The sequence below is a fragment of the Sorex fumeus genome, unplaced genomic scaffold (assembly GCF_029834395.1).
Source record: "Sorex fumeus unplaced genomic scaffold, SorFum_2.1 ptg000010l, whole genome shotgun sequence".
Classification (NCBI taxonomy): Eukaryota; Metazoa; Chordata; class Mammalia; order Eulipotyphla; family Soricidae; genus Sorex; species Sorex fumeus.
Window position 1 is genome coordinate 1,861,624 of NW_026606067.1, and position 68,023 is coordinate 1,929,646.

General features: G+C 58.5%; 3 protein-coding genes and 1 long non-coding RNA gene across 4 annotated transcripts in view; all 4 read left to right on the plus strand.

Moving 5' to 3' along the window:
* Positions 1-1,233: 1,233 nt before the first annotated feature.
* On the plus strand, positions 1,234-4,141 carry PHLDA3 (pleckstrin homology like domain family A member 3). The gene is made up of 2 exons (XM_056110731.1): positions 1,234-1,761; positions 3,558-4,141. The coding sequence occupies exon 1, from the start codon at positions 1,347-1,349 to the stop codon at positions 1,719-1,721; it is 375 nt and encodes a 124-aa protein (XP_055966706.1). The 5' UTR covers positions 1,234-1,346; the 3' UTR covers positions 1,722-1,761; positions 3,558-4,141.
* A 29,248-nt stretch (positions 4,142-33,389) lies between these two features.
* On the plus strand, positions 33,390-39,759 carry TNNI1 (troponin I1, slow skeletal type). The gene is made up of 7 exons (XM_056110526.1): positions 33,390-33,400; positions 34,533-34,629; positions 35,106-35,237; positions 36,106-36,195; positions 37,185-37,361; positions 38,260-38,369; positions 39,652-39,759. Exons 1-6 carry the CDS (start codon positions 33,390-33,392, stop codon positions 38,365-38,367), a joined length of 615 nt encoding a protein of 204 aa, XP_055966501.1. The 3' UTR covers positions 38,368-38,369; positions 39,652-39,759.
* A 10,005-nt stretch (positions 39,760-49,764) lies between these two features.
* Positions 49,765-63,739, plus strand: LAD1 (ladinin 1). Its single transcript, XM_056110527.1, has 12 exons — positions 49,765-49,802; positions 56,917-57,054; positions 58,703-59,936; positions 60,057-60,088; positions 60,131-60,224; positions 60,343-60,447; positions 61,052-61,095; positions 62,742-62,832; positions 62,918-63,064; positions 63,234-63,314; positions 63,462-63,536; positions 63,734-63,739. The coding sequence occupies exons 1-12, from the start codon at positions 49,765-49,767 to the stop codon at positions 63,737-63,739; spliced, it is 2,085 nt and encodes a 694-aa protein (XP_055966502.1).
* Positions 63,740-66,363: 2,624 nt separating this feature from the next.
* Positions 66,364-68,023, plus strand: part of LOC130020099 (uncharacterized) — a 4,015-nt gene continuing 2,355 nt past the window's right edge. The window contains exon 1 of the long non-coding RNA XR_008791951.1: positions 66,364-66,441. This is a non-coding gene — a long non-coding RNA (uncharacterized LOC130020099). The remainder of the gene's footprint in view (positions 66,442-68,023) is intronic.

Below are 68,023 nucleotides of genomic sequence, written 5' to 3' on the forward strand. Positions count from 1 at the left end.
GCCCTGTCCAGGCCGGCTCACAAGCATTATTTGACTTATTTCATCCCAGTCACTCCAGGAGAGGAAAACCGCATGTCCCCCTGGACAAGCGGGCGATGGGAGGAGGAAAATAAACTTACACAGGGTGGCCAGGGCATGGCCATGGGAGAAGGAGCTGAGGCTGGCTCAGTGCTGCAAAGCTGAAGCCTCTCCCAGAAGGCCCTGGAAGCAGAGAAGGGGGTGGGGCTGCCTTCTCACGGGCTCAGGGTCTGGGGAGGACCAGGAGGAGGAGGGGTGAGGGGCTCACTCCCCAGGTACGCAGGTGCCCTGGGCCCGAGCCAGGGGTTTCTGCAAGTGGTGCCAAGAGCATCTCCAGGCCTCCGTAGGATCCCGCCTTCTCCCCTCCTCTCCCCCCCTCCCGTTTTTCCCAACGGATGGGGGTGGGGGGGGGGTAGAGCAGCTGGCGGTGGTTCCCCTCTTGGGCCCCAACGGTGACATCTGCCCAGGGCGGAACAACCCCAGAGAGGTTGGCCCCCTTCCCCCCCCCCCCCACGCCCCGACTCCAATATCATTCTCAATATTTCTCACATTGCACAATGCCCAGGCGAAGCGGGCCAAGCTAGGAACCAGGGGCAGAGACTTGGGGACGGGGAGGAGAGGGGTCGGGGGGGCAGGGCAGGGCCGCGGTGGTCTGGGACGCATCCAACAAACAGCGCTCTGAGCCCACCGTGCGAGTCCTAACCGGTGGCCCAGCGCGACGACCGCGGGCCAGCTCCCCCCACTTCTAGGAGGTGTCCCCCTCCCCCGCCCCCCTCGCGTCCAACCAAGCCCTAGAGGAGCCGCCGCCGCCGCCGCCGCGGTTCCCAGCAGCGGCCGGTGGCAGGCCAGGAGGCCGGGGCTGTTGGGAAAGGTGCGCCCTGGCAGTGCCAGTCTCCCCGCCCGCGGCGCGGCGCCTGCAGCGGGTGACGAGTCGCGGCCCCGCCTCCCGGGCCCTGCCCGGGCGGGTGCGCGTTGCGGAGGGGAGGGGAGGGCAGGGCCCGGGAGGGGAGGGCCGGCCGGGGCAGGAATGCGGGGCGGGCGGGCGGGCGGCGCAGCAGGCGAGCGGCGGAACATGTAAGGGCACATCCCGCGAGCTGCCGCCCAGCGCGCACACCGAGCCCAGGGCGCGAGCGAGCGGGCGAGCGAGGGAGCGGGCGGGCGGGCGGGCAGCGGGGCTCTCGCGCCGGGCAGCGGAGCGGCGGCGGAGCGGGCGGGCCGCGGGGTCCCCGAGGACAGCGGGGTCGCGGGCCGCGGGAGGGCCAGCGCGCGCGCGGGCAGCGGCCCCCGGGCAGCCTCTGCCGCTGCGTTCCCGGGACCTCGGGGCGCCCATGACGGCGGCCACGGTGCTCAAGGAGGGCGTGCTGGAGAAGCGCAGCGGCGGGCTGCTGCAGCTCTGGAAGCGCAAGCGCTGCGTGCTCACCGAGCACGGGCTGCAGCTCTTCGAGGCCAAGGGCACGGGCGGCCGGCCCAAGGAGCTCAGCTTCGCGCGCATCCGGGCCGTGGAATGCGTGGAGAGCACCGGGCGCCACATCTACTTCACGCTGGTGACGGAGGATGGCGGCGAGATCGACTTCCGCTGCCCCCTCGAGGACCCCGGCTGGAACGCCCAGATCACCCTGGGCCTGGTCAAGTTCAAGAACAAGCAGGCCCTCCGCTTCGTGGGCTTGCGGCAGAACCTGTGCCAAGACTCGCTCCTGACCTAGGCTGCCAGGGGTCCGTGAGCCCCGCGGCCTGCGGCGTTGGGTAAGGCTGGGGCCCTGAGTCCCCCTCCCCCCCTCCTCTTTCTCCTCCAGAGACACCCACAGCCTTGATGTGCTCCTTCCAAAGCGGGCCACCTGGGGCTGGAGAGATAGTGCAGTGGGTTGGACATTTGCCTGGCATGTGGCTGATCTGGGTTCAATCCCTGGCATTACGTATTGTCCCCCACTAGAGTAATTCCCGTGTGCAGAGCCAGGAGTAACCCCTGAGCACCCTCCACCCCCAAAGAAAGAACAAAATTGTTCAGCCTGGGACCAACAGCAACTCAGATGTTGGTATCTCAGCTTGGGGGTAGGGGGATGCTGGTTGGGGGATAGATAGATCCAGGGCCAAGAAAGGAACTTTCCCTTGGGGTGCCAGGCTGCGGAGACCCTGGCTTGGGGAGGATGGGGATGGACTGACCTCCCCTAGCCAGTTGGGTCTGCTCCGACTCCAGTGGAGGCTGGCTGGCACATGGCCTCCAATGTCTGGGCCTCTACCCGGACCGGGCCCAGCTCCTGGACTTACTCAAACATGGCTGGGACTTGGCCATCCTGCTAGGAGGGACATTGTCCTAGGGACCTTTGCTCCTGGAACTAAGTCAGTTTGTAGCCGCTCTCAGCTCATGGCCACGGGGGTGTGGGGGCTGTGGGGGGGGTGGAGAGGAAATAGGACCAAGACCCCTCCCCTGTCTCCCCCACTCTGGGGCTCCGCCAGAGGGCTTGGCTAGGCCCCGGGGCGCTTCTGTTCATTCTTCACTGTGGGTTTGGGCCTTCAGCTGAGCTGTTGGCAGAGCAGGGGTGCTGGAGGGTGGTCAGGCCTGGCCAGTAGCCAGGCTGCTGATGCCAAGGGGGGTGGGCTGCCTGCCTGGTCCCGGGTACCAGCCAATGCCAGCTGGGCCTCCTGGAGAAGTGGGCAGTGGAGGCGGGGCCCTGGGACAAAGTGGGCGGACGGGTGCAGGATGGGGTCAGGATTGGGTAGTGGGGGGAACTTCCGCCTCCCTGAGCACCAGGGCAAGGGGGCAGAGGGTGGATTTGTGGGCACCAAGGCCCAGGGGAGGGACAGGAATAGAACCTCGAAGCCCTGGCTCCCAGCCCTATGCCCTCTTCCCTAATACCACGCCTCCCTGGGGCTGTGCCAAGTGGGGTTACCTCTCCACCCCCGCCCCCATCTCCCGTACTGCCTCACCCACCCTGCCTGGCAGTGCCCTGTGCTCCCCCCACCTTCCTCCTGGAGATGGCTCAGTGAGGCCAGAACCAGCCAGGAGAGAATTCAGCCCTCTGTGCTGCCCATGTGCACCAAGCACGGTTCCGCAGCTCTGCCAGCAAGGACGCCTGGCACCCCACAGGGCGTGCCACCTCTAGAGCAGAGCCAGTGTGTGTGTGTGTGTGTGTGTGTGTGTGTGTGTGTGTGTGCGTGCGCGCGTGGATGAGCCCTGCACCTCAAGTGTGTCATGCCGGAGAGCAGCCCGGTGTGTGTGCAAGCACCACGTTTGTGTGAAAAGTTGAGCAAGGCTATGAAGGGGAGAAAAGCGGGGAGAGGGGAGCAGAGAAAGGAGTAGCCCCCACATCGAGCCTCACTAATCCCCAGAGTTACTGCTGTGTGGCAGAGTGAGGGGGGCTGGGCTGAGAATCCCCCCCGCCCAAGTCTCTTGGAGCGTTTGGGAGCAAGCAGCCCCCTTTGACTGGTGTCTTGGCAAACGCTCTTCTGTGTTTGTCCCAAGCTGGGAATATTGGCGAGCACTGGGATTGCTCTGGAATCTCCTTTCCACTGCCTGCTCTCACCGCTGCTCTTTCTTGCAGCTTTCCAGTCCTTTCTGGCACGCGGGGCCCCAACTGTCGGGCACAACGGAGGCCACAGACACGAAGAGGCGGTGTGGGAGCTGGAGGAGTAGACAGAGCCTGGAGAGAAGGGTCGAAGGCTGTGAGGGGCTGAGGATGAAGATTCAGTCCCCACTACTCCCAGACTCTTGGACATGCCCAGCTCGGGGCCTGGCCTCCCGGGCCGTGGAGGGAGTTGGCATCACTGTGCCCTTGCCCGGCAGCCCTGCCGTCTACCCTGCGGACTGTGTTTCATCCCGGGCTCGGTGCCATGTCCGGCAGAGGCCTGGGGACTCAGGAGGCCAGCTGGGAGCTAGAGGAGGAAGTACCCCAGAACATCTCCCCCCCTCTGGACTCACCGTGGTGGAGGGGAGCTGGTGGGCCTCATGCCCACACTTGGGGGTCTCCTGCTGCTTCGGTCTTTCTGGGACCCCCCCAGCCGTGCGGGCCCTCTCTTTGCACACTCTTACCCTGCCTCCTGCCCTCTTCCCTCCCCTGCAGTGCTAGGCCTGGAGGTGGTGGGTGGGGGTTGGCCATTACCATTTCATGCCTAGCCCCAATGAAGTCGCCTGCCAAGGGCAGTGACCACACCGTTCGCTGAGTGAGTTTCTTTGTCTGACAGACGTCGCTCTCCCTGCCCGCGCATTCTGAAATCACCAGCCTGTTTGGGATGGGAAGACGCCACAAGCCCCAGGAACAAAAATTTTTGTGATTCTAGGAAGGAAGGGTGGGGAGTGGTCTGGACAAAGATGAAGCTGGCCACCTGGGGAGTGTAGAGGCCTGGGCTGGGGAAGGATGCTGGCTGGGCTGGGCTGGGCTGGGCTGGGAGTGGCTGCCACTGGGTGGAACCCCCTTGTGGCTGGGGCCTCCTGCAGGTGCCTGATCTCTGCTCTCCTGCAAGGCGGGCAGGCAGGCCTCATCCCTGGGGAGCAGGAGTAGGCTGCCCCGAGTTACTCAGGAGCTAGGAATCTGGGCACCCCCGCCCTGGCCTCATCTGGGTCAGTCATGCACCCCTCTCTGGCCTGCTCGAATGCTCTGGAAGGAGGCAAGGCTGAGCGCCTGTGCCGACAATTTGATGTCGATTCCACGACCCTCTTTGTGTTTCTAGCCTGCTCGGCTCGCATCCGATTCCTCCTGCCGTCCACTGGTCCCCCCGTGTCCTCTGTCCCAGAGCCCAGGCCTCGTGCCTCTCACTCAGGAACACTGTCTTGCTGTGACTAAGAGTTTACGTTAGGGATGCCTGGAAACAGCACAGCGGGTAGGGTACCTGCCTAGCGTGCACCCAACCCAGTTTCTGTTTCGGAACCATGTGGTCCCCCAAACCTTGCTGGAGGCCCCCCACACTGCAGGGGTGACGCAGGGGTCTCAACACCGCAGGGCCCAAGCAGCCTCGCAGTTTCAGACCCTTCGCTGAGCCAGTGGCCCCGTTTGGTTGAGAATCGTTCTCGGGGCCCCTGAGTACCACTTGGGAGGCCCCCAAGGGGGGAAAAAGAATTTACCAATTAGGAAGGAATGTTTACAAATAGCTCTTATTATCTCATTAGGCTGTGTGCCCGGTCCTGGGAGAATGCCATCCTGCACAGAGATAAGCCTTCCTGTTCCCTGCCCCTTGGTGCCGAGGAAACCTGGGGTCCTCCGGAGCGGTGTGTCCCAGAGTGGGTGATACCCCGTGGGAAATCTGGAACATTTCAGGAGGCAGTTGGAGCCTCGAATGAAATGGGGGGAAGGTGTGTGTGTGTGTGTGTGTGTGTGTGTGTGTGTGTGTGTGTGTGTGTGATTACTGTTTGTTCACCTTAAGGAAGGTAGATTTCCAGGAAAGTGCTGAGTAATTTTTTTCTGAAAAGGGGCGGGGAAGTCATTAAGTTTGGGATCCTCTGAGCTCTAATGCTGTGGTCAGTGGGACGGGCAGCGTCACTTACTTTTGGGGTCGGGGAAGAAAAAGATGGTGTTTGTTCTCCTTTCTTTTCTCTTCTACCTTTTGGTTTGAGGGCCATGCTCGGCCATGCTCACGGGTTACTCCTGGCTCTGCACTCAGGAATTACACCTGTCAGGGCTCCAGAGACCATATGGGGTGCTGGGGATCAAACTCAGGTCCACTGCGTGCAAGGTAGTTGCCCTACCCACTGTACCATCGCTCCAGCCTTGCACTTCTTTCTTCAAGGCAAGTTTCTGGGGTCAGGAAATAGCTCGTGTCTCTCTTCTGGCTCACCTCAGAATTTCAAATGGACTCGGCGCTTGCATCAAACCCGAAGGGGACGCCGGTGGGGATCTGGGTATAGATGGTGGACAGACGGATCTAGAAGGGGACACACATCTCCCGCAGCAAATACACCCAGCACCTCTCTCTCTTTTTTAGATTTTTATTAGTGAAACACCATGAGGTAAAGTTGTGGACTTACGAATTTTTGTGCTTGGTTTTCAATTATACAATAATCGAGTACCTATCCCTCCACCAGTGCCCATTCTCCACCACCAATGATCCCAGTATCCCTCCCACCCACCCCCCATCCCCCCCATCCTACCCCACCTCTGTGGCAGGGCACTCCCTTTTGTTCTCTCTCTCCTTTTAAGTGCTGTGGTTTGCAAAAGAGGCATTGAGTGACAATCATGTTCGGTCTATAATCTACTTTCAGCATGCATCTCCCCTCCTGGGAGGATCCTCCCAACACCCTTTATTTGGTGCTCCCTTCTCTATCTGAGCTGCCTTTTCCCCTAGCATATGCAGCTGGCCTCCAAGCCATGGAGTAAACCTCCTGGTAGTGGCACTCCATGGAAAGTATCATGCTAAGTGAAATGAGCCAGCACCTCTCTTGTGGCTGTGCTGTGCTTGGCTCTGGGGCTGTGGGCACAAAAGAGCCTCCATCTGATCCTGTCCCAGGAGCACCACACACAGAGTCAGTGTCCTTGGACCCCGTGGAGACCTGCAGAGCCAGGCTCAAGCAGCTGGGCCAGCACCGGGCACTTTGAGCTCAGCTCTGTGTAGGCCAGAGCAGAGCTGGGAAGATCATTCTGGAATTTTATTTTAATTTTGTTGTTGTTATTGTGGGCCACATTCCTGGCTTACTCCTGGCTCTGTTCTCAGGGATGACTCCTGCCAGGGCTCAGGAGACCATGAGGGGCTCTCAGGATAGAACCCAGGTTGGCGCGTACAGAGCAAACACCCTCTGTACTGGCTCTGCAGGCCTTGTTCTGGAATGTGGCTACCAAGGTTGGGGGTGGGGGAACATAACCAGTGGGGGTGTCTCGAGGGCAGAGGTGACCCAGGGTGGAGGGGAAACTCTTTTGGGGAGCGCTCCGCCTCCTTGGCTCCGAGCATGCCTTAGTTCCTGCCTGAACCTGGCCTCGGCAGCTACCTCAGCCAGGCAAGTCCTAGCCCCTCTGAGTGGTGTGTTTCCTCTTGAGGCCCTAGCACAGCCCCTGTGCCTAAAAGCCCCCCCCCCCCCAGCCCCTATAATGTGCTTACACCACTGACCGTGAGCCCCGTGGAGATGCCTGCAGGCTCCAAGCACTCCCTCACCCCAGCAGTCCAGAGTGCACCCCACCCCCCAGCTCTTCCTACAGATGTGCACCCCTTGGAGTCACCTGTTTCTGCTGGGGAAGGGGGCATCTGCATCTTGCGTTTAAGGGCACCCTCCCGGCTGACCATCCCGAATTCCCGAACTAGAAGCCTCCTCTGCCTCAACCAGGGGCTCTTGGGCCAGTCTTGGCCTGGCTCACAGACAGGGGTCAAGGCCTTTCTGGGGGCACAGGCAGGCCCCGACAGTGCTCACAGACATGCATGAGATGGAAACTCTTTGCTCAGCTGGGCCCGAGGACGCGGTCAGGCCAGGGAGGGGCCCTCTCGCTGCGCGGGCAGCCCAGGCCTCACCCCGCTTGCCACATGAGTCATGGATGGGAAAATGAGCGAGGCAAGTCCCTGCCGAGCCGCGGGGAGTCCGACGAGGCCAGAGGCAGGGAGCCGCGGGGAGAAGGGCTGGGCTCGCCTGGTCAGGGTGAGCTGGGGCTGGGAGCTGGTGCTGGCAAGAGCGAGCGTGACGTTGAGTGTGGCTGAGTTCCAGCAGGGCAGGCGGGGAGGCCCCGGACTCCCGGCACGCTGAGTTCTCACCCTGACATCTGACTATGCCCACGACTAGCCGAGGAGTAGGGGCCAGGGGCAGTGCCCCCGCTGGGCAGAGCACTGGGTCCTGGCCGAACTGCTGGGTCCCGTGACCAGAGGCTGCTCTGAGCGCTGGTCCGACTCCTGCCGAGATGCGTTTCATCCCTAGGCTTACAACTAACTCCACAAGCATCCCCACTGCATAGGAGGGAGAAACCCTTGTGCACGGGGCGTTCTTCCAGTCTGGGCCCTTTCCGTATTTGCCTCCCGTTGTCCCCACCGCTGGGCGGCTGTACCCGCTTCCCGCGTTTTCCCACTTCCCTGCTCCAGCCTCGGCCCCGCCCACCCCTCCTCCACCTTTGTCCCATTGGCTCACTGCCCCCCAAGACCCGCCCCCCTGAGCTGCCGATTGGCCTCACTGAGTAAGGGCTAACTTTTCATTTATTTATTTGTTTGTTTTTTTCGGGGGCTACACCCCATGGTGCTCAGGGCTTCCTCCTGCCTCTGTGCTCAGGGATCACGCCCGGAGGGGCTCAGGGACGATCTGGGGTCTCGGGGATTAAACTACGGTCGTTCTCGTGCGAGCGGCCTGACCAACTGCACTATCACGCTAGCCCCTTCACATAGGTTCTGGACAACAGAGGTAGTCAGGCAGAGGGTATACAGAGTTCTCCCTGAGCCAGGCACTGGCCTGAGAGTGGTACCATGACCGGATCCTGCCAGCCTCTACCCTGTGGGGTGGGTGCTGTTAGTACAGCACCCGCAGCGCTAGGGATGTGGCTCAGCTGCATAGGCTTTGCTGGCGTGAGACCTGGGTTCTAGCCCCAGCAAGGCAAGACAAGGAAGGAAGGATGGAGGGACGAGGAAGCGGAAGACCAGAAATGTCCATGGACTTATTTGGAGTTCCAGAGCGACACGGTGCTACTCCATAGGTGGGTTCCAGGTAGGTGTTCTTTATTCCACGTACATTTGTTTTAATTTTACAATTGTAAAATTGTTATTTTAAAAAATTGAATCATAATTTATGATTATGTATGAGCTCCTTTTCTTCTTCCTTCCTTTTTTCCTCCCTCCCTCCCCCTTCCTCCCTCCCTTCTTTCCTTTCCTTCCTTCCTTCCCTTCTTCCCTTCCCTTCCCTTCCCTTCCCTTCCCTTCCCTTCCTTCCTTCCTTCCTTTCTCTCTCTCTCTCTTTCATTCTTTGGTTTTGGGGTCACACACAGCAGTGCTCAGGGCTTACTCCTGGCCTGTACTCAGGCATCACTCCTGGTGAGCTCAGGGGACCATATTAGGTGCTGGGGATTGAACTCCCAGTCAACCACATGCAAGGCAAGCACCCTTCATGCTGTATTATCTCTTTGGCCCTCGTGATTGAGTTTCCGGCTTACAGTGTTTCAACACCAATCCCTTTACAGTGTTCACTTCCCTCCACCAATGCCCCCAGTTTCCCTCTCACCCTCCAACCTGCCTCCATGGCAGACACTTTATATTTCCTTTTAGCACTCTCCTGAGTGACCTCTTCTTTCCACCAACGTCATCCTGTTGCCTTCCCTGACCTATTTACCACCCCCAACCCCTACTGAAACCAGTTCTGCTCTTTGCTTCCATTGCCTTTGGGCATGTGTTAGTCCCTGAGTCTATCTCTTTATACACCGCACATGAGAGAGATCATTCAGTGTCTGTCCCCAAGTGCATTCATTTTTATTGGCTGAGGGAATGATTGGTTTTGCTGGGAGAAAGGAGTCAGAGGGCAGAGTGAGAACTTGACGTTGCAAAGTGGGGCCAGGGACATGGCTCAGCTGTAAGATGTGAAGACAGAGAAGGAAAAACCGGTCTGAGGGCTGTGTGGAGAGGTGACTGGGGGCGGGGATTGGAGTGGGGGACAGCTCCTGAAACCATGGAGAGGGTAACCACAGGAATATGAGGGATTATCTCCCTAAGTATGTGTGGGTTTGGGGGCCACATCCAACAGTGCTCGGGTCTACTCCTGGCTCTTCTAAGGGGATCATGTGATGCCAGGGATTGAGCCTGGACCCCCAGCATGAAATGCCTGTACTCTGGCCTGGTGGGCATCTACTTAGCCCCTCTCTCTTTGGGAGAGTTTGTAAAAGGAAAGGATGGGGGTTGCTGGAGGGGGGGCGTGGGGGGTACAGGGAGAGGTGGAATACTAGGTTCCAGGGAGAAGGGAGCACATGGCAGCCGGGATATCCATTGGGAGGATTTGGGGAGGTTGGTGGGAGATAGAGAGAAAGTGGGAGGTCCTTGTAATTAGTTCATGTGAATAAGTTGGAGGTTTGGAAATTTCAGAGACAGCTCCAACGGGGCCTTCCTCACAGCCCTGAGTGTGCATCTCTCTGCGGTCTCTCATGGTCCATGCTCCCTGGCTAGGTTATTTAGCACCCTATTAAAACAGGGGTGGTAATAGCTAACTTCCTCGGATCATTGTGAGAATTAATTGAGAGAGAGCCAGTAAAGTAGATAAGGCGCAGAGATAGTGCACAATAAATGTTTGTTATTACAGGAGTGTAATAATCCTCACAGCCACCTCGCTGCTATGCCTAATCCCCGTGTAGAAGGCTGCATATAATTAACAACTTAAATTAGTAACGCTCTCCAGAGCTTCACCCATTACGGTTCCCAGCACTGGCTGCCTCTGGGTGAGACAAACATCCCTCCAAGATAAGGGAAAAGCTGAGACCCACAGGCCTCAGCCCTTGGGGCTCCTCACAGCTTCCCTGGCTCCCTGGTGTTGAACCTTCTGGTTTGAAGTTAAGCATCTTTCCTGGCCCCACTAACTAGGCTCAGGCTCAGCACCCAGCACCTTCTGCACGCAGGAAGGCCTATTGCACAGCAAGGGAGAGAGGACAGGTTAGTTGCACAATGTGTCTGGGTTCACAGAGCATGTCGCCCACCACCAGGAGAAAGCCGGAGTCTGGCCCGGGCCAGCCCTGGGGAGCCCTTGGCTGGCACCCCATCGAGAGGGATGAGGCCCCCCGCGCTCATCCAGAGGGCAGCTTAGACAGATGGTTCACAGAATGAAACCCGGGCCAACAGCCCCACTAATTAGACTTTGCCCGTCTCCTGAGTTTGAGCTCATCTCACCAAGGGGGGCTTGACACTGCCCACGCCCCCTCCCAAGCTCCTGCAAGCCAGCGGGTATTCTTGTCTGGATGGTCCCCCAGCCCAGGCCCAGCCCAGAAGGATATACCTGTATCTATAGCAGAGTCAGACCTAACTCCTTCCTGGCAAGATTCCTGCAAGATCCCGCACCCCCACCCCCTTCCCACAACCTTTGTCCTCACCCCAGATGTCTGTCCAGGGCTCTGATGCTCAAACACCTTAGATCTGATCTCTGCGTAGAATGCTCACAACAACCCATGAGCTGGAGTGGGAACTATTTGCTGGCAGGTTGAAGCTGGCAAACCTAGGGGCGGGAGGCGGCGCTGAGGGAGAGAGTGCCTGGTTGGCATGCTGGGGGCCCCGGGTCCCATTACCCCGAGCCCCATGCAGAGAGGAGCCTCCGAGTGCCCCTCGCATATAGCCCTCAACATAGACACACATGGCCAAGGGAGTCAGTTCTCTGTGTTCTGAGGCAGGGTCCCCACTCTTTATAGCCCCTCTGCAGTGAGAAGCACGCGGGGCCCCACCCCCAGGCACGCGCCTTGGCATGTTCAACCAGGGTTCAGGCTGGGCTGAGTCACCCTGGGGAGAGGGTAATGACAAGACCAGGGGCACCTCCGAAGGCCCCGAGTCCATCTTGCTTTGCCCATGGTTCCAGTGCCAAGGTGTGTCCTGCCTGCGCCCTGCGGTGAGGCCATCCCACCTCCCACACTGCCAGTGGCTGATCTGCCCTGTGGCCCCGGAGCTCCCAGGTGGGCTGTGGGACCAAGGGATGCTGCCCCTCAGGCACTGACCTGGGCTGGGGCTGGAGGGGGAAGAGGATTCCTTGGACTCACTCTAGGGGCTGCTGAAGAGTTGACTTTAAAGGTGCCTGTGAAGGAAGGCCTGTGTGCCTGTGTGTGTGAGTGCCTGTGTGTGTGAGAGTGCCTGTGTGTGAGTGTATGTGCGTGAGTGCACATGGTGAGAGTGCCTGTGTGTGAATGTATGTGTTTGAAAGTGCCTGTGTGTGTGAGTGCATGTGAGTGTGAGTGTACGTGTGTGTGAGTGCCTGTGTGAGAGTGTATGTGTGTGTGAGTGCATGTGGTGAGAGTGCCTGTCTGTGAATGTATGTGTTTGAAAGTGCCTATGTGAGAGTGTGTGTGTGAGTGTCTGTGTGAGAGTCCATCTGTGTGAGAGAGTGCCTATGTGTGAGAGTACCTGTGTGAGAGTGTGTGTGTGAGTGCAATCTGTGAGCGTATGAGCACGTATGAGCATGAGTGAGTGTGCCTGCGAGTGTTTGCTGTGCATGTGAGTGTCTGAGTGTGTGCGAGTGAGTTTAAGTGTGCATTTGTGTGAATGTGAGTATATAAGGGTACAATGTGCCTGAGCGCGTGGGTATAAGTGTGCGTGTGAGTGTAAGTGTGCGTGTGTGAGTATATGCATAGTTGTGTGAGTACATGAGTGTGAGTGTGAGCGTGTGTGGGCATGCTGGGCGGCCAGTGCAGTCTAGCCTTCCCCAGAGGGTCCGAGGGCAGGATGGAGCACGGCGCAGAGCGTCCTGTTTTCCTCTGGACCGGAAGCCTGAGATGGGACTCCCAGACCAATCTCTCCATCACTGACGACATCTGCACATGAGGGGAGGCCCCGGCCAGGAGAGCCAGCACAGCCCTGGCCCTCCCGGGGTCTGGAGTGGGTCCTGTCTGCTCCGGATCCTGCTCCTCTTTCCTGCCTCCACCCACCCGAACTTGCCCGCTGGCGCCTGCGTGGGAGGCGCTGGCAGCCTGACAAGGGAGCTGGTCACAGAGTGAGGAGGACTTTGCATCTTTACCCAGCACAGCCCAGAGAGAGAGAGAGAGAGAGAGAGAGAGAGAGAGAGTGAGTATGTGTATTGGGGGCTGTAAATCCCCTCCATCCACGGGGAACAGCTGGGAGCAGGCACATCCTGTCTGCTTAACCCTTTCCAGGTCTGCTGACTACTCCTGGGTGTGCAGGGCAGGGGCTGGTGTGCCGGGGTCCCGGGCAGCTTCTGCCCCTGACTGTGATGCTGGCAGATGAACCTGGTACTGTTTGTCAAAGGACTTAAAAAGGTCTTTTGGGTCCCAAGCCAGGAAGGGGCTGGGCCTGGCTGCCCCCCACCCCCAGCATGTGGCAGGCGAAGACTAGACCGGAAGGGTGTTGCTGGGCCCCATGACCCTCCCTGGGGTCATCACCATCCTCCAAAAGGCCTTTGTTCCAAGGACGGATGGCAACAGGAGATGCCTTGGCCCCAGGAGTGCATGTGGCTGGCCTGGCAGCTGGAATCTGGCTGTTTACACACACCCTCCTCTCCCGAGTGTTTGCTTGTGTCATGGGAGGGGCTCTGTTTATCTCTGGCAGATAATAAACTCCGCATCAAGGACCCAGATGATGCAGAAAGGCTCCAGCTGGTCAAAGGGCCCTCCCAGCTCCTCTGCAGGAAGAAAGGATGGTATACAGGGTGAAGGCTTCATAGTGTCAGCGCCCTGTGCTACAGAGCCCGCTACTGTGCTACAGGGCCCAGGGGAGGCTCTGCAGACTGCGAGTGCACTCACGCATCTGCAGGCGTGTGGGAAAGAGCGTGGACACAGCAACATTTGCCCTGCTGTGCCGATAAAACTTCCGGAGGCCTCTGTGATCTGTTCTTGGCCCTGCCCCACTGCCGGGAGCAGAGATGATCAGTCTTACCCTGCAGACAGAGACATGGAGGAGTCGGGGTCAGCAGATGGCTCCGTGGTGCAGGCACCTGCCTTGCCAAGCGTGAGGCTGTGAAATCAATCCCTGTGAAGTCGACACATGCCCGACACAGCATGTGCCAGGCGTGCTCCCAGCAGCTGCGGAGCCTGGCGACTCTGCTGTCTGAGATCCTGGGTGCTTAAATAGACTTCCGGCCACCTGGTGTGTGAGAGCAACTTCTGGGTGCCAGCCTTTGGGAGACCCACCAATGAAAAGGTGTGCAAGCTCCCCAGTTAAAAGCAGAATCCCCCAGTGAGCATGAGTGCAAACAAGGCAAGCGGAGGAGTGTGGACTTCGCGAGCTCTGTGACCACGCTCCACAACCAGGCTTTGTATGTCCCACAGAAGGCAGGATGGGGGTGGGGGGAATAGACAATTGGAAGGGGGGATTTGGAGTTAGACCAAGCTGTGCTAAGAGCTTGGTCCTGGCTCAGTTCTCAGGGGTTACTCCTGGTGGGGTTCAGGGGACCATATGAGGTACCAGGGATTGAACCTGTTGACTGCATACTAGGAAAGTTCCCTTTCCACAGTACTATCACTCAAAATCTGGAAATAAAAATATTTTTAAAAGGTGAATTGAGAGGGCATAGTACAGTAGATGGGGCTCTTGCCTTTCATATAGCTGACCTGGGTTTGATCCCTGATACCACATGTGGTCCCCTGAGCCCTGCCAGCTGTGATTCTTGAGCACAGAGCCAGGATCCAGGAGTAAAGCCCTCAGCACCTCTGGGTGCAGCCCTTGTGGGGGGTGGGGAGGAGATGAATTGAGGGGCCAGAGGGGTAGTACAGGAGCTTGGGCACTTGTCTTGCATGTGGTCGATCCAGGTTCTATCCTGCACCACATTTGATCCCCCCACCCCTGAGTCTTTCCAGGAGTGATTTCTGAGCACAGAGACAGGAGCAAGCTCTAAGCGCTGCTGGCTGTGACCCTCAAAAACCTAACAAACCAACAAACAAGGACCTGCTAGAACTGACATTAAGTGATTTGCTAAATCCAGAGAGAGTGGGATTGACACTAGGCTGGGGGGGGGGAGTGCCTGGGGGGAGACTGGCCAGAGTGGCCCTGGGCATGCAGCACAGCTGCCTGAGGAAGCAGACCCTGAGACAGGATGCCCAGGGGAGAGTTCTAGAACTTTTTGCCTGACCTGGCTGTCTTTGGGTGGCGCTGGTGGCAGTGGCAGCATTTGGTAGGAAGCTGAGTCTTCATCTATAAAACTCATTACTAACCATAATGTACTCTGGGAATGGGTCTGCGGCTTTCAGGAGAAAAGCCAGGTGCCCATGGCACCAAGTGTCATCTACCTTGCTGTAGCAAGTGTCTTCTCCCCTGTACTATTGCTTCAGCCCAGAATCCACTTAGACTCCCATGGTGCGGGGACAGGAGTCTGCTCGCTCCGCCACCACAGCAAGGTAGATGACACTTGGTTACTATGCTACTGACCCAGGTTCAATCCCTGGCATCCCTATGTTCCCCTGAGCACTGCCAGGAGTAATTACTGAGCACAGGGCCAGGAGTAACTCCTGGTCATCGTTAGGTGTGCCCCCACGGTCACGGTCCTCCCGTTGTTCATCGATTTGCTCGAGCGGGCCCAGTAACGTCCCCATCATGAGACTTGTTGTAACTGTGTTTGGCACATCGAATACATCACGGGTAGCTTGCCAGGCTCTGCTGTGCGGGCGAGATACTCTCGGTAGCTTGCCGGGCTCTCCGAGAGGAGTGGAGGAATCGAACTCAGGTCGGCCATGTTGGCTGCTTGTAAGGCAAACGCCCTACTGCTGTGCTATGGCTCCAGCCCTTTTTGTTTTTTTTTGGGGGGGGTGTGCCCCCACCCCCCAAAAAACCCCAAAAAGAAAAACAGAGTCTGGATGAATTCTACCAGCGCCGCTAATCGTGTTAACTAAACAACATTCACACAGTACAAGAGAGAGCGAGGGACGGGAGTGATGGGACAGCACGTGGGGCACTTGCCTTGAACGTGACCAACCGGGTTCGATCCCCAGCATTTCATATGGTCCCCCACACCCTGCCAGAACTAGTTCCTGTGTTCAGGCCCAGGAGTAAGCCCTGGCATCTCCAGGGGTGGCCCCAAACCTTCCCACCCTCCTCCGTCCCCAAATAAAGAAAAGGAAAAGGAGAGAGAGTGAGACTTCAGTCATGAAGAACAAGCAAGAAGGGAACCAGCAGAGGGAGACTGTGAAGAGGGTGGAACTGAGGAGTTAGCAAGGGGGATGGAAGGACCAGGGGCTTAGATTCACCAAAACGCGGGCCACGTGTGAAGACTGACCAGGAGCCTGGGCCCGGTGGTGGGAGGACCTAGGTGATGGGCTGAGGTGTGAGTGGTCACTGCTGGGTCCTGACGGCCCCTCCCCCAGACCACAACACAATAGTGCAGAGACGCTCGTCCTGGGGACAGCGCGGGCGGGTGGCAGCGTGCAGAGCAGGACAAGGCGCCCTTGTGCCCGCTTCAGATGCTTCAGATCCTGGCGCGCCCTCCTGGCCTTGGGGGTGCGCGGAAGTTCCGATCGGGGTGGGAGGAGGCCCGGAGCGCCCACTCACGGCCAGTGCTGGAGCTGGGGTCAGCTGGAGGTCTCCGGGGAGCCAGGGGTGGGGCATGGGGAACCGCGGGTGGGTTTGTGGAGCGGGGAGGGCGCTGGGCTGGGCTGCCCGCGGGGTTCTGGTGGAGCGAGAGGTGTGGCCTCCTTTGAACCGGCGAGGCCCGAGCCTCCGTGCGCGCGCGCCGCCCGGTTCCCATTTGATCCTCGCACAGTGCTGGGGGGTAGGCGAGGAAGGGGTGGTTAGTCCCGTTTCACAGATGAGAACTCAGAGGTTCAAAGCGCGGGAGGGCTTTCCCCGCGGCCACCCAGAGAGAAAGAGGAAGTCTCCGCGTTCAGCCCAGCGCCGGGGGTGGGACAGGTGGGGCGCGGGATGCTGACTCAGGGCGCACCGGGTTCAGGCGCGCGGAGGCCGCGGGACAGTGGGCGTCGGCGCTCTCGGGGCCAGCCCTGCAGCAGGGGCTGCTCCTCTCCTCCTTCCACCAGCTCGGAGGCCCCGACCCCTGGCCCGCGGAGTCCGGAGGCGCGCGCAGGGTCCTGGTCCTCCCAGTGCCCCCATCGACTCAGCTTTTTCTTGAAATTCCATGCATCCTGGGCGTTGGGCCGGGGCCTGGAATGCGCTCCATCGGAACAATTTGTCTTTCATGGAGCGCTGGCCTCAATCACGCTATTGTTCCTTTCCCTTTTCCTGGACCACTCGGGCGGGTCCCGGCGCGGCCAGCCTGTGGGCGTGGGAATGTGGGGCGCAGGCGGGGACGGGCGCCCCCTGGTGGCCGGCGCTGTGCGCTCCCGGCCTGTGCGGCTCCCGGGGCTCGCAAGTGGACTTGCTCCAAAGAAGAAAGAGCAAGTGGACTTGCTCCAAAGAAGTAAGGTTCCCCGGGCCGGCTTCTGCGAGATGGCAGCGCCAAGAAGGGAACGGCCTACCCTTCACTCTCTCCCCCATCTTTCCCTGTGACGTGGCCTTTCTTTTAGGGCGTATAGTCTCCTAGAAGTTCGCTCCAGATCTCCCGGGGATGGCCATGTCCTGGCCCAACTCACCGCTTCCCACCTCCTCTCCTGTCTCCAGGGGAAGCAGGGACAGAGCATGACGGGGAGCACGGCACTGCAGGAAGGGAGCACGCAGGCAGGTCCCCACAAAAGCCCGGGTGCTGTGGTTACAAAGGCAGCGGTCGCAGGTCAGGGTCAGCCCCTGAGCGCCCAACACCTATGCAGCCTTTTGGCAAATTGGCACCATCCCAGTGTGGCCCAGATGCAGCGTCCTGAGGGGGGATGCCCTGAGACTCTCACCCCAATTCCTGCCAGGCAACAGCAGCTATGTAGCTGATTAGAAGGCAGGCCAGCCTGCTAAGCTGTCTGGGACCCCAAATCAGTACTCATGCTGGAAAAATTGAGTTGCTGGGGTCGGGAGGTAGAGGACTGAACTCATGCCTTGTGTGCAAGAGGCCCAGGTTTGAACCCTGAGCACTGCTTGGTGTGACCCTCAAATCAAACAGAGTTGCTCCCCATAGAGGTCCAGCAGATGCGCCTGGAGCTACTGTTTCTCAGGTCTGTTCAGCGCTGGGTTTCACTGGTTGGTGTTTGCTGATGTGCACCTTTAGTGGGTGAGTTCATTGTTGAGATAGCCCCCAATCATTACATGGAAGTACTGTGGGTGTTGCCATAGTACTGTAGATGTTCACTGTGGAGAAGATTCAAACATGGGGATGTTGCCTGTGGAGAAGCGTCTAGTTCAGGGTCTGTGATGCTGCCTATGAGAAGGTTCTAGTTTGAGGATAATGATATTGCCTGTGGAGAAGGTTCTAGCTCAGGGACTGTGATGTTCCCTATGGAGAAGGTTCTAGTTCGGGGACACTGATATTTCCTGTGGAGAACGTTTTAGTACAGGGACTGTGATGTTGCCTATGGAGAAGGTTCTACTTCGGAGACAATGATGTTGCCTATGGAGAAGGTTTTATTTCGGAGACAATGATGTTTCCTGTGGAGAAGGTTCTAGTACAGGGACTGTGATATGACCTGTGGAGAAGGTTCTAGTACAGGAACTGTGATGTTCCCTGTGGAGAAGGTTCTAGTTTGGGGACAATGATGTAGACTGTAACCGAGTCCCCAGGAACTCGCCTCTCCTGGGAGCGGCTCCTGACTCTGTCACGTCCATCCGGTGGTGATTCTCCGGAACACAGCAGAGCTGCACTGTACTCACAGCCTGGCACTGGCTGAGGATCGCTGGGGCACCTTCAGCACTGGCAGTTGCTCTTTCTCCTGAGGGAAAGGCGAGCTCCCAAGGACCTGTGTCTCATAAGGGGCCTGGGATGTACCCCCAGGCCCGGGGGTCTGTCCAGACCTTTTTCCTGTAGCTCTTGTTCACTCCCTTTGATGAGAACAGTGAGGGTCCTCTCAGATGTGGATCCCCAGTGCTCATGAGCACCCCTCATGGGCTGTACGGTGATGCCCACAGTGAGGTGGCAGCTCCTGGGTTGGCGGTGGGGTGCCCCAAGGCTGCCAAAGGTGCCCGTCCAACTCGTCCTGCCACCTGGTGTCTTATCTCCGAAAATGTGGGTGGGGGCACGGGGTCCAATGTGGACATGGAGCTGGTGTGAAGGTTGTAGAGGTTCCCACCGTCAAAACTGGCTGAGAACCAACCAGCATCGTTCCTCAGAGTCTCCCTCTCCCTGTGCTTGCTGCTGGCTGTGTGCTCCAACCTCCAGGGTCCCCATGGAGGTCACCGTCCCCTCCCCATCTCGTGATGCCCTTCAGGAAATGTGGCTTAAACTCAAGTTATGGTTCAATGTAAACTATTGACAAATATATTCTTTCTTAAAAGGAATTTTTGGACCACACCCGGTGGTCCTTAGAGCTTACTCCTGGCTCTGCACTCTGGGATCACTCCTGGAGGGTTCAGGGCATGGGATGCGAGGGATCGAACCCGGGTCAGCTGTGTGCAAGGGAAGAGCTTAACCTGCTGTCCTATCCTCCAGCCTGTTGACATTCTCTTTTTATACAACCGACTTTCTCTGAAGGTGAGTTCGTGTTATTTTTCTTTGCTTAGTTGTCCGAGATTCGTCATCAGAGGGCAGTATGGGGGGAGAGCAGATAAGTTTCAGGGGGTCTGACTGTGCCCCCTCCCTGCCTCTCCCTTTCCTTCCCTTCTCTCTCTTAATCATAGCTTTGGGAGGTTTAACTGCATTGTGTGTTTTTTCTAGATTACTTAAAAAAAGTAATCTATGATCAAATTTTCCTGTTACAGAAATTCTAAAATACTTTGTTTTTATAAACCTTAAATATTTAAGCATTAAGAGTTGCCAAATTTTGTTTTCATGATTTGAGTTACATCTATCACCATATGCTATATTAGAAATTAAAATAGGGAAAATTATAGTAAGCATTTTTTTCTTTGATGCACTTACAAAACTGTTAATGATAGGATTCCAATTGGTTTGGTTTAGTTCTCTTTGAATTAGAGGTTTCCTCCATTTTTGGGGGGAGGGCCTCACCTGGCTGTGCTCAGGTGAGTTACTCCTGGATCTGCACCGAGGAGTCACTCATGGCTGTGCGTGGGGAACCATATGTGATGCCGGGATCAAATCTGGGTAAGGCAAGTGTCCTACCCTCTGTACCATTGCACCAGACCCAGGTTTTCCTTCATTGAATGTGTGAAAAAGCAGGTTGGAAGCTGTGTTTGTGTGAGTGTGTATGAGTGTGTGAATGTGTGATTGTCAGTGTTATGTGAATATGAGTGTTTTTGTGTGGGGGCGGGGGGAGGGAGATAGCTCACGTCTGTGATTCCTGGTGATCAAAGTGGGCCCACTCGAGGGCCAGAATGATAGTATTGAGAGTTGGGCATTTGCCTTACACATATACAACTTGACTTCAATCCCTGGCACCCCAGAAGATCCCATGAGCCCCACCAGGAGTGATTGCTGAGCTCAGAGCCAGAAGTAACATGAGCATCACTGGATGTGATCCCCAAAAAACATAGACTCAGCTTTTTCTCCTGATATAGTTTCAGTTTAGGGTACCACATTCATCTTGTTGACTCACCAAGCTAGAAAATCAGCCTAGAATCTTCTTTCCTCTCCTTACTCCCCAACACGATAAAACGAGGGTCCCATAGTGATGCCACAGGACTCCGCGCCAGGCTGTTTTCACTCGGGGCACCCCAGAGGGTGGTGGATGAGAGCTCTCCCCGCCCCAAGGGACCCGGCCCCGACCTCCACTACCCAACCGCTGCCATGCTCCAGGTCGCTTTCCAGATTGTGCCACACGACACATCGTAAGACACTTTCTACTCATTAGTAGGCAACAAATCATAGAGAGAAATATATATATATATATATATATATATGCCTCTCGGAGAGCCCGGCAGGCTACCAAAAGTATCCCGCCCGCACGGGCAGAGGCCAGAGACTGGCAAGCTCCCTGTGGCGTATTCGATATGCCAAAACCAGTAACTATAACAGGTCTCATTCCCCTGACCCTGAAAGAGCCTCCAATCATTGGGAAAGACGAGTAAGGCGAGGCTGCTAAAATCTCAGGGCTGGGACGAATAGAGATATTACTGGCGCCCGCTCGTGTAAATCTACGAACAAAGGGATGACAGTGATACAGTGATACTCCCCAACACGTAGCTACTCAGTCAGCGGGTGCCAGAGACAGTGCTCCCCTTCCCTGCTGCCACTGTCCCCTGCTCCCAGGACCTCAGTGCCTCTATTCGGTTCTCAGGAGCCCCAACCCTACACCGTTATGCTTCTAGTAGGTTTTAATTGTATTTGTTTCTCATAAATGCCGTGGTTCTTGCTGTCATTACCTCTGGCCTCCAACATTTCCACCCGCGCACACAGCTTTTGTTCTGCCCTTTGGGTGAACTCTCTAGATGTCACATCTGCTGTTACCCTCCTGGCTCCCGGCTGATGCTGGGTTTGGTGACTTGTCATCCTCCATCCACTCAGCTTGTGTCCCACCCCTCACCCCTGCTGGCTGTCACTGTCCTTTACAGCAGCCAGGCTGCCCCTCCCTGGCCCCTTCCTGCCTCTGCTGGTGTTCTTTGAATAGGGCCCGAAGCCCTTTCTCCTTTTCTATAAAAAGCCTGGCCTCAGGGTGTGCGTAGGGGGCACTCTGGGATTTGGAATATTCTCGGTGGGCAAAAACCCAGGAGACTTCCTTCTGCCTGCCTTTCAGTTGGAACAGGGAACAATTCGCCATTTACCAAGCAAGGAGGGTAGACCAGAGGTGCCCTATTCGGACCCCCTGAATTGATCAGTCAACCTCGGGAAGGCTATTTGCCCAGAGGCGGAAGTGTCAGTGAGTGTGAGGATCATTTTGCGCTTCATGAGGCTGTGAAAAATGCTGGCTCCCTGGTTTCCACGAGGCACCCAGGACCCCCAGTACCCTTAAAAGGAGGAAACCCAGTTCCTGAGAATTGTCTGCCCTGCCCCCTCCCATCTCCCACCCCGCCCCTTCTGCTCTACACCCGCCCTCTAGCGTAGGCAGTTTCTCCCGCTGCCCGCTGCCCGCTCTCAACTCAGCCCTGTCCAAGCAACCGGCGCCTCTCCCTGCTAGGCGTGGGGGCCCGCGGTGTCTGTCTTGCAAAAAAGCCCGGTGCCGCCCCCTTCCCTGCATGTGTGTCCTTGAACGAGGTTCAGAGGGTCTCTGGGCCCCATGGAATTAACTGAGCGCATGAATGTTATGCATTTCAGAGAGAAGGTCGAAGTCCTCCGGAGCCAGGATCTCCTTAACCATTTGTTTTGTTTCTTGGCCCCACCCGGCAGTGCTCAGGGCTTACTCCTGGCTCTGTGCTCAGGATTCCCTCCTGGTGGAGCTCCAGGGATGCAGATGGGATGCTGGGGATTGAACCTGGTCAGCCACATGCAAGGCAGGTGCCCTCCCTACTGTGCTATCGCTCTGGTCCCTTCTCTGGTTCAATTTTTTTCTTTCTTTTTTTTTTTTTTTTTTTGCTTTTTGGGTCACACCCGGCGATACACAGGGGTTACTCCTGGCTTCTCACGAAGGAATTACTCCTGGTGGTGCTCGAGGGACCATATGAGATGCTGGGAATTGAACCCGGGTCGGCTGCGTGCAAGGCAAACGCCCTACCCGCTGTGCTATTGCTCCAGCCCTTCTGGTTCATTTTTGAAGCATCACCAACCCGGTTCAGTGCCATGGATCATGGTTTTTCTGGCAGCGGCACCGCGGGCACACAGCACACTCCCCGTGTGGACACGATGTCCCCCTGGACACATGGAGCACTCCCCGTGTGGACACAATTCCCTCCCTGACCCAGAGCCTAGTGAACTCCTGTTTCAGCCCATCAGGGACACTTGGAGGAGAGGCAGGTCTTGTGCACAGACCCACCTGGCATCTCCAGGTCATGATGGGGCAGTGGCAGTTGCCACCTGGGTTTGGGCTTGCCCCAATTCCAGGCCCTGCTTCTCTGGGAGGACTGAAGCCTCCCCCACCCCCTGCCGCACCCAGCAGTTGGCACTGGGTATAGGTATGCCCCCAGCACTGTGTCCTGGCGATGTGGGCAGGGCCAAGGACAGGCTTGGGGTGGGAACCATCCTGCCTGCGCCTGCACTAGGGGAGAGACCCCGAAACTCAGAGGGAGCTTGGTGGAGTTCTGGAGCATTGTCTCGGTGCCCAGAGCACTCAGGCCATTACCCCTCCCCTGGAATTCCTCAGAGCATCAAGTATGAAGCATCAGCACCTATCGTGGTGGCAGGGGAAGGGGACGAAGCAGTGTGAGGCCCCCAAAGTGTGGGGCTGGGGGGAATAGGAAGGGGAGGAGGATGTGAGCGGGCGGCTGCGGGTCCTGGTTTGAGCTGGCCCTGCGGGGGCCGCCAGGACAGGGAGAAAGGGTCCGCTCATGGTTCTGAGTTCCACGTCACCAGCGGGCGCCCAGCAGCCCAGTGGTGGCTTCTGAGCATGGCTGAGGCACTTCGCAGGGACTGAGGGACAGGGGTCCACTCCCAATGCCACTGTCAGGCACTGCTGTGTGTGGGGTCAGCAGGGGCCCAGGCTGGGCTCAGGCTGTACTCATGGCCCAGGCTGACAGTTGGACAAGAGTTGGTTCCTGGGGCAGAGGGGTCCGCAGCCCCCTGCTGGCTCGCACGCTGCTTCTGCCCCTCTGCCTGTCCCAGTGCTCAGCGCCAGCTCCAGCCCTCCTTACCGCAAGGCTTCTGGAGGGCACCCTGTTCTCCTGGAGAGCTGGCCAGGCCCTAGGCTGTCGGGGGGGCTTGGGGGTTCAGTTGGCAGCACAGGGGGGCTGGGGCATGAGGCTGGTCTTTGTTCTCCTTGGGGTTTTTTGTTTTTGTTTTTGCTTTTTGGATCATACCCGGTGATGCCCAGGAGTTACTCCTGGCTCTGCACTCAGGAATTACTCCTTGGCGGTGCTCCGGGGACCATATGGGATGCTGGGAATCGAACCCGGGTCGGCCACATGCAAGGCAAACACCCTACCTGCTGTGCTATCGCTCTAGCCCCTCCTCGGGTATCTTGGCCCCAGAGTTGGGGTGGGGGCGGGTGGAGCTGCAGGAGAAGGCAGCGGGGGTGGGGGGCATGGGGGAGCTACAAGGAGAAGCTTCCCTTGATCTGAAGGCTGAGGGCATGCCCCCCCCCCCCGCCCCACACACACCAGATCTGCGCCTGCTGGTCTCCCCCACACTCACTGGCTGCCACCATCCCCCCTCTGGAGTGAGACCTCATCCCCCATCCTGGCTGCTGTCACTAAGGAATGTTCTGGGGGAGGGAGGGAGGGGGCATCAGTACTCTGGGCCCCATCACTTGCTAATTCAGGGTCCTTTGCAACCCAGACAGCGAAGGATAGCTGCTGACGAGCCACAGGCCCCACCCCCCACCCCCTGGACCTTTCCAGGCTCAGTTCCTCTGGGCAACTCTTCCTGGGCCTCCCAAACCCAGGAGGAGACAATGCTTCAGAGGCAGCTGGGGCCAAAGTGGAACCCCTGAGAGGCCTTCTTTCACCTCCCCGGCTCCAAATCCGCCTGACAACGGGCAAGCCTGGCTCTCAGCCCTCCTCCTGATGACTGTTTTTAATTCTGGAAAATTCTGGAATTTTCTATTGGATTGGAAAGTCTCAGGAGAGCCGGGAGGGCAGGGTCCAGAGGAGCCGTTTCTTGGGGGACGTGACTTCTGGTTGAGGCAGCCTCAGACCCTCCCTGGGCTTAGCAGCGACTAAGGAAAAGGTCTGGGTCTGTCCCCATGGGACCCGGGTCACGCTCAGGTCACTGAGCACCAGCAACCCAGTTTGTCAATGAGAACACCGAGAAGGCCGCAGGTGAGAGTGGATGGGAGCTGAGACCCGAGCTGGAGATGTGGAACAGGCTGGGGACGGGAACCCAGGTGGGGGCCAAATATATCAGCTACACAAGATGACGCCAGCCTTGCTCTCCAAACCCAGGTTCTCCCTTGACTATGTATCTTGTTCATCTTTGTCTTGCTTTGCTTGTTTTGTTTTTGTTTTTATTTGGGCCATACCTGGCAATGCTCAGGGCTTACCCCTTGCTCTTCACTCAGGAATTACTCCTGGTGGGACTCTGGGCACCATATGGGACTCTGGGGATTGAACCTAGGCCGGCCACATGCAAGACGAGCAACCTACCTACTGTACTATTGCTCTGGGAATAATCTTGCTTTTTCCACTCTGGAGAAGCCCGCGTTCTCTTTTGAACACATTTCCTTTCTTCCTTTCCCTCACATCTTTCTAAGAAAATTTCAATAAAAATGATCTTGCTCTTCACCAAAAAAAAAAAAAAAAGATGAATGAGATGGAGTGTTTGCTTTTTTTCCCCCTTCTTTTTCTTTCTTTCTGCCACACTTGGCTGTGCTCATGTCTTACTCCTGGCTCTGTGCTCCTGAAAGGGAGCAGGAGAACAGGCAGGGCAAGGTTGGAGATGCCCTGAAGAGTTACCTGGTTTGGAAGATCTCAGGGTGGCCTCGAAAGTGCCTGGCAGCCTGGTCCCTGATGGAGCGGGGCAGCAGGAGACAATCACCTCAGCATCCACATTCTTGGAGTGTCATAAAGCAACGCTCGCCCACCTATGTTTGTGAAAACGGTGGGGGAGGGGGGGAGACTTCTGTCTTTCTCTGCAGTACTGCTTCAGGAGACCGCTCCCTTAATCGGGCATCATCCCTGCCTCCCTTTTCTTTTCCTTAATCCAAGGAATTGGGCCATTTGGTCTCCAGCCCCTTGCCTCCAGCCCGACTGCTTGAGGGCAAGAACCCGAGCACCTGTACCCACTATAGCACTCGAGGGTCCCCTGTTTTTTTTTGGGGGGTCACACCCAGCAATACACAAGGGTCGCTTCTGGTTCATGCACTCAGGAATTAGTCCTGGCGGTGCTTGGGGGACCATATGGGATGCTGGGAATCGAACACCAGTCGGGCGCGTAAAAGGCAAACACCCTACCTGCTGTGCTATTGCTCCAGTGCCCTGTCGCGGGTCCCCTGGCTGGGCTCAGGGGACCATATGTGATGGTATGGGTCACACCCGAGTCATCTGCATGCCAGGTGGGCGCCTCCCTACTCACCTGTCACTCCAGTCACCCAGCGTCAGCATCTTGCACATAGTGGCACACAAAATGGATTCCAAGAGGGAGAGAGCAGCTCCTGCAGGACGTCAGATGAGGGCTGGGAGGGCAGGAGAGGGAGTTTGAGTAGGGGCGGAGTCTGGACTCAAGGTGGCAGGGAGGAGGTGCCCAGTCTGGCCAGTTCAGCCGTGGGAGCTTCCTGGAGGCTCCACCACACCCAGTTCACTTGCAAGCAGCCCGGGGCTGCCTCTGTGAGGGCTGAAAGCTGAGATGTGTGTGTGTGTGTGTGTGTGTGTGTGTGTGTGTGTGTGTGTGTGTGTATGTGTGTGTGTGTGATGGTGTGGGGCCAGCAGTGGAGTAGGGGCCAGAGGGATCACCCTAAGGGCTAGAGAGCAGGCTTTGCACCCAGAGACCCAGGTTCAATTCCTGACACCACCTAGTCCCCCAACACCATCAGAAGTGACCCCAGGCACTGCCAGGTGTGGCCCCAGACCTCTCCAAATGGCTTCTTCTCGCTGGACAGTCCTTGGTTGCGTTTTAACATACTCTGGGCTTCTGGGAAGAGCTGACCCTGGGGAGGCTGGATTCTGGCCAGGGACGCAAGAGCATGGGGGCGCTGAGGAGACCGCCCTGGGGACCCCCAGCCCTTGCAATTTTCCCTGGCAGGTCCCACGCACAGCCCCGATGCCAGCAAGGCGGCGGCTGTGAGAGCTCCCCACCACGCCATGAGTCACGGCCTTCAGGACTCCGGAGGGGGGGCTCAGGGCCTGGAGGGCTGCTCCCTCCTGGAGAAAATCTGGGGGAGTCTGTTTCCGCTCCCACCAGCTCTCCTCATGGCCCCAGCTTTGTCTTCAAGGCTGCATGTGTGTGGGGTCTGCTCCTGCTCCCATGCCCACCCTCCGCCTCTGGTGGGGGGGACCCTGTGGTGGGGCTGGGCCACTGGGAACCCAGGGCCTCCTCCTGCCTCTGGCTCCTTCATGCCATTCCATCTGCCTCCTGGTCACCAGGGGAGGTGTGGGGGTAACCAGAGCCGGCCCTGAGCAGAGTGGCGCCCCACTGCTCAGGCGGCGGCGCGGGGTCAGTCTGGGGATGCAGCAGGGCACCTGCTGGATGGTGTGGGGCTGGACACAGGGCTGGACGTGGGCCTCTGCGGGGGAGAGAGGCAGCTGAGCCAAAGTGGGAAGAGACGCATCGGCCAGTGTCAGAGGCCCGGCCCCGCCCATCACACCTGGCTAAGTTCTGACCCCGTGGCCTTTCCCTTCCACCCCTATAGTCATGTCCACCCTCTCGGCTCTTCTGTATGTCAATCGGTTCTTTTTGAATTCTTTTATTTGTTTTGACCCTGAGTTCGATTCCTCCTCCCCACTCGGAGAGCCCAGCAAGCTATCGAGAGTATCTCACCCGCAAGGCAAAGCCTGGCAAGCTCCCCGTGACGTATTCGATACTCCAAACACAGTAACAAGTCTCCTGATGGAGACGTTACTGGGCTCGCTCGAGCAAATCGATGAATAACGGGAGGACAGTGCTGCAGTGCTACAGTGTGTTTTGGCCCACACCTGGCTGAGCTCAGGGCTTACTCCTGGCTCTGCGCTCAGTGGTCACTCCTGGCGGGCTCGGGGGACCCCATGGGATGCTGGGGATCAAGCCCGGGTGAGTTGCAGCACCTACCTGCTGTGCTGCCGCTCTCCCCGGCCCCAGCAGCCTGTTCTTCTGTCTGTCCTTCCCCGAAGCAGGGTGATCTCTGCACAGTTCATCTTTGGAGTGTGCGGTCAGAGTAAGGGCCTGTACAAAAGTGAATGAGGGGCTGAGAGATGATCTAGCGGCGAGGGCACTAGCCTTGTATGTGACCGAACTTGCAAACAGGTATGATTCCAGGTACCCCATAGGGTCCCCCGCGCCCCACCAAAAGTGATCCTTGAGCACAGAGCCCTGAGCACTGCTGGGTGTGGCCCATCCCTCACTAGCTCCCCCACCCCCAAAGAAATAGAAAAAAGGAAAGTGATTGTATCAATGATCAGCCCACGCAATCCAGGCGGCTGAGCCACCTACCTGACCTGCCCAGCCCACCGGACTCCCCAGCTGTTCCAGGGCTGGCAGCTGCTCTTGTTTGCAGGCTCGCCCTGATGCAGAGTCCTTCACTGCCTGCCCTGACCTTCCTCTCTGACACTCCCAAGCTGACCCCGGCAGAGGCTGAGCCTCCTCCTGACGGCAGGGCCTTTGCCTCTGTGGGCACCATTGCGGGCTCTCCTAGTGCCCCCCGCTCACCTCTGTTTCCCCCCCACTCAGGGACTTTGGTGGGTTCGTTCCCCCCCCCCCCCCAGCTGCTGGTGTGGCCTTTCGGTGGCAGCTCCAAGGGGTAAGGAGTCGCGGGGTCCTGGCCAAACTGGTCCCCCGGGGCTGAGTGGTAATCGCGTGGGATTAGCGCAGCGGGCATTGTCTCGCTCTGACTGCAACGGGTATTAGGCTGATGGAGACAACAGGCCTAAAAATACGCGAGAACAGGTGTGGGCCCTCAGGCACGGGTGCCTCTGCCTGCTCAGGATGGAGACAAAGGGCAGAGGGGGAAGATGCGCCCCAAATCCCAGTTCCAGGCAGGGGATGTGGGGGGCCTTGAGACCTGCGAAGTCTGTCTTCTGGGACCCCCCACCGGAGGGTTCTGCCCCAGGAGAGCAGCCCCGGCACCCACCTGACCCAGTGTCATGTCACTGTCTCCATCGGAGTGTTTGGGGCCAGAGCCATGGAAGATTCCAGATGGTGCAAGGTGGAGCTTCATCCACTCAGCCTCAGGAGCCAGGGCTTGGGGCGAGGGCTGTACTGGCCCTTCTAAGTGCCACAGTCCCTCTCCCTAGAGACCTTTCCAGGACCCTGTTGGTGCTTGGTGCGTTCCTTCTTTTATTATTATTATGATTTTTTTGGTTTTTGTTCCTGGGCCAAACTAGGTGATGCTCAGGGGTTACTCCCCACTCCGCACTCAGGGATCATTCCTGGCAGTGCTCGGGGACCACATGGGATGCCGGGATCAAACCCAAACCCTCGTGTGCAAGGCAAATGTCCTACCTGCTATAGTACCGCTCCAGCCCCGGAGGCCCGGATGTTCTTTCCCTCATGTTCAAGCTGCCTTACTCATCCGGTGCCTCCCGGGCTTGATCTGTGTGGACACCTGAGCCTTACACGGGCATCCAGTTCGTGTACCTGTGGGTGTCTGGGAGGCAGGTGGTGTGTCCGCGGTTGTGAGTGTGTCTGCTGTGAGGGTTGTGTGTGTGTGTTCTGAGAGGTGTGGGAGGGTTGCCATGGTTGTATCTGATGTGTGTGTTTGTCCTGAGAGTTAATGTGTGATGGGTGCATGTGATCTTCTGTGTGTCACTCTGAAAGAGATGTGGTGTATGTGTGTGTGTGTTGATAGGCCTGAGAGGTGAGTGTGTGTACTTGTGTGCTCTGAGAGCTCTGTGTGTGTACATCTGAGATGCATGTGTGTATGTGTGTGTGCTCTAAGAGATGTGTGTACATGTGTATGTGTGTGTGCACCCTTAGAGGTGTGTGTGTGTGTCTGTTTTGAAAGCTAAGTGTGTATGTGTGCTCTGAGGTGTGTGTGTTTGTGTATGGTGAGACCTGAGAGGTGGGTATGCGTGCGTGTGCATGTGTGTGTATGTGTGTGATGAGACCTGCAAGGTATGTGTGTGTGTGTGTGTGCTCTGAGGGTTGTGTTTGTGTGTGTGTGGTGAGACCTGAGAGATGGGTGTGTGTGCGTGTGTGTCTATGTGTGTGTGGTGAGACCTGAGACGTGTGTGTGAGTGTGTGTGTGGAGTGAGACCTGAGAGGTGTGTGTGTGTGCGCATGTGTGTTTGTGGTGAGACCTGAGAGGTGTGTGTATGTGTGTGTGTGCGCACGCGCGCCCTGTGGGGGTGGGACGGTGAGCAGCCAGGGGCAGTGGGCTGTGCTATTTTTACCGGCCAGTTGCCGCAGGCCAGATTCTGCTCGCTCCCCTCTGCTGTCCCCTCAGTCCAGCCCAGACAGCAGCAGCCCCGCTCCTGGACAAGACGCAGTGAGTATCTGTGGCCTCCCTGGGGATCGGGAGCCCAGAGGCCCTGGGGCTGCGGGGAGGCCGGCCTGGCTGTGGCTGTTGGGGTCCCCTCCTAGTGACCCGGCCCCTGTTCTTTGTCCCATATGAGCTTCTTTCCTCCTCCCGCAGATGTGGTGGAGGGGCTACCCCCAAGCTGGGATTGAAGAGCGAACCCCAAGGGAGCTCTTTGTTTGCCCACAGGCCGGGGAGGGTCGCAGGGAGGGGTCTTGGGGACCAGGGGGCACGCAGCAGGTGGCACTAGACAGTGTAGGACAAGTGTGGAGAGCAGCCCCTGAGCATTGGGGGGCAAAGGACCCCCAGCCCCGCTGAGCCAGTGTATGCTTTACCTCTTTGTTCTTTGCCTTGGCGGGAAGTGCTTGCCCCTTCCCCTGCACCTGGGGGGGGGGGGGTTACCTGACTGTCCCCTACTGGGCCAGGGGCCAGCCCCTCTCCCCACTCCTGGTTCCAGCCCTTGCAGCCGGTGGTGGCGAGTGGGGCGCCCTTGGGGGAGGCAGATGCTGACGGCACTTGGAGCTGGAGCCCAGGCATCTGTGAGCACCTACTGACTGGGGGCTTGGAGCTGGGGTTCTCTGTATGGTGGGGTGACAGTGGGGGGGCGGGCTAGGCCACATCTGTGCCCGGGTCGGGATCAGGCCCTGGCAGTTCTGAGATTAGGGCTTTAGTGTTCCAGGGCTTGTGGTGAGGCTGGGGTGTCCTTGAACTGGAGTCCAAGGTCAGGGCTGGAGCCTAATGAAAATGTGTTCCTGGGCTGGTATGGTGCTTGCCTGGCATGCAGCCAACTCCAGGTTCAATCCCCGGAACCCACTGTGGTATCCCGAGCACCACCATGTGTGCCCACCAACTCCTTAACACACACACACACACACACACACACACACACACACACACACACCCCTAGTCTCATAGTCCAGTTGGCTCCACTGTGGCCCAGGAGTGTGGGGAAGGGAGAGGCCAGTCAAGTCTGCGGTTGCTAATTGTCCCCTTGCTGGGCGGAATGCTGCCTTTTCCCTCCAGACTCTCAGCCCCTGTTGCTATCTCAGCTTCTGCTATCAGCCCGCCCTCCCCCCAGCTTGCCTTCCCGGGACCTGTCAAGGGGTCCCGGCTGGCGGATATCACAGCCCAGACTGAAGACCTCCTGGTCTGGCATTTGTCAGAGGGGCAGGCTGGACAGCAGGCCCCAGAGCTTGGCAGGAGGCCTAGACAAGCCTGGGCAGGTGGGCCCCAAGCTGGTGGGGATGGGTGGACATGGCCGAATGCCCACTGATGGGGAGGCACGTCCCTGGCCAGTTGAGACTCATGGCCAGCATTAGAGGAGCAGCAGGATGCACAGACAGAGCCGTGATGATGGACAGACAGCCGGGGCGGGGGCTCTTGGCCAGCTCCTGTTTCTTTGTGGATTTCCTGGGTGTCTCTGGACAAGAGCGCCCCTAGAATGAACAGCTGCTGATAATATCTAATTTCAGCTAAGTATCTCAGGAATGTGCTGCCTGGCCCCTATCTTCCCCTCTGTGCCCCAGGGGACAGCTGAGACTCTGGGGTCACACTCCTGTCCCCCGTCCCCAGCCCACGCCTCCCTCTCCACTGAAGGCAGAGACAAAGGGGGTAAACCCAAAGACTTTTTGATGGGACAATCAGGGGGTGTTCTGGGAGCAGGAGGGTCACTCACGGGTGCCAGAAACCGAGAAAAGGGGCACAGAGGTGGTAAACTCTTGCTCCTCCTTTACAGATGTTATTTATTGATTGATTTGGGGCCACACCTGACTCTGCCCTCAGGAATCACTCCTGGCAGTGCTTGGGGGACCAGATGGGGTGCTGGGGACCAAACCTGGGTTGACTGCGTGTAAGGCAAGTGCTGTCCCTGCTGTTCTATGGCTCTGGCCCTGCCATTATTTTTTTGTTTGTTTGTTTGTTCTGTATTTTGCTTTTTGGGTCATACCCAGCGATGCTCAGGGCTGACTCCTGACTCTGCACTCAGAAATGACTCCTGGTGGTGCTTGGGGGACCATATGGGATGCTAGGCATTGAACTCGGGTTGGCTGTGTGCAAGGCAAACGCCCTACCCACTGTGCTATCGCTCCAGCCCCTCTGCCGTTATTCTTTAGACTCTGCTTTCCCCATTCCCAAGCAGGCTCTTGAACCATACCAGACCCACCCTGTGCTCCATGGTGCCCTCCCCCAGCCCACCAGTCCAGTGGTCTCACTCCTTCTCTGAGCTTGAGCATAGCCCCTCCGCCTCTCTGAGAACTCTGACTTGGTGGGGATGAGCATCCCCTTGGGCTTTGGAACCTTCTGCTCCCTAGATCCCTCTCCTTGGGCCCCAGGGGCTCCCAGCTATGCTCCAATAACCCGGCACCCCTCTGGTCACCCCTTCACCTACAGACGAAGCTCCTGTAGTAGGTGGAGCTTATTTTGCTCCCAAAGAAAAATTTAGTTTGAATAAAGAGTTCAAGAGTGAAATTGTGGGCTGGACAAATCGATAGGGCGTTTGCCTTGCACGTGGCTGACCTGGGTTCGATTCCCAGCATCCCATATGGTTCCCTGAGCACCGCCAGGAGTAATTCCTGAGTGCAAAGCCAGGAGTAACCCCGTCAGGTGTGACCCAAAAAGAAAAAACAGAGTGAAATAGTAAACGGAAACAACTCATGGAACCCTCAATTTTTCAGAGAGATGAACTGGTCAGGGAAAAGATTCCAGTAGAAATAGAGTTTGCTCTGCTACTCACCCTTAAGTTCCTCCAGGAAGGGCTGACTCAGTGGTCCCCCAAACCATCTGTGAGTGATGCTCCCTGGACAATCAGAGCCCACCAGGTGCAAAGCCTGCACTTGTCCCTGTGTTCCCCCCTCCCAGAGCCGTCGTCTTCCAGGTCTTTCCCTCTGAGACCATCACTGACCAAGCGTCCTGGGTGATGAAGCCCCACATCCCCATTCCAGTCCTCTTCTCTGGGCTTCCATCTGCCCCCTACAGGGGTTGACCAATTCTCCCCAGGATGGTCCAGCAAGAACTTCCTTTAGGCTCTGGGTGTGCGTGAGGCACTATTGCACCAGTAGCTTTTTTGTCTTGCGACACTTTCAGCAAGGACAGACTCAGGACTGAGCCGGCCCCATGGGCTGGATCGCACCCCTCCTACAGAACCAATTTTGGTTCTTCCCTTGTTCTCTGCCTTGCCATCTTCTCTCGCGTGAGTGAATGAACAGAAAAGAAAGACTAAGGGGACAAGCGTGTCTGCCCTCTGGACAGCCTGGGCGGCAACTCTCCCAGGCTGACACCCACATAGCCCCTGGTCTGGCAGGGGTGGGCGGGTGGAGGGGCAGGTGGGGTAAGTTTCTCTCATTGTTGGATTGGAGAGATAGTCCAGCTGGAAGGGAACTTGCCTTGCATGCAGCTACCTGGATTCAATCCTTGGCTCCTCAGCGGGTCCCCTGAACCTGCTAGGAGTGACCCCTGAGGGCAGAGCCAGCCCTGAGAAACCAGGAAGTGGAAGAAAGAAGGAAGGAAAAAGAAGGAAAGAACTAAGGAAGGAAGGAAGAGAGGAGGGAGGGAAGGGAGGAACTAAGGAAGGAAGGAAGGAAAGAAGAGGGAGGAGGAAGGAATGGAGGAAGGAAGGGAAGTAGGGTGGGAGGGAGAGAGGAAACAAGTGAGGTTTTCTTTCTTACCATGGATGGCTCTCTCTCTACCACCAGGCGCCGCTGCTCCACCACCATAATGCCGGAAGTGTGAGTACCCCCCCCTCCCCAACCCTCCACCCTGCCTACTGCACATTCCAGCCTCATAGCTGAGACACCATCTGTTCACCCCTGAAGCTGCTCATAGGAGACCGGGTCATAGATTAGGAAAAGCCTGAGCATCTGGGGTCTCAGCATCTCCAAGCCCCCCCCCCTTAAGTAGAACTCACATGCCCAGGACGCCAGGAGAGCTCTGGCCAGGCTCCTCTGAGGCCTCCAGGCCCTGATCTTACACCCTCTGGACAGTGGAAGCTGGACCTAGTGTCATTTGCTTGACCTTCACCGTCCATTTTCCAATTGTCCAGTTTCTTCCACTGGAAACTCCCAGTAGTCCAAGGGGCTCTGGACTTTCCTGCTGTCCCCCTGGAACCATGAGCCTACCCTTGAGCCTGCTGCTTCATTTCCTTGGGGGCACAGTCACGCCCCCATCCCCAAGATTGCCCCCGAGTCCTGCCACTGCAGAGATTGTATTCTTGTTCATTCTCTCTGTGTTCTCTCTCCCCCACACCCCATCCTTTCTGCCGTGGATGACAAAGTGAGGTGAGTGTTATTGGGGGAGGGAGACAGGGGAGGGGTCTTTGTTCTGGTGATGTCTTCACACTAGTGAAAGTGGGGCGGGCATTGAGGAGAGGAGAGAACCCAGGTTTAGTTTGGGGAGGGGGTTGCCCCATGGTTGAGCAAGTTCCTAGGTGATCAAATATTGTGGGGGTGCAGAGAGCTGGGAATCCAGTACCCAATGCCCCTGGGGACAAATCTGGGTATGTCTGTGCTCCCCCTCTGCACTTTGTATCCTCAATGGGTGCAGGGGCTCCTTATCATGCAGAGTGCTCAAACAAACATATTGTCGTGTTTCCAAAGGTGGTGCACAATCTCACTCTGTCTGTGAGGACTCTGTGACCTAACTAACATGGTCTCAGGGTCCTTCTGCTCACACAAGGAAGGAGGTACCCATAGAGGCTTTGCAGCCAGGCAGTACCTTGTAGGATTCCATCAGTGTTGCAAGGGTTTGAACCCCAAGGTCAAGGTCGCTGAGTCACTGGATTTCAGGAGTCAGAGGGCAAAGATGAGCTTTTAAGGCCTCTAAGGCAAGGGTTGTGGGTGCAATTTAACTCGGCCAATGCAGATTTTCTGTTTTATACACTCTGTGTCACCAACTCCCTTCCCTCTCTCCCCTTCAGAGAAAATCCAAGATCACTGCCTCCCGCAAGCTCCTGCTGAAGGTGAGGGTGGTTGCTGGCTCTGGGGGGGCATCCAGAGGAAGGCGGTGGGGTTCAGGGCACACACCGGGGTGTGTGGAGGGTGGCCAGGAGATCCCAGTCCTCACTGAGGACTGGAGCTGGATACTCAGAGGATGGGAGCCTTGAGCTGCTGTATCTCCGGCTTTCTGCAAGGGGGTAGCAGCTAGTGTCAGGTGGCAGCTGGGTATGAGCAAAGGGGCTGACTCTGTTATGGAAGTTTCTTTCTCTGGATCCAGCGTCCTGGATGGGCAAGAAGGTGTGTGGCCAGCAGTGTTTGGCTCCCTTCCTGCCCTCCTTGGCCGGAGCCCAGGTCTGTCCTTAGAAGCTGACTAGCTCTGATGCTCCCAACGCTGCCTGGTCCGAGGATTTCCCCATATGAGAATTCTGGGCCCCCAGAACTGCCCGCCCTGGAAGTATGGAGCCTGCAGGAGCAGGCTGACCAGGCTCTGCCCTTCCAGAGCCTGATGCTGGCCAAGGCCAAGGAGTGCTGGGAGCAGGAACACGAGGAGCGCGAGGCGGAGAAGGCCCGCTACCTGGCCGAGCGCATTCCCACGCTGCAGACCCGCGGCCTGTCCCTCAGTGCCCTTCAGGTGAGCAGCCTTGGGTAGGGATCAGGGGCTACAGGTAAGGGGTAAGGGGGCTGGAGGCAAGGGAACTCAGGTTGGAGGGTGCTGGCGGGGGAGATCCCAGGGTGCTGGTGGCAGGAAGTTAAACTAGCAGAGTCAAGTGGTTCTTTCTTTACAAGGTGAGACTCCTCTCTCTCTCTCTCTCTCTCTCTCTCTCTCTCTCTCACACACACACACACACTCCACATCACCCCTTATACACGCATCATATAATCTCCACACACACAGACACACATACCAAACACACTCCCATACATACAACACACACACTCACATATACATACCACACACACGCCCACATACACATAACATACACACACTCCATGCGACCCCTCCCATCTACCCACAACACACAACCCTCATAAACCTCTTTAAACACCCCCACATAGACATACCAACCCATACACTAAACGAAACTGGGTGTCGAGAATCACCAGCAGTCAGCCTTAGGTGCTAAACACCATGTGGGAGCCACACTGCCCCGAAGTGAAGAAATCTTTAAGAAAACAAGGATTTTGGGGGGAGCCGGGGGAGGGTTGGAGCCATAATACAGTGGGTAGGGTGCTTGCCTTGCATGCGACCAACCTGGATTCTATCTCCAGCATCCCATATGGTCCTCTGAGTCTTCCAGGAGTCATTCCCAAGTGCAGAGCCAGGAGTACGCCCTGATCACCACCAGGTGTGGCCCAAAAAGCAAAACCAAACCAACAGAACACTGAGAACATTGGGGGAAAGAAGCGGTATCTGGAGAAGGATTTACAGGGAGCTGGTCAGAGGCACTGGGTTGGAGGGTGACTTTACCCTCACCCCCTCCTGTCTGGCTGCTCCCCAGGACCTGTGCCGGGACCTGCATGCCCAGGTGGAGGTGGTGGACGAGGAGAGATACGACATTGAGGCCAAATGTCTCCACAACACCCGGGAGGTGAGCCTGGACCAGGGTGCATGTCTCATCTGGGGCTGGGTCCTGGGGTGGCAGTTATGGCCCTAGGATCCATCCCTCTGCAGCACCTGGGAGATGGGTACTTAGCAGGAAACGGGCCCATCACGACGGGCAGAGAGAAGCTGCCTGCACTCTGCCTCTGGGGAGTCGCCCTTCGTGTACCCACACAACCACCCACCCCTAAAGACTGCTGCCTCCATGAGGGGTTCAGGTACCCCAGAAGCCTTGCTCGTCTGCACACCATGGGGAGTGCGGGTGCTTTTAGCTGAGCTTCATTCAGTCCCGCAGTGGTGCACTCTGGCCCTCACTCCAGTGTCCGCACTCCCTCCTAGGTGTGCGGGGTCCTTCGCTCTGTCGGATGAGAGGGGTCTGGGGGTGGAGGGGCCGCACCTGGCGCCTGTTCAAGCTGCAAGTGGGGAGAGAGAGTCCAGCAGACACTTGTGCTTCTCATTTCTCCCCCCACCCCCAGGAATGGGCCTTCCCAGAATCATGGGGGTTACTCAGCCCGATGGGAGGCAAAGTCCTGAAGGAACTGCTCTGAGGCTCAGGGAGGGACTGTGAGGAGCAGGGGTGAGGCCACAGGGCTCAGACCCCACACCATTGGGGTCTAACTTCGCCTGTGCTGAGCCTGGTGGGGCTGCTTGATTGGGATGGCTGAGGGCTCGATCTATCCATCATTCCCCCTCCCCTCTCCCTCTCTCCTTCCCTCCCTCCCTACTTTTCTTCCTCCCTCCCTCCCTCCCTCCCTCCCTCCCTCCCTCCCTCCCTCCCTCCCTCCCTCCCTTCCTTCCTTCCTCAAATGTGTTGGCTCTTTGCAATCTGGAGGATGCACCTGCATATTCCAGGAAGACTATTTGGAGGCTGAAGAATTGGGCATGTAGGTCTGGAACTCTAGAAGTCTGAGATTCTCAGGAAGGGTTACTCTGTGGCTGGCCCCACTCCAGTAAGCCTTGGCATCTGCACCCCTGCAGATTAAGGACCTGAAGCTGAAGGTGCTGGACCTCCGTGGCAAGTTCAAGCGCCCACCCCTGCGTCGGGTGCGGGTCTCGGCTGATGCCATGCTTCGGGCGTTGCTGGGCTCCAAGCATAAGGTGTCCATGGATCTAAGGGCTAATCTCAAGTCTGTGAAGAAGGAGGACACAGAGAAGGTGAGGGCCCTCTTCTTGGACCCTGTCACCCTGGTCCCACCAGCCTGCACTCAAAATCCCCACATATGGTCAGAGGCAGGTCCCGGAAGCTCCCAGCAGAGGTCAGAGAGCCTGTTAGAACATTCTAGAACAGTGACCAGAGCGATAGAACAGTTGGTAGCACGCTTACTTTGCATGCAGCTGACCCAAGTTCAATCCCTGTTATCCCATATGGTCCCCTGAGTACCGCCAGAAGGTATTCCTGAGTGCAGAGTAACCCCTGAGCATCACAGAGTGTGGCCAGGGGGTGGGGGTGGGGGGAAGAACAATCTAGAACCTTCCAGTTCTATCAGTGGGTTAAGTCTGTTTTGGGAGAATGAAGAGAATGTGCTGGCTGTTCCCAGTCTGAGGACGGAATAGGGACGCCAAGAAAGTCAGACCAAGGGATGAAGTAGCATCAGGCACTCAGTGTGACGAGCATGTGACTTTGGGGCCAGTGGGTCATGGGAGCATGAGGAGACAGGCTCTCAGGAACTGGAGCCCTGAGTTTGGTCACTCGTAGGAATTTGGGTGAAGGGCCCTGCGGCCTGGGCCCTGGAGGCGCTAAGGGCAGAGGTGGCAGGAGGCGTGTGGGCAGGGTAGGAGCCGCTGCTCTGAGCAGTAGCGTCTGACCAGGGCTGTCGCAGGGGTGAGGCTGAGCTGCCGTGCAGAGTGGGGACCCACCGGCCTCCTTTCTCAGAACCTTGGCCAAGTCCAGACCCCCAACTCCCTCAGTGGGTGCGGGTGGGGCTGGGGAGGTGTGTGTCTCGATTCATCTTTGGGGGTTTGACTGACTTTCTCTCAGCCCTTTCTCGTGCTCGGGTGTCCCTGAGGGTCTCCGGGTCTAAGCACCACTGACGCGCGTGTGTCCCGCCTGCAGGAGCGGCCTGTGGAGGTGGGTGACTGGAGGAAGAACGTGGAGGCCATGTCTGGGATGGAAGGCCGGAAGAAGATGTTTGACGCAGCCAAGACTCCCGCCACCCAGTAGAGGTATCCGAGAGGGGCCCCATGTCTCTGCATGTATCTGCACGTCTCTCTCTGTCTCTGCATACCTGCACATCTCTCTCATCTCTGTGTGTCTCTGCACATCTCTCTCTGTCTCTATGTGTCTCTGTCTCTGCATCTGTTTGTTTCTTTCTCGTCTCTGCATCTCTGTGTGTCTCTCTCATCTCTGTGTCTCTGCATGTCTCTCATCTCTGTGTCTCTGCAATCTCTCTGTCTCTGTGTGTCTCTCGTCTCTGTGTCTCTATGCATCTCTCTTGTCTCTGCATCTCTGTCTCTCTGTCTCTCTCTCTCTCTCTCCCCCCCACCTCTCTCATGTCCTCAGAGCCCGCAGCCTCATAGGGTGTCCAGCAGGTGGGGAGCTGGGCCAGGTTGGAGCTGCTCTGGGCCTGTCTGTTCCCCTCAGATGTACAATTGGGGGCTGCCAAGGTCAGTGGTCCCAGGAGTGGTCCCAGGGCTCCCAGCATGGACTCTTTCCAAAGTGAAACTGTAGGGGTGGGGGACCCGTGGATGCAAGCGTTTGAGAACCACCGCCTCGGTCAGTGGGGGCCTTTTTCCTGCCAGGGGCCATTTGAATATTTACATTGTCCCTCAGTACAGGCTGGATGGTACAGGGGACTCGTTTGGAGGCTGAATTTGGGGTGTAGATCTGGAACTCTAAAAGTCTGAGATCCTTGGAAAGGGTTGCCCCATGGCTGGGCCCCTTCCAGGGAGCTTGGTGTCTGCACCCCTGCAGCCTGAGGGCCAGGCTGAAGGCACTGGACGTCCATGGCAGTACAGGCCACGGCAGCTGACAGGAGCATCCTGTCCCATCACGTCCTCAGGGTTTGGAGGCCAAGCAGGCCCCACCCCTGGCTAGCTGATCTCTGCGGCCCACCAAGGCTGACTCTCTGGAGGCCAAGTTCTTTCAAACTCTTCCCGGGATGCCTTGCCAAGTGCCCAGCGCTCACGGTCCTCCTGGCAGAATTGGTGGCAGGGGGTTCCACTGAGGACAAGTGCCCACACTTCTGGTGGGCAGTGCTGAGGAAGTGGCACCACTGGGCCTCGTCGGACCCTTCAAGTTAGGAGGGGTGGGTGTGGGCCAGGCTCGGGCAACAGAGGCCCAGAAGCGGGGGTGAGCCCAGGGGCCAGGAGCTGCTGAGCCCAGCTAGAGTGTGCGGGCCGGGGAGCCCGAGCCTTCCTGGGCTGCAGACACTCGGACACTCGACAGGGACACCGAACGCTGACCCCAGGGCGCAGTGTCTGAGGGCTCCTGCCTTTGTCGCCACAGGCCGTCACCGCACTTCCTGCACCTCCAGCCTGAGCACCCGCCTTTGCAGAGTGTGGAAGATCTCAGCCCGCCCCAGCATGGCCCTCCCACCCACGCCCCCCGCCTCCAGCTGCTGTGACGCGAAGTGGCCCCCATGTGCTGTGGCCTCTCCATTAAATGCCCAGTGTCCCCTATTTGTGCTACCCTGGACCTGAGTCCTGGGAAGAATGGGAAGAGGGGTCTGTGAAGTGGGGTGGGGGCGGTCTGTGAAGTGGGGGTCTGTGAAGACAGGGTTGGTAAAATGGGGATCTGTGAAATGGGGGTCTGTGAAGATGATCAGTGAAGTGGGGGTCTGTGTAGTGGGGGTCTGTGAAGATGGGGCCTGTGACAACACGGTCTGTGAAGTGGGGGTACGTGATGTGAGGGGGTGTGAAGTGGGGGCCTGTGAAGTGGGGGTCTGTGAAGGCAGGGTCTGTGAAGAAAGTGGGAGGGGCTGTGGTCAGGGGTTCAGGGTCAGAACCCAGGCCCGGAGCAGTTGTCTGCCTGTGAACATTCCCCTGGAGCCGGCCCTGGTGCCTTCACACAGTCTCCTCAGCCCCAGGGGGCTCCGCTCACCAGCCCAATTCTGAGATATACAGCACCCCCAGAGACGGCAGCCCTCCCCCCAGCTCATCAAAGGGGGTCTCTTCATTCTGAGCCTGTGTCCTGCCTGATCTCACTCTCCCCTTCCTGTCCCAGGCCCTGATGGGTATTCTGGACCGTCAGTAGATCAGAGGGTTGGATCCCAGCCCTGCCCCATGTGGGTTGGTAGGGGACTCCTTGCAGTTTTGAGCCTGGCCACCAGGTGGCTCCTCTCCTTTTCCCTGGGGATCCTCCAGTCTCTCCCCTTCACACTCCTGAATTGGTCCCATGGCCTAGATGGATCCTTCCCTTGAGCTGAAGCCCCAGTCACCTGTCTTTGGGGTCAGGTCCTTGGACTCAGCTCACAGAAGGGGACCAGCCTGCTGGGGTTCAATGACGGGGGTTGGGGGGGGTCACACACACCGAAGCGAAGGGTTTCTCTGTGCCCCGGTGCTGTGTCACCAGCTTTGCTTCAAAGGAAGTGGCTACTTCAAGAGTTGGAGCCAGGCCTTTGGGTCTTGGACAGTCGCTGCACAGTCGGCCCATCCCAGGAGGCCCTTTCCCAAGTGCCCTGCGAGTCCCCGGCCTGCCCTGTGCTCCCGAGGGATTATCTTCCATATGTGCCCCAAGCTGGGTGCAAAGTACAATGCCAGCAACTCTCTGGAGGCATGGTTTGAACCAGGCTCCCCCACCTCCAGCCCCAGACCTGCCCATTGCTTTGATGTTTAATTGCTTCAATAGCTCAGAGGGGGAGGGGCAAGGACGGAGAGATAATGTGAAGGCACTTGCTTTGCATGCAGCCAACTTGGGTTAAATTGTTAAATTCTTGGCACTGTATGTGGTCCCTTGAGCACTGTCAGGAGTAATCCATGAGCACCCTCAGGTGTGGGCCCCAAATCCAAACCCAAGCCCAAATCCAAACAGCTCAGTCAGCAGAAAGGCAGAGGCGAGTAAAGAGCATAATTATGGCACACGCAGCCTCCGGCTTCACAGACCCCCAACTCCTCCCTACTCACCCCCACCATAACTACCGCACACGCAGCTTCCTGCTTCCACAGTTTCCTACCTCCTCCCCCCCACACGCACATGCACACACATTCTCTGATATGCATGAACACACTCTTACCTATGCACACATACATTCACTGACATGCATGCACATACTCACACATGCACACACTTGCTGACATGCACGTACATGCTCTCACACATGCACACACACGTTCACTGACATGCATGCACACACTCACACGTGCATGCATTCACTGACATGCATGTGCACACTCTCACACATGCACACAGACATGTGTACACACAGAGCTGGAGAGCTGGAGCTCCCCTCCCGCAGCCCTAGCCCCGCTCCCCAGAACCCCTCTCTGCAGGTTGGGTCCAAAGCTGGGCTTCCGGCTCTGCTTCTGCTCAGCCCACTGGTGGACGCTGGCCCATGCTCTGGAGTCTTGGCTCTGCCTGTCGACTATTAGCCAGGACCCTGCCAGCTCAGGGCCCCCACCCTGCCCTACAAAAGTGGGGGAGCAGCCCTAGGCCTAACTCAGGACAAATATGGGGTACAAAGAGCCCTGGGGGAGGGCGTGGGGCAGTGCCAACACCCAGTACAACACCAGGTGCCCTGAGAAGCAGTGGAACGTCTACGTGGATGACAGGAAGGGGCCCCGGGCTGCCCTGGGCAGGCAGCCTTGGGGGGAGAGGCTGTTGCCAGCAGCCCATCCCAGGATGTGTGGGTGGGAAGGAACCCCCATGCCACTCCATCCCCTCTCACGACGGAGAGGTGGGGTTGAACACTCCTGGCACTGTTCACTCATGAACTCACTCAGACAACACAGCAGCCCTGCGAGAAAGGGCTGGCTCCTGCTCCCATTTTACAGATGGGAAAATGCGGCATGAACAGTTCCTGGCCTGCTGTGCTCAGATGGAGAGAGAATGCAGGGGCCTGCTTCTTGGGGAATGATAAATGTGAGTGAGAGGCACGGTGGAACAGCACTGTGACTTCTCAGAGGGCCCGAGCCTAGATGTTGTCATCTTTGTACAGCACAAAGGCACTGGCTTCGCACTCAGCAGACCCGGGTTCCACCCCCATCAATGCACCCTGAGCCCTGCCAGGAGTGAGCACCGAGTCAGGAGTTGTCCCTGCGCACAGACCCAGGAGTGATCCTCAAGCACTGAGCCAGGAGTAAACCCTGAGCACCACCGGGTGTGGTCCCAGATGAAATATATAAAAAGATGCGATTGTTTCTTTATTTCCAGAGAGGAGCTGGCGGCAGGGGGCTGCCCACAGGGGCTCCAGATGTGTCAAGTCAGCCCAGTCTGGCACTTTCTAGAAGGGACACAGCTGAGGACCCAGAGCCCTGCCTATGTCCCGGGGGAGGGCATTCTGATTGGATGCCAGTGATCCCCAGGGACCCCAGGGGAGACTTCGTCCCTGCGGTGGGAGCTGGACTGGGGAGGGCGGACCGGCAGTGAGAGGCCCGTGAGTCTCCCTCCTCGGCCGGTGTCCCCTGCCACCACCCCACCTGTCCCCTGCGGCGGCGTCCCCCTTCCCAGAGGCCCCGGGGCAGAACGCTGAGCCCACCTCGCAGAGGTGAGCCTCCCAGGCCAGCCCAGCTCGGAGCTGTGGTGCTGCAGGTTTGCTGGGAAGGGATCCCAGTTAAACATTAGCCCCAATGGCCCCCCACGAAGTGAGTCAGACTCCCCGCAGAGCTCTGGGCTGGGTGTCCGGGGGGCAGATCCGTTCCAGGTGGGTGACCAAGCTAGCCAGGGCCAGGACGGGCAAGCGGCCGGCAGCAGCTCTCCTGTGCCCAGTGGGGTTTCTCTCTGCCCTCATCCCACCCTCTGGCTCCCAGTGTACCTCCCCATGGGTGTGAGAGGCACGGGAAGGGGGTCCTTACACCTGAGGCTCATGCCCAGCTAGCGGAGAGATGGGTAGCCAGAGGCCGAGCGGTGGGGGCCTCTCTCACCCTGGCACTGAGACCCAGAGAGAAAGTGACGTGCTCAAGGTCACAGAGCCGGGCGGGGGCGGAGGACAAGGTCCTAGACTCCCATGCCCAGCCCGATTAGGCTGAGCGTGGGCAGTGCCTGGGCGGCTCCTTGGGGCAGAGACGCTGGCACTTGGGAGGCAGCTTATCTCTGGCCTTGACTCCTGCACCGGCAGCTGCTCCTGGCACCAGGTGCCATGGGCCTCCGAGCCTGGCCTTTTGCTCTGGGAGAGGTTCTGCCTCACCTGGGTGCGGGCAGGGTGCCCATCAAGACTCCACCCATGGGCACCCACACAGCATCCGGCTGGTGTGTCTGCAGAGTGACAGACCCTGCTGTGCCCTGCATGGCCACTCCCAGATGTGGGTCTCCAGAGTGACTCTTGTTTTTACCTCGCCCCTCCCCTTCCCTTCCTTTCTTTTCTCTCCCCTCCCTCTTCTCCCTCCTCTCCTTTCCTTCACCTCTTCTCCCCCTCCGCCTGATGTGGGCACAGACACTTGGTCACACACTTGTAGGGGTACCGGGGTCACAGTGCTGCTCTATCACTTGGAACTATGGAGGGGATCGAACTTGGGGCCTCACACCCTCAAGGCAGTCTCTCTATCTCCAAACTGCACCCTCGATATCCCACTCGTTCTTTATATGGGGGTGGGCCACACCCATCGGTGCTGAGGACTAACTCCTGGCTCTGCACCGAGGCTCAGGGATCACTCCTGGCAGTGCTAGGGAATCAGATGGGAAGGTGGGGACTGAACCCAGGTCGGCTGTGAGCAAGGCAGATGCCATCCCTGCCTTGCAAGATCTCTCCACCTGGCTCTTGTTCTCTAAGAGCAGGTTTCAGCTATTCCGTTGCTGCAGGAGGGAACCCTCACTGCCAGGCACAGCAGGAAGCGAGTGGACCACGGAGCTAGCGTCAGGAGGGCAGCCAGGCCTTCGGCAGACTATGTCAGTAGGAACCTCTATTTAGGGGGCGAGTAGGCAGGGACTGTGGTTTTGTTCTGTTCTCACTTCTCAAAATGAAATAGTGGCCACTCCATTTGGGGGATCTTATTTACAAATGATGACTAGCTTGGAAAAGCCCCGAGTCAGGGTACCCCTGCACTGGGTCCCTCAGGGTGGGTTCACCACACTTCTTGTTTCTTTCCTGTCTCCCCCAGTGGGCTAGAACTCTGAGAGCTATGAGGAGGCAGGAACAGAGACATCAGGGTGTAGCTGTCAACCCCCCTCCACCCCTTCGTCACCCACCCCCGGCTTTGGCTGGGGACCCTGGATTCCTGACATGGGCCTCTGGAGCAGGAGAAGATGTCCTCTGACACTGGGGCTTCCACAGCCCGGCTTCAGTCCTGGGACGTCACAAAGGAAAATCCCCTGACCCTGAGCAGGGAATTTCCGGGGAGACCGGCCCTGGCTATGTGCACTTTCCTCAAGGGATGCAACCAAGAGCTGCTAAGGTCTACAGTGGTTTAAGATCCCCCAAATGGAGTGGCCACCACTTCACTTTGAGAAGTGAGAACAGAGCAAAACCACAGACTCAGCAAAGGAACCTGAGAGTTAGCACGGGGGGTAGGGCGCTTGCCTTGCATGTGGCTGAATGATGGAATCCCTGGCAGGCCATTCGCCCCTGGACCCCAACTCTGTGGGAGTGAGCCCTGAGTGCAGAGCCGGGAGTGAGCCCTGAGCACCACTGGCAGCGGCCCCCAAACCAACAAACTAACAGATAAAACGCAACAAGATTCAGCAAAGCATCAGCCACGCACCAAGCCACCATTTGGCAGTAAGGGTGTCACATGAAAGCCCCGGTGCCCAGCCCCAGCCCTGGCCTCTCCCTCCCCCAGAAGCATGCTGGAGTCTCCATTCTGGGTCTAGTTCTCCGAGAATGTGAAACATTCTTTCTGCTCATTCCCGTTCGAGGTCAAGGCCGAGCAGTCCAGCCGTGGCTTCAGTTAACCCGAGTTCCCCGCACTGCTGTGGGACAGAGACCAAAGAGGACATCACTCACGTGTCCACCTTCCTGTGACAGACATTTGGGTGCTTTCCAGATATTTGCTACATGGAGCGCTGTTGCTCAGAGGACTCCGGGCCCGCTCTCTTGAGCATGTTGGAGATTTCCTCTCCTGGGGTGATGGCCTCGATTTGGCTCAGCTTCTTTGCTCTCGATCTCCTACATCAGGTTTTGCCAGTTTCTGGCAGTCAAAGGTTCTAGGTGCTTGTCTCTCCAGGGACCTGTTCTTCTTTCCCCACTGTGTATGACTTGCCAAAGTCCTTCAGCAATTTGGACTTTTTGTTCTTTTCTTTTTTCTTTTCCTTCTTATTTTTTTTGGGGGGGCACACTTGGCAGTGGTCAGGGCTGACTCCTGGCTCTGTGCTCAGGGATCATTCCTGGTGGTGCTCAGGGGACCATATGGGATGCAGGGGTCAAACTCAAGTTGACCGCATGCAAGGCGGGTGCCTTCGCTGTGTGCTGTTTCTCTGGCTCCTTCCTGTTTTTTTTTCCCAAGCAAATTTGTGTGACTCTCTGAAGGTTTCTCAAACACTGAGCATGACCAGTATTTCCGGACACTTGGGTGGGTGTCCGGAAGATGCTCTTTCTCTTCTCAAAACATCCATGGGACACTTGGGGAGCAGGACATGGGGGCAGATACCTAGAACACAGCACCCCCTGCCCTGATCCTCAGGAATTTCTCCAGCTTGTTCTGCAGTTCACCCTGGAGTGCTGGGGAAACACCAGTCAAAATCGTCTCCTGCTCAGCCCAACGTCCAGTTATAATAGTGGTGTTCAAATGCCTGGTTTGTGGACCACTGTGTGTCTGAAAAATTTCTGGCTGGTGTACAACAGTTATTGCTTCATACTGGGCCTGCCTGGATCATGTAGAAGAGCTATTATAAACATTAAGATGCAAATATTATCATTGCTTATCACAGTTTCCTTTTTTTTTTTTTTTTGGTTAATTTCTGTAGTCTGTGAGACATTTCTCCAGGGTTTGAGAATCTCTGATCTATTGACCAGTGTCACTGGCTTCCTCCAGTTTCCTCTGAGACCCAACAGCCATGAGCAAGGCCGGGGAGCTGTGGATCCTCTTACAGTACCGAGACTCCTGGAGGTGCCATTAGACATCCCATCTCCGATGCCAGGGTTGGGGCACCTTGCTGGTCCAAAGGTACCTCAGATTCCCTCCGCAAAGCCCTTTCTCCTGCAGGGCACCTGCCAGCTTCAGCCCTAAGCAAGGGAGCTGAGTTCTCCCCTTCTGCACTTGGAATCCATCGACTCTGCCCAGACACTTTGGTCTTGAAAGGCTCTAGCCAACACCCTCTCTTGGTCCCTCTCAGCTATCCTTGCTCACTGGCCTTCATCTCTGGATTATCAGCCATCCCTTCCCCCCCCCCCCCCAATCCCAGCCTGACCTCTGGTCACTACGCCTGCAGAGCTGATTTTTCCAAAGCCCTGGGGTGTCTGATCATTGTATGACCGACGAGATCATGTGTTATCTTTCCTGCCTATAAGATGTAACTTCTGGCTCAGCCTGTGTTGGTGTCAGAGGACCTTAGGACACAGGCCCAGACTCTACTGGGCCTCTTCTCTGTGCTGTCTCCTTAACCTTTCAGGCCTGACCCTGATGTTTTCTCCTCCTGCAGACTCTCCCCCCTCTTGCCACGTTATACCTGGTCCCTGCAGATAACACAGATTCAATTGTGAGGGAATGTGTGTGAATGAACATCTCTGTGTGTGTGAGCTTCCATGGTTGAGGTGGCGGTTCTGGGATTAGGAACAAGTTTTTGCCTATCTTTGTGTCACTGCATGGCAACACCAATTGCTGGGATAGGAATCATACGTATGTCCTCGCAAAAGATGTATTCAGAGGGAATCAAGCTCCAGGGAAGCCCTGTTGGGCGGGGGCCATCAATGGCAGATGTCTTTGCAGGAAGAGTGAAGTTTGGAGGAAACCGCAGGAGCATTCCACAGGCCAAGGAGATGGAAATCAGAACAAGGACAGAGTCAGCACTGGGGCTGGACTCGAGGGCCGAGGAGTCTTCTTGGAGGCTTTGGAAGGGGCACACGGGAAGGAGCAGAGTTCAGTGACAACTTAGCTTTCTGGTCTCTGGACCACGAGATAGGAAGTTCCTGTGGATTTAAGCCACCCGATCTGTGGCACCGAGTTACGGCAGCCCCAGGAGAGCAGCGCGTGGATGCTGATGTAACGCAGGGCTGGCACAGGGATGAGCTCCCGAACTCTGAAGCACCTGGATGTGTCCTGTGGCTCACCCCGCCCTGCCCCCACACATTGTGTCATATATTTCCCTCACTTTTCAGAGTTGTTTGCTGACAGCCTTCCGATCAAATCCTTCTTTGTTTGGGTTGGTTTGGTTTGGGGTCACACCCGGCGGTGCTCAGGGATGACTCTTGGCTCTGGCGGGGGCTGAGGGACCATTATGGGATGCTGGGTTGGAACCCAGGTCAGATATGTGGAAGGCAAGTGCCCTACTTGCTGTGCCATCTCTTGGTCCCTAACCCTTTTTAAAAAACTTTTAAATTTATTTTTTATTTATTGAATCACCGTGAGAACAGTCACAAAGCCTTTCAGTTAAGTCTCGTCGGTCATACAATGATCAAACACCTGTCCCTTCATCAGTGCACATTCTCCACCACCAAGAACCCCAGTATACCCCCCACCCCCCCCTCCCTCGCCTGTGTGGCAGATTTCCACTTTACTCTCTCTCTCTCTCTCTCTGTTGATCACATTCAATATTATGACAGAAGACCCAACATTATTATTTGGAATTTTCCCCAACATTCAGACCTGCCAAAATGACATCATTAGATAATTTATTTTCTATTGCTGATTTTTTTTCTTTTAATACCGGGATGTTCATGGTTGAATTCAAGAAAATTTTAGTGAACTCACTGTTCTCAGGTTTCCTGAAGAGTCCCCAGATCCCCAGGGGGACAGCAGGCACCCCAGGCATGGCCAGCCCTGGGTCTCAGAGCCAGACTCTGGGATGCTTTCCTCCCCTCTTTCTCTTGCCCTAGCAGGCGCAACCAGCTCAGGGCCTGTCCAGGCCTCTGCTGAGAACTTGGGGGTCAGCCCCCACGTAGCTCCACACCCTACAATAATTTCATTTAATATAGGGGGCCTGGCAGGAAGCTGAGTAGGTCTCCCAACTTTACTTACTCTGTAGAGGAAACGGGACTTGCCCCAAGTCATCTGATCAGAGAAGGCCATGGGGGGGAACTTTAAGCTCCCCTCCAGCACTCTCCTTGAACCTCACTGCTCACTTCCTCTGCAAGGAAGGGAGTTTCCTTGGAGAAAGAGGACTTTGGGGCAGGAGAAACCACACACGTGCGTGTGCATGTGTGTGCAGAGGTGTGTGTTTTAGGCTCCTTTTAGTTTCTTCTGCTGTTTTGCTGTGAGACCTCACAGCTGGAGAGCATGGCGAGACCCCCTTCCTTCCCCCAGGGCCAAAGGGAGGGGGGCTGGCGCAGTGGAGCAGGTGCTGGCAGGGCTCCCGGGCAGCGGAGGGCAGGTTGGTGCCACACCTCCTATAAGCAGAAAGAGCTGCGGCAGCTGAGCTGGCAGTTCTGGTCCACCAGGGTAGATAAGATTCCCCTGGCTCAGCATCGGCCCATCCCGCCGCCCATTTGGGGCTGGATGAGAGGCACCTGCCACACTCCGGGCCCATATGGGCCCTGAAAGGAAGCCAGAATTGCAATTCCAGACCCAGGGGATTGCAATTCTAGCGACCGGTGCTCGCCCGGGTGGTCTTTCCCTCCTGGAGACAGCTGGGCTGCCTCTGCCCTCGGCGCAGCCGCCAGCCCCTCTCCACCTCACTCCAGCTGTGCGCACTGCAGGAGCCCCTGCAGGGACTAGTTTTGTAGTTTGTCTGAAGCTCGGAGAGCACTGCAGAGTTTTCCCTTGGGAACGCACTCCGGGTGGTGGGCCGGGGAGGTTCCGAAGCTAGGAGGTGTGTTTTGGAGGGGTGGGGGCGGTGCGGAGAGAGGGCGCGCCCCGCTCCCCACCCCGCGAGCTGCCCGGGAGGCGTGCTGTGCTCTAGACCCGAGAATACGGCATTTCCTTCTCCCCTTCCGGCCCGGCGTGCAGCCCCGGGGTCCTCCGGGGGGCTGAGCGGGCGTTAGCGACCCGGAGCTCCCCGGGCCGGCCGTCTGCGGGGAGCCCCGCCCCGGCTCCGGGGGCCGCGACACCTGCGCGAGGAGGCGGCCGAGCGCGCAGCTGGTCCGACAGGTTCTGAGCAGGAAGTGTCCCGCCCTGGCCGCGGGCAGCCCGCAGCCCCGCGCGTCCGTCGCTCGGGGCCTCCCGCCGGCCCGGCCCGCCGGGGCGGAGATCGGCGCGGCCTCGCCGGGGCCGCCCCCGCCCCGCGCCCCCCCCGCCCCGAGGCCGCCCCGCGGCCGGCAAATGGGAGCGCGGGGCGCGCGGGGCGATTTAAGCACCACGTGACCTACCTGGGCCGGCCCGGGCGGGGCGCAGGTGAGCGGCGCCCGCACAGCGCCAGGCACGCGGCCGCGGCTCCAGCATGTCCGTGGCCAGGAAGGACTGGTCGGCGCTGTCCAGGTGAGCGACCCCGAGCTGCGGCCCCCCGCGCGCCCCTCTCCGCGCCTCCGGGTTCCAGGGGCGGCCGCGGAAGTCCGCTGCTGGCCGCTCCTGGGTGCGGGTGTTAAGGGGGAGGGGAGGGGGACGGGACGGAATTGGAGTCCAGCTGACCAGGTTGGTGGCCTGACTCCTTCTAACCTTCTCTCCCACCCTCGGGCACTGAGGTCACGCGCAGGGTGCCCAGTCTGAAGAGCGGCCCCGGTACCCCCCCTGCCCAGAGGAGAGTGGACGCCAGGGCGCCTGGGCAGGGGGCGGCCTCCTTGGCAGGAGTGGACATCATAGCATTGAGGGAAGGGGTTGTGGTGTGGGTGTGACCTTTTGGGGTGGGTCTGGGCCAGGTCCCCCCATGGGCTGCTCAGCTTCTCTGTGCTTCATTCTTGTCCCATAAAAGGGCTGGGGCCCGGCTAGCTGTCCTGGCTCGGCGGAGAAGCTGGGCTGGGGGCACTCTCATCTTACAGAATGAGCCCAGTGTCCTCTGAGTCCTCTGCTTTCACTCCTCAGGGGTGGGGGAGCAGGGGGGCTCTCTGGCCGGGAAGGGTGCTGGGATGGAGGGGCACCGTGGACCCTCACAGTCCTCTGTCCTGCCTTCCCCAGGCTTGAGGGTGTGGGGCTCTCCTCCCAATGGCTTCCTCTACCCCTGATTGCTCCCTCCCCAGGGCTGGGGGTCCAGCTGTCAGACCCTCCAGACTTCACACTTCTCTGCAGCGCAGTTGTGGGGGTCACTCCCCGCTTTGAAGCCCACGGAGAAGAGAAAGTGAGGAGGGATTGGGGTGTCGCAGAGCAGAATCTGGCCGCCTGGGGTGGGGCGTGCTGCAGGGGAGGGTGTGCTTGGGTGGGGCTGGGGTTCAAGGCCTCGGACTCGGGGTGTGGGGGTGTCTCTGCCCCAGCTCTGGCACTCTGTGGATTATGGTGGGCCTGTGGGGGGTGCTCATTTACATAGTAAGAGGCCGGCTGGCAGGGGTGTCAGCTGGAGGGGTTGTGGGGGGGCGTCTGTTTCTGAGCTGGGCATTCTGCATCCCTACTGTTGAGTCTGAGCATGTCCGGAAGACCCCAGGACTGTGTGTGTTTAGGCTGAAATGCCAGTCAGACCCGCTGGTTCCGCAGAGGGCGTAAGCACTGGGGGGAGGGGGGGTGGGGGGGGCGGCCGGGCCCGGAACCCGCCAGACCGGCGCGCTCAGACGGACGTGGTCTCATGTGGCTGCAGGGGTGGGACCCGCGTTCCCACGGGGCGTCCGGGGAACCAGTCCTTCAGCAAGGCAGCCCTCCCGGAGCTGCACCCAGATGCTGCCTCTCACCCTGATGGGGCACCTGGAGCCCAGGACCCACTGCTCCGGCTCTTCCCCCAGGGGGACAGGGCCCAGGGGTGCTCGTGAGTCACTCACTCGCTGTCACTCAGTCTCCTGGGCCCCTACCGTGGGGACGAGCCCAGCCCGCAGCCCGTCCTTGGTAGGGGCAGGAGCTTGGATGCTCCGGTTGTGGATGGAGGTGGTGAGCAGCGGGCCGGCAGGCGGCGGGTGCCCGGGCTGTGGCCTTGTCCTTTCCTCCCTGGGCTGGGCCGTCTGCAGGAGGTGAGCGCCTGGCACCAAGGGGCAGAGGTTAATCATTTCCCTGCCAGGGCCTTGCAGCGGCCTGCTGCCCTCCCCTCTGCCCTGACTTTTCTCCCTAGAGATCTAGACTATCTAGAAGAGGCTTCAGTGGCCCCCCACGGTGACCCCTCATAGTGCAGTGCAGTGGCCTGCCTGGCTTGGGGGCAATGGACAGCCACAGGGCCGCTTGGAGTAAATCCCATCTCCTTGCCCAGAGCTGGTCAGGCTTCCTAGAGAAGCCTGCAGACCCCTCTCCTTGAATCCAGAGCCCCTACAAATGCTTCTAGAGCAGACTTCATCCTATCACCCCCTGCTAGACTCTCCCCAGAGCTGTTGGGCCTTGGTGGGTCATTCATATTTGCAGTTCACCTCGAGTAAATGGAGCCTAGAGTGATGCTCCCCAAGGGGCTGGAGAGTTGGCACAGGGGGCAGGGCGTTTGCCTTGCACACAGCTGACCACAGCTCGGTTCCCAGTACCACCTCTGGTTCCCCAAGCCCTCCAGGTGTGCATGCAGAGCCAGGAGTAAGCCCTGAGCCCCAGCAAGAGTGACCCCCCCAAACAAACCAAAGATGTGCTTCCCTGTTCTCAGGTGCTGCTGGAGAGGCGGTGGACGCTGGGGAAAGGACCCCAATGTGGGAGACCAACGTGAGGGGTTAGAGAGCCTTATAGAACAGCAGACTTCAATTTGCAGCTGATGGACCTGAGCTGGTCTGCAGGTGTAGAAGCGTTGGGAACCACTAGCCTACCCGTTGGTTCTAACTGCGGGTGTGGACCTATGCAGGACCTGTGCCTGGCTGCGGGTGTAGGGAGGTCCAAGAACGCCACCTTGAATCATTCAAAGGGAACAGGTTCAAGGTCGGAGAAGAGCATCTCTCTGGGCAGAGGGCCGCTGGGAAGGCCAGAAGGTGGGGGAGGGGGCGAGGGGGAGGGAATTTGGGCACGTGGGCAGGGGTGGCATCAGCTGGTGGTTTCTTGCTTGGTGACACCTCCAGCTTCCTTGCGCCGAACATTCTGCTGCTGCGGAGACCAGCCCAACCTACACCACCTCCCTCCCTTCCCAGCGACCCCCAGGACCTGTGTTCTGGGCTTGGGCTGGGGTTAAGGGGTGTTGTGGCAGAGTTGGAAGATGGATTCCTTCTTTCTCTTAGCTGTGCTCTCTTGGGAAAGTCATTCTGCCCCCATTCCACCTCCCCCATGACCCTCAGCTTGCTTATCTGCAGAATGGGAACAGCCCTGGCTCGGCCTGAGGTTTGAAGTTGGTGGATTTGCCTGGCTGACTCTGCAATGTTCCTTCCTGCCTTGATTTCCTTATTATTCACAAAGTTCAACAAAGTTGTGCACATCCCAAGGCTTTCACGAGCATTTATTATTGGGGCTCCCATGATTGCACCCTCCACGGCTCCCCCCACCCCAAGACTGACCTTTGCCCCTGTCTTCCCAGCCCATCCATTTCCTCCTCGGGGACTGAGGCTTTCTGAGAGAACATTTTCCCTCCCAGGTGGTTGGTGCCAACTCAGCTTCTGTTTCCAGGGTTGTGGGATGTCGGGGTGAGGCAGGCAGCCCCATGATTTCTGGGGGGTGACCATGCCTTCTGGGGGGCAGCGAGGTTTTCGTGTGAAGCTGGCGGACACTCGGGAATCCCACCTTCTTTGTAGACCCCTGGGGCTGGCTGGGGAGTGAGTCATTCCCCCCTGCTGATCACACCTTATATGGAGGATAAACAAACAGGGTGCTGTGGGAATGGGGTGGCTCAGGACCCAGGAATCCTCCAGGCCTTGCCCGCCCTGGGTGTGGTCGGGAGGGAGCGGAGCCTCCCAGATCACTCCTCAGGGCTGTGCATTCGGGGAAGGAGGGAAGGCCCCGTGAAAGGCCTGCTGCTCTCTGAAATGTGCGTTTCAGAGTGCCAGAGGCTGAGGAGGGGGCTCCCTACCAGCCCCTCACAGCCCCTCAGCTGGTCAGTGAATGAGGAACGGCCAGTTTGCAACTCTGCTTGTGGTCATCTAGGGTCAAGGTTATGGGTGGTCCAGGTCACGAGGCCTGGCAGGGAACCTGCTCTGGCCCCGAGTTGGAATCCACGCTTTCCTCTAGAGCTGGCGTGATGGGTCAGAGCTGAGTGGTTCTGGAAGAATCCCTTCCAAAGGCAGCTTCTTGCCTAGGGGAGGGAGTGTGTGTGTGTGGGGGGGGGGGGGGTGTGGGGTAGACACTCAGTCCACTCAGCTTTTATGTTCTGGCGGTACCCCAAGCCTCTGGAGAAGGGCGCTGCCCTTTGCAGGAGACCTCTGGCCTCAGTTCAGGGGAGACACGCCCGCATCAACTGCGGTCTCCCAGCTTCCTCTCCGGTAACAAGCAGGTGCGTGTGTATGTATGTATGTGTGTGAGCCTGTGTAGAATGTATGTGTATATTGAATGTGTGAATGAGTGTATGTTTGTGTGTGAATATGTGTACGTAAGTGTGTGTGTATATGAGAGTAGGGCATCTGTGTATGTATATGAATATGTTGCGTGTTTGTGCTTGTGTGTGTGACTGTATGTGAACATGTGTGTGAATGAGTGTATGTATATATGTGTTATATGTGTGAGTGTCTGTGTGTGCATGTCTGAGTGTATATGTGTGAGTGTGCAGCACTGTAGCACCGTCCTCCCTTTGTTCATTGATTTGCTCGAGCGGGCCCAGTAAGGTCTCCATCGTGAGTGTGTATGTGCATGAATATGTAGGCGTGTGTATGTACACCTGTGTGAGTGTGTTTATGTATATGTGTGTATGTGTGTGTATGAGTGCACCCTTGGGGTCTTGCCTGTTTCCAGGGCACCTGGACCCTTCCTCAGGGCGCCCCCCTCTTCGGCATTGCCTCTGCCTTGCCCCTTGTCTTCATCCCTTCCCCCTGGTGGTCTGGTGCCCCGGCCAGGACACAGCAGGTCACGCTGCCGCCCGAGTTACTCCAGTGGTTCAGGGTCAGAACACTGGGAGAGCACGTGTGTCGGGTCCCCGGCCTGCTGCCGAGTGTCACACTGGGAGCCTGCGTGGGCTGCCTCGGCCTCCCGGTGGCTCTCTCGTGGCCTTCCCGTCGCCCTGTCCCTGCCTTAGGAGGCCACTTGAGGGAGGGGAAGTCTCTACGTGTGCGCGGGTAGGACTGGAATCCTGGCGGGTGAAGCTGGCAGACTGGGCCCCTCTGTCCAGGAGAGCCCGAGGGCTGGCCCCAGGGCGGTTTGCCTGAGAGGATCTGGGGGTTGGCGTGGATCGTTTCTCCCGGAGACACACGTGCTGCTGATCGGGCTCCCCTCATGGCGCTGCCGTGGGAGGCGGGACCCCGAGGACAGCCGGGAGCAGCTCTGTCCCTGTGGAGGTGACAGGAGGGCGCAGGGGACCTTTCTTAGACTCTGCGCCCGGGATAGCCAGAGCATGGCCCAGAGTGGCCCAGGGCAACCCAAGGAGGCCGGGGAATCGAGAGAAGCCCCGAGAGGAGGACTGGGGCCACCCAGGACGGCCCAGGGAGACTCCCCCTGCCTGGGCAGAGCAGAGCCCCTCCCTGCAGCTCTCCCTTCCTCTGAAGTCCTGCTCCCCAGCAGGACCCTGGCCAGCTCTGGGCTTCCCCGGGAACCCCCTCCAAGCCCTGCTCTGCCCTACTGGCCCTGGGAATCTCAGCCTGTGTCTGCCTCTCTCATCCTAAGAAACATGTTAGGCACTTTGGTGCCACGTGGTTGGTGGCACTCTGGTCTCAGAGGGACTTGGGACGCTTTGGAGGGGTGGCTGGGGCCGAGTCCATTTCTTGCTGGTGGGGTTGGGGTCTCCGAGGCTCCGGCCCATCACACCAGCTCTCCAGAATGGACGCTGGCCTTGGACAGGAAGGGCGGCTGCTGGGGAGCGGGGGAGTCGGTCTGGGTGGGGGCTGGTCTGGGGTGGTGCCGTGTATTACAGATGGGGTTTAGACTGGCAGGTGCCAGGATGGCATGGGTGGGGGGGCAACTGGCTGCCAGTGTGCCCGTTGGCTTGTAGCCAGAGCAGAGAGGGGAAGCAGGGCCCTCACTCCCGGCCCCGTGTGCACAGCCTCAGACAGGAAGCTCAGGGGACCGGGAATCGGGGAGCTGGCGCTGGGCGCTCCCGCACATCTGCTCTGGCTGCTGGGTCTGTTCCTGAAAGTGGATGGGCCCAGTGGTGAAGAGGAACCCAGAAAGTTTCTATGCTTGTCTGCTGAGGCAGAGTCTTGGGAAATCCCTGCAAGAGAAATGTGCTCAAGATCGACTCATACATGGGGCTGAACCTGCCCCCACCCCATATTCCAACTCCCCCAGTTCCACTGTGGGTCTGAGGGAAGCCTGAGCCTTTGCCTCTCTGGGCTGGTTCTACTCCCGTGCCCTGCCCCAAAAAGCTAGCGCTCTCTGTCTCTCTCTTCTCTCTCTCTTTTTCTCTCTCTCTCTCTCTTCTCTGTCTCTCGCTCGCTCTCTCTTCTCTGTCTCTCTCTCTCCTCTCTCTCTCACTCTCCCCCCTTCCCTCCCCCTTGCCCCCTATTCCCTCCCTCCCTCCTCCCTCTCTCCCTCCCTCCTTCCTTCCTTTCTTCCCTCCTTCCCTCCCTCCCTCCCTCCCTCCCTCCCTCTCTTTCTTCCATCCTTCCTCACACAAGCAGTGCTCAAGGATCACTCCTGGCAGTGCTCAGGGGACCATATAGGACATCAGGGATTGAACCCAAACTGGCCAATTACAAGGCAGATGCCTTCCCTGCTGTACTGTAGCTGTGGCCGCATCCCAGCTTTGCTGTTCCTCTGGGACTGTCCAGCAGCCAGGGAGTAGCTCAGAACACAGGGTTTGGTCCCCAGTACCTTGTGGCCCTCCAGGGCTCACTGGGTGTGGCCTTGGTGGCCTCTTGAGAGTCCCGGGGTGGGTCTGAGGGCCCCAGGAGTGGATGCTGTGTCCCCTGAGCATGGCTTGGCCCCCTCCCCACTTCAAACAACAACAACAACAAAAAAAAAGAAAAAAATGTCAGAGGCGTCCAGGTCAGGAAACTCCAGCCTAACCACCGTTCTTGCAACTCTAGTCAAAATTTAACAGATATGTAATAGACATAAAAATGGGCCATGTTCAAAATGGAAATCTTTGGGGGGTGGAGGGCTCACACCCAGCTGTGCTCAGGGGCTACACCCAGTTCGATACTGGGGTGGGGGGTACCTCTGGGAACTCTGTGGGACCAGGGATCAAAATGGGCCTTCCGCTATCTCCCTGGCCCCCTAAAAGGGAAAATTTTCTTGTGTATGCATTAAAAAAAACAAATACAGAGAACAGGCACAATGATAATTATTTTCCCAGTTTGAGGCAAGGTGCTGTCATTTCCCCGTGATCTGTGGCCAGGTGCCATGGCCACCGCAGGGCGGATGAGGAAATGCCGCCTGCAGGGGGCGCTGTGCCTAGCCTGGGGCAGCTGCATTTCCCAGGCTGCTGGCTGGGAACAGGGTAGTGGGTGCTTTTGGGGCACACTGACCCTCTCCCTTCCCCCAGCCTGGCCAGGCAATGGAGTCTGGAGGATGAGGAGGAGCAGCAGCGCGAGCGCCGGCGCCGAAGTCGTGCCCTGAGCTCCACATCGGAGGAGGCGAGTCCCCAGCGCACCCCAAATGGAGAGCAGCCGGCCACAGAGAGGTGCGGGGCTGGGGCGGGTCTCTCCCTACCCCGGGGAGGAGGCTGAGGAGGAGGGTGGGTATTGTCCAGTTCCCAAACCCCTCCCCCGCCTCCACGGGCATCGCTTGTGGAGCCTGCACTTGGCTGGGCTTTTATGGGCAGGCGCAGGTGGCCCTTACACCGTCATGGGCAGAGAGGTCTCATTAGCCCATTTTATAGATGGAGAAACTGGGTCAGAGAAGGCGGGTGACTGTGGGGCTCGTCCCCCCAGAGACATCAGGGCCCGGCTATGTGTCAGGCACAGCTGTGTCCTCTAATCCAGAGATTTCCAGATGCACTTGGCCTGCTGACCCCTTTCTAGAAAACAAAAAACAAAAAAAACCAAAACACACACATACAGTACCCCCCAGAAATCTGCCTTCTTTTTTTTTGCTTTTTTGGGTCACACCCAGCAATATGCAGGGGTTACTCCTGGCTCTGCACTCAGGAATTACTGATGGCGGTGCTCCGGGGAACATATGGGATGCTGGGTTTGAACCTGGGTTGGCCACGTGCAAGGCAAATGCCCTACCCGCTGTGCTATTGCTCCAGCCCCCAAATCTGCCTTCTTTAAGCAGACAAGCAGAAAGGGCCCCACTTGGTTTTGGCTTTGCTTTGGGGGCCACGCCTGGCCGTGCTCAGGGCTTACTCCTGACTCTGTGCTCAGGGATTGCTCCTGGCAAGCTGTGAGGATCAGGGATGGAACCCGGGCTGGCCCCGTGCAAGGCAAGCGCCCTCCTTGCTGTCCTGTTGCTCTGGCTGAAGGGCCCCGCTGGACCCGAGGCAGCTGCCCTCCTGCCCACGGTTCCGTGTGCCCTGGGGCTCTTTGCTCCTCTTTAATTGCACTGCCTCCTGCCCCCCCCCCCCCCCCCAGTCCCCCTTCGGTGTGACTAGCCTTGTTGCCTAGAGTCCTGGTTGGGAGGAGGAGGGAGAGAGGGTCTGGGTGCGCTGTGGATGCCTGGACAGGGCTTGCGTCTGGGTTTGAGGGGGACAGACTGTGAGCGCAAGGCAGGAGGGTGTGGGGAAGGATGAGAATCTCATTTTGCTGAGGCCAGATGTGAGATGTTGTTCGGATCCCCCAGAGGGAGAGAACAGGGTATCCTGGGCCTCACTAGTCCCGCTGGCCAGTCCCCCGCCTTCCCCCCGCCACCTGGTGTCCTGGCTGCACCCAGCTATTAGCAGCCATGTATGTGCGCCCCCCCCCCCCCCCCCCCCCCCCCCGTCTGCCAGTTCTGCTCCCTGCTCCACACTGAGCTGCGTGACCTTTGGCGACTCCCTGTCTGTCTCTGGTCTCAACCTGAGCAGTCGGGGCTGGGGGCTGCCTTCATGCCTTTTGCCCTCCACTGCCAGCACAGGGCCTGGCACATCCAAAGTGCGAACATGGCGTGATGGGACGGTACAGGGCTCAGAGCCTTTCAGAGAGCAGGGCATTGGGGGGCTTTGTTCGCCAACGCCTCAGACGTTCCCAGCATGTGAGGTGCTGACAGTGACCCTAATTCAAGCCACGGTTTGGGGAGCCCAGGTCTCCACTTCCCCACACCTCTGGGGCCTCTCCTGGGTCAGGCCCACCCCAGGGCCCCCCACACAGACCCCCATGACTCCACCTCCCATCTCCTGTCTTTTGCCTCAGACTGCAGAGCCCTGAGGAGGTGCCGGCGCCCCGGCCCTCCGCCCCCCCGGACGAGGAGCAGGATGTCCAGGCGCTGCTCAGGAAACGGCGGCAGAGGTGGCAGGCGGGGGGCGCTGGGGACCCCATCCAGGAGCAGCCAGAAGCAGAGGAGGCCCGGCCACAGCGCCCTGCACCCCAGAAGGAGGCGGAGCTGCAGCCTCCAGAGAGACTGAACCCGGCCAGGCACAGCCCCTCGGCTCGGGAGGAGGGCCGGGAGGGCGGAGAGCCAGGCAGAGAGAGGAAGGGGGTCCCAGACAAGACCCCCCTGACGCCAGAGACCCCCGACACCGAGAAGCCAGTTCCGGAGAAGGCCTTGGCAAAGAGACTGACCTCCGAGGAGACCCCCACCTCCAGAAAGTTCCTGGCCGCTGAGAAAACGTCAGTGCTAGGGAGAACAGAGGCAGCGGTGCCAAAGCCTGGCCTGGAGAGGAAGCCATCGGTTCGAGAAAGATGCAGCATCTTTGAGAGGCCACCAGCCCCTAAGGAGACTGGATCCAGCTCTGAGAAGAAGTCCTCGGCTCTAGAAAGATCCAGTTCCTTCAAGAAGGTGCCAGGCTCTGGGGAGAAGTCCTCAGTTCTAGAAAGATCCAGTGCCTTTGAGAAGCCGCCAGGCCCTGGGGAGAAGTCCTCAGTTCTAGAAAGATCCAGTGCCTTCGAGAAGCCTTCAGCCCCAAGGGAGAAGTCCTCGGTTCTAGAAAGATCCAGTGGCTTTGAGAAGCCTTTGTCCCCAAGGGAGAAGTCCACAGTTCTAGAAAAATCCAGTGCCTTTGAGAAAACTTCGGCCCCAAGGGAGAAGCCCTCCATCCTAGAAAGATCCAGTGTCTTCGAGAAACCACCGGTCCCTGGGGAGAAGTCCTCGGTTCTAGAAAAATCTAGTACCTTCGAGAAGCCTCTGGCCGCAGGAAAGCCAGCAGGCATGGACAGGAGGGTGGTGTCTGAGAAAGCACAGATGTTCGAGAAGCCGCAGGGCTCCGAGAAGGGGTCCGAGTTGCCCAGGCTGGCTCTCCGGAGGACAGGCTCCGAGCGACTCCAGGTCCGGGAGCAGCCAGCCCCCCGGGGAAACCCATCAGCCCCCGGAGAGCAGGGAGCCAGGACCCTTCCTGACAAGAGACCCCCCTACTCAGCCAAGCCCGAAGAGCCGGTCGCGGCCAGCCAGCAGGCCTCGCCCACCCGCTTCCCGCCCATTTCCTTCCAGGTGGGCAGGGCCTCCCTCCCCCTTCTCCCGCGGGTGGTCGGGCCCCCTCTGCCTATGTCTTCCCCTCTGGTCCTGCCTGGTGCTCTCAGCCCCTCACTGCCCTCGGGCTCCCTGTGGCAGTTTCTTCCCTCTCCTGACGAGGGGCCACCAAGGTGGGTGTGTCAGCTGTATGAAGGGGTCTGCCTGTCCCCCAGACCCATCCTCATCCTGGGCCTGGACTCTGAGAGCTTTTGGATCCTTCCAGAAGCTGCCCCGGATGCTCTGCTGGTGGCCTGGTCCCACGGGACTGTCTGCCATGCCCACTGCAGAGCAGAGGGGCCGCAGCCAGCCGGGGAAGACACCTGCAGGGGACCCGCGTCAGGGTGGGCCCCGGGGTCCCTCCCGTGACTCCCCTCCCGCTCCACAGGTGGAGATCCCCAGCAGAGAGGACAAGGCGGATATGCCCTCCCCCACCCAGGCCACCTCCAGCACCGAGCTCAAACGCTCTGGTTTTAGCACCATCTCCTTCCGGGTAAGAACCCAGGGCGATTGTTTGCAGCATCTGCTGGAGGGCAGACTATGTCAGGGCCGTGGGCAAAATATCAGGAGGGTCCTCTGGATGGGGGCAGTGACTCCCCCAGGGGCCAAGAGCAGGGCTGGGGTCCTAGAAGCAGCAGGTCCGGGACCGGGAGTGGATTGTGGGCATGCCTGAAGAGCGCCACCTAGTGGGGACAGGCCGGAGCTGCAGGAAGATGTGCTTGGGGTTGGGGTGGGTCAGTAGCTTCCATCAAGGTCCTGGGCTGGGGAAGGGGCCGTGGGGGGCACAGAGCAGTGGGGTCTCTTGGTTCCTTGATACAGACCGCATGTGTGGCACCTCGCTTCAGGCTCTGCACTTAGCTTCTGGGTCCCCTGACACAGCGTCTCAGCTTTGGCTGCGTTGGTGCCCTGGGCGTGACCCACAGGCAGTGCTGGCCAGACAGGAGCAGGTGGGCTGCAGGGCCCTGGCCATTTTCCCAGGCACTGGAGGCATCTTTGGCCCCCGGAGGGTCTCTGCAGAAGGCTTGGTGTGGAGTCCTCCCTGAGGAGGGCGAGTTCTCCCTGGACCCCACCTCACGTGTGTCTTCCTCTCATTTCAGATGAGTCCCCGGAGAAAGAACGCAGAATCATCCTTAACCCGCAGGTCAGGGGCTGGGGGCTCCCTCCTGTGTGGGCTGAGTGATGCCCCTCCCTGTGTCAGGCTGGGCCACGGGGAGCACTGGGGTCAAGGCCTCTTGCCCAGGGCTCTAGATCTGGCAGAGAGTCAGGATCAACACGAGGCACTGGAGGAGAGAGATTAGGAGGGCTGCTTGGAGGAGGTGGACTTGGGTGCGGGCTCTGAAGGAGAAGAGAGTTGAGTCCTGGTGTTGAGGACAAAGAGGGAGAGGAGGGTCCTCTTAGAGGGAGGTGGGATGGGGCACAGAGGAAGGGGGACAGGCCTGGGAGTCCCATGGTCAGCATCCCAGCATTCATGTGGGTTTTTAGCAAAACAACTGGAGGAGGCCTCGATGTGCTGATGTATTGGGGTTTCCCTGCGCTCAGGAGGGGCCCAGGGCAGGTGGGTCGAGTCCCTGAGAAACAGACCCAGATGCTGTTCTCAGGAGAGCGGGTCCGGCCAGGAAATCCAGCGGCACAGGAGGTGAGGGATTTGGGGGTCTGGGGGCTGTGCAGACCCAAGGGGGCTCTGGTGGCCGGTTTCTGGACGGAGAGCTGGAGGAATGCTTCTTCCTTTTCCCTTTTTGTTTTGGGCCACACCTGGCAGTGCTCACAAGCTCTTTCCATACTTGGTGCTGGGGCTTGAACCCAGGCTTCAAATGTGAGCTCTATTCTGTTGAACTATCTCTGAAGCCCCAGAAATGGGATTTTAATTTTAATAAAAATCAGGAGGGGGGCAGGTTGGGTCATACCCAGTGGTGCTCAGGACTACTTGCTCCTGTCTCTGTGCTCAAGGATCACTCCTGAGCATGGCTTGAGAGACCATTATGGTGGGGCCAGGGAATCAAACCCATGCCGGGAAATGGGTATATGGGAAATGCTCTACCCACCGTACTGTCGCTCCAGTCCCATCTTGGTAGTTTTACCAGAAATTCAGTGCAAGAGCCTGAGGATGTGGTGCTGCCCCGGGGGCATCCAGGCACCCCCTCCCGGCCCCCCAGTGGCTGTGCCCAGGGGTATCCAGGGCTGCGTCTGGGGGTGCCAGGAAGGAAGCAGGACGGGCCTCCTGCCCTGCGCGTTAGCTCTCAGCTCTTGGGAAGGGCTTTTTTTTTTTCTGGGTCACACCCAGCGATGCACAGGGGTTACTCCTGGCTCTGCACACAGGAATTAGTCCTGGCGGTGCTCGGGGGACCATATGGGATGCTGGGAATCGAACCTGGGTCGGCCACGTGCAAGGCAAACGCCCTACGTGCTGTGCTGTAGCTCCAGCCTTTCGGGAAGGGCTTTTGCAGTCAAGGACAGGAAGTGACAAGCCCAGGTATCGGGCTGGCACAGCACGTGCAGGAGTTTTGGGGGACTGACGTCTGCTCATCAGAGCCGGGGGTGCTGGGTCACTTGGTCCTTGGCTCTGGGCCCGAGGTGTTTGCCCAGAGGGGGGATGTGACTTGTTTGGGTTCCTGCCTAGAGAGCTCAGAGTGGCCGAGAGGGAGGTGAGTGGGTGACTGAGAAGTGGGGGTTGTGGGGGATAAACACTCCCAGATCGGGGGGGTGTGACACAAGGTGAAGGTGGTGAGCTGGGGGTCACCATCCAGGGCGGGGGTCTCATGCGGCTGACCCTGTCTCCTCACCCCACAGTGCCAGCCTGAAGCTCTCGGCCACCCCAGGGACTGGCGGCAGAAACGAGAACATGCAGGAGAGGATGCAGAAATACCACTCGGCCATCAAGGTGGGCGGCCACTGGCCACAGCAGCGGGGGCGCCCCCGGCCCTGCCGACCCCCCACATCCTGCTCAGTGCCCCGTCTCTTCCCAGCGATCAGAATCCGTGAAAACCCCTGGCGCCTTCCGCACCGAGCTCCTTATCAGTCCCAAGAGTGCCACCAACGTGGCCAACAAGCGCCACTTCTTTGAGAATGACCTGGCGAGCGGGAGCCGAGCGGACCGAGTCTCCAGCCTGAGAGTGAGGGCTGGGGTGCGGGGGGGTGCAGGGCGGGGTACCCAGCCTTCACCCGTAGTCACTTTCCTGGCTCGGGGCTAATTTCCACATCTGCGTACCTGGCACCTGGCTGGGTGACTGGAGTGGCAGGGACAGGCCACACGCACAGGCCCCACACTGCCCCTCTCCCCAGGAGAACCTGAAGCTCAAGGGGGCCGTGACGTCCAAGCTGAGCCTGTGGGAGTCCCAGGAGTCTCCCGAGCAGGACCCGCAGGTACCCTGACTCCTCTCGAGGCGGGGGGTGGGGTGGGGGTGGGAGGGACAACCGGAGCGGCCTGGAGATGCTTGGGCTCCCCCGGCAGCCGAGGGTGTGGGGTGTTGGGCCAGGCCCTAGGTCCAGCTCACCCGGATGCCCCATCAGGAACTGCAGAAGGACCTAGTGGCCACCAGGAGGACCCAGCGGGAACGGCAGGCAGAGAGCGCGCTGGACGCAGAGGTGAGGGGTGCCCGGACCCCCACCCCAGACCCTTCTGTCTGCTCGACTGACTGCATTCTGCTCCGCGCTGCGGAGCCTCCTCAGCCGGCAGAGTGGGGGTGTTCCTGGGGAGGTGGAGCTGCCTTCCCTGAGAGACCCCGCGCATCCCCCTCTGCCCTCTGCCCGGGGAGCTGCTCCTCACGGCCCTCTGCCCACAGGTGTGAGAATCCGGGTGCAGACACACAGTTGTGATGTCGCCGGGACCCCCTGATGCCAGCCGGGACCCCTGCAGCGGCACCCGACTCACGCTGTCCCTGAGCCTTCTCTGCAGTCTTGGGGGACCTGGCCTGTGTCAGCACCGCCCAGCCTGGACCCCGAGGCTGCTGTCCGCGCCTTCCCCACGCAGCTGGGGCTCAGACGCCGTCTGCGGGAGCCCCCCGCCCCCTCCACCAGTCGAAGAATCTGCCCACAGCTGCCCCCACAGACGCGTGCTGTCTCCCCGCTGGGGCCCGGAGAGCCCCTTCGCCGGCCTCGGGGCCAGACTGAAGGGGCTTTGGCCCCCTCCCGCTTAGTGCTCCCCTCTGAACCCCGGCTGTGGGCCTGGCCAGAAGATCATTGCCCCCCTGGACCCCTCACCTCCTCCCTGAAGACCCTGTCTCAGTAAAGAACCGAATAAAACCCTCAGTCTTGGTGTGAGCCGTGAATGACCCACTTCTGCGCTCGTGCCCCAAGACCTGCTCTTTGGGGTCCTCGGCCGTGTGGTTCTGAGTGGGGGATGGTTTTCCTAGCAGCCTCTTTGTCGTGGGCGCCACCCAGCTGTCCATGGTAACAGGCGGGGGCTGACTCACAAACATTGCCGGCAGCATGTTCTTCCTCACCTGACCTGTGTGTGACGCTGTGTTGTGGGGAGTCGGCCCAAGCCCCCTCACTGCTGCCCCTGAATATCCACACGACTGGCCCCCTCTGGGGCTCTGGCTCAGGCCCTGACACTGCAGGGGGCTCAGCTCTGCATGGTGTGGCCCCCCAACCAAAGCCTGGGTTTGTGTGTGGGTGAGTGTGTGGGTGTGGGTGAATATGAAGTGTTAGTGTGAATGTGATTGTATGAATGTGTGTATGTGTGGTGTGACTATCAATGTGATTGTGTGTGTGTGGTTGTGTGTGTGTGTGGTGTGATTGTGTATGAATGTGTGCATGATTGTGATTGTGTGAATACATGTGAATATGTGGCAAGCTACCCGTGATGTATTAGATATGCCAAACACAGTAACAAAAACGTCTCCAGTGGAGACGTTACTGAGCCCACTCAAGCAAATCGATGAACAACGGGAGAACAGTGACAGTGATGTGTGAATGTGACTTGAGTGTATGTGAATGTGTGAGTGTGTGGTTGTGTGTGGTGCAATTGTGTATGAATGAGTGTGTGTGATTGTGAGTGTGTGAATACTTGTAAATGTGTTAGTGTGTGTGAATGTGTTTGTGTGGTTGTGAGTGTGTGTCCCTCCCAGCTCTCCCACTGACCCTGCTTCCTGCCCTGGCTCCCAGGTGCTCCCTGCACAGGCCGAGTCTGGGGGCTCTATGGGGCTTCAGGATCCCGGACCCCTCTTCTGGGCATCCTTGCAAGCGAGTACTGGGCCTTTTGAAGACGTTTGGGCTCCCAGGAACAGCAGTCATTGAGAGGGGCAATTCCTGATTTCTAGAAGATTCCAGTCAGGGCCCCGAGGAACTAGCTGGGAGGCATATGGTGTGGCTCTCCCGCCTTCCAGGGCCCAGGCTCCTGCCCCGCTGCCTCTCCCTGTGCTGGGGCTGCCGGCAGCCCGACTTGCGGCTCCACATTCATGCCATGCTGGCGCGTGGCTGACATTCAGTTGGAGGTGAGCACTCAGGCCACATCTCAGATGAGGGACAGCGCAGTTGTGGGAGCGGGGGAGGGGGCGACAGAGAGAGCAGGAGGGGAAGTGTTAGTGTGTTATTGTATTCTGCATTCTGCTGGAGACATTGCTGCTGTCCCGAGGCAGAGTTGACCTTCCTTGAGTGGGAACACGGGCCTTAAAGGATGGGGAGACGGCGCTGCGGAGAATCCAGCGTGGAAGGTGTTTGCTTGGCTCCCAGCGGGAGCCCCGGCATCATAGCTGGTCCCCCAAGCCCTGCCAGGAGTGATTCCTGAGCACAGAGCCAGGAGGAAGCCCCAAGCACTGCAGGGAATGCGTCCCCCAGAAAACCTCTGAAAAGTTTCAGGGCGAGCAAGGGATTACTCGACTGCCTCTGACCTGCTTCTGTTGACACCTCCCTGAAGCAGACTTGCTCCGGGTGCTGGCCTAGATCCCTCCACCTGAAGCTTCTCCCTCATGTCAAGGTTTAGCCCCTCATGACTTGGGGCCCCCAGCGTGAGAGGGGGCTGGTGGAGGGGTCCCTCCTGGCACCCGTGTCATTCTCCTTACCAGCTGCCAGCTAGGTGGTGCTTCAGGTATGCCTGGACCTGGGGGGCCCCAGCCTGCACACTCAGGAAGTGCCTCCTGCCCCGCACCCAGCCCCCAGCCACAGCCCCAGGCCCAGTCTGCCTTGGCCGCCCCAGGGCTCTGGCACCTGCTTATCGGGGCTCTCAAGAGAGAGACCTGGTTTATGTGACAGACTGCTCCTTCTGTCCCCGGCATATCTGTCCCGGTTTTAAATAGCTTATCTGAGCAGCTGGACAGCCTCATGGGCTTATATGGAGTGGGGGACATGTTCCTTTGGCTCTGTCCCAGGCACCTGCCAAAATAGCCGCCAACACCTCCCCCACCCCCCACGGCCCCGCCCCCCAGTCTCCTGCACACATTCCTGCGCGTGTGGGGCTGCCTCGGGCGCTTAAAGCCTCAGCGTCCTGCCCTCGCACACACCCGCCTGCGGCCACCGCACAGCCCCAGCCTGTCTTCGGTCCTGTTCCAAGGTAAGATCAGGCAAGGCTGGGGCTACAGAGCCGAGAGGGGACACCCCCCAGCCTGGCACTAGCTCCTTGGTCCATGTGGGTGGTCTCAGCGGTAAGGCTCCAGGGCCCGGCCCCCCCCCACCCCGCCCCCTCATGCCAGCGAGAACCCCGCATTTAAATTGGAGGCTCGGCTTGAGGCCAGCCCAGCGGCGGGAGATGCTGAGAGAATGAAGTGGGGAGCTGCTGGCAGCAGGAGGCCCCCAATTTCTGGGCCCTGTCTTGAGCCCTTGTTTCGGCCTCTCCAGGCCGAGGCCCCTCAGGAACGCCTCCAGATGGGGTCCCAGCCATCCTCACGGTCAAGTTCTTCCAGGCGCTGAGAAGTGGTCTCGGAAGCCCTGAGAAAGGCCAGAGGCATTCTGGGGCACTTGCCCAGGGGACCCCGACTTTCATCTGCCTTCCCAGACCTGGCGTCACTCCCCTTTCGGGAGGGGGCATGGGATGAGCAGTTTGGGGGCACTGGGGTAAGAGAGCACCCACTGCACATCCTTGCAGGGCTGAGCCCAGCTGGTATGAAAGGGTTAAGTCTTTTAGCACCGGCTCCATCCCCACTTGTCCCCACACCCCATGGCCCAGACCCGACTGACCCACTCTTTGTGGAAGGTGACGGAGAATCTCCCTGAGCAGGCTGTGTGGACTGGAAGAAATTTCAAAGCACATTCCCAGCCGTGTGCAGCAGGGGACCACCTGACCGAATTCCTCCTCTGACCTGCGTCTCAGTGGGCTGAAGAGGAATCTGGGAGGCGCCCACTGCCCCCTCCCTCCCATCCTGCATCCCCCCCCCCCCCCCCCCCCCCCGCCCTTCTGGTCAGCCAGCAGCTGCAGGCTTAGGAAGCCTCCAGGGGAATGTGGGGGGCCAGGGTCAAGGGGTGCGGTTTGCATTCCTCAGGAATCCAGAGCGTTAGTGCAAGCCTGGAACTTTAGGCTCAAATGTTTGATTTTTTTAAATTTGGAGGGAGGGACCACATGGGTGATGTTCAGGGGTTACTCCTGGCTCTGCACTCAGGAATTAATCCTGGCGGTGCTCGGAGGGCCATATGGGATGCCAGGGATAGAACCTGGGTCGTCCGCATGTGTAAGGCAAGTGCCTTCCCCGCTGTACTATCGCTCGGACCCCAAGGCTTGTCTCTCAGAGAGGTTTGTTGACTTCATGAAGATCATTCTGCAGGGGCCTGAGAGACAGTGCAGGGTTGAGGAGTTTGCCTTGCACAGGGTAATCCTGGTCCCTCCAGCTAAGCCTGGGAATGTTGGAGAACCCCTGAGCACAGAGCTATGAGTAACTCTCAGGAGCTACTACTGTAGCGGGCCAAAATAAAAAAACTGCACAGCAAAAATTGGTTTTGAGGGCTGGAGCAATAGCACAGAGGGTAGGGCATTTGCCTTGCACCCGGCCAACCCGGGTTCGATTCCCAGCATCCCATATGGTCCCCAGAGCACCACCAGGAGTAATTCCTGAGTGCATGAGCCAGGAGTAACCCCTGTGCATCGCCGGGCATGACCCAAAAAAGCAAAAAAAAAAAAATTTGGTTTTGAAGCCCACATAGTT

Bases quoted from the DNA above. Each gene is read 5' to 3' on its own strand.
- TNNI1 (XM_056110526.1), top strand. The intron at 35,238-36,105 runs GTGAGCAGCCTT...GCTGCTCCCCAG, and splicing joins TGTCCCTCAGTGCCCTTCAG to GACCTGTGCCGGGACCTGCA. The intron at 36,196-37,184 runs GTGAGCCTGGAC...GCACCCCTGCAG, and splicing joins GTCTCCACAACACCCGGGAG to ATTAAGGACCTGAAGCTGAA.
- LAD1 (XM_056110527.1), top strand. From the start codon at position 49,765: ATGTCCGTGGCCAGGAAGGACTGGTCGGCGCTGTCCAG. The intron at 60,448-61,051 runs GTAAGAACCCAG...CTCTCATTTCAG, and splicing joins TTAGCACCATCTCCTTCCGG to ATGAGTCCCCGGAGAAAGAA. The intron at 63,065-63,233 runs GTGAGGGCTGGG...CCCTCTCCCCAG, and splicing joins ACCGAGTCTCCAGCCTGAGA to GAGAACCTGAAGCTCAAGGG.
- PHLDA3 (XM_056110731.1), top strand. From the start codon at position 1,347: ATGACGGCGGCCACGGTGCTCAAGGAGGGCGTGCTGGAGAAGCGCAGC.